The sequence below is a fragment of the Solanum dulcamara genome, chromosome 3 (assembly GCF_947179165.1).
Source record: "Solanum dulcamara chromosome 3, daSolDulc1.2, whole genome shotgun sequence".
Classification (NCBI taxonomy): Eukaryota; Viridiplantae; Streptophyta; class Magnoliopsida; order Solanales; family Solanaceae; genus Solanum; species Solanum dulcamara.
The window spans coordinates 71335287-71407375 of record NC_077239.1 but is presented as its reverse complement, the minus strand read 5'-3'; the positions used below and the strand labels follow the sequence as shown (position 1 = coordinate 71407375).

The 72089-nt window shown below is 35.3% G+C and overlaps 2 protein-coding genes across 5 annotated transcripts; one reads left to right on the top strand and one right to left on the bottom strand.

Moving 5' to 3' along the window:
- The first annotated feature begins 38691 nt into the window (after positions 1–38691).
- LOC129882808 (protein IFH1) lies at positions 38692–41029 on the top strand. The gene is made up of 3 exons (XM_055957266.1): positions 38692–38795; positions 38878–39026; positions 40469–41029. Exons 1-3 carry the CDS (start codon positions 38707–38709, stop codon positions 40849–40851), a joined length of 621 nt encoding a protein of 206 aa, XP_055813241.1. The 5' UTR covers positions 38692–38706; the 3' UTR covers positions 40852–41029.
- Positions 41030–42225: 1196 nt separating this feature from the next.
- On the bottom strand, positions 42226–62917 carry LOC129882807 (homocysteine S-methyltransferase 2). Of its 4 annotated transcripts, none has more exons than XM_055957261.1 (7): positions 62480–62917; positions 60560–60616; positions 60200–60429; positions 59601–59730; positions 59134–59337; positions 43959–44030; positions 42226–42680 (listed from the first exon to the last, which is right to left on the bottom strand). In XM_055957261.1, the coding sequence occupies exons 1-7, from the start codon at positions 62663–62665 to the stop codon at positions 42531–42533; spliced, it is 1029 nt and encodes a 342-aa protein (XP_055813236.1). In that variant the 5' UTR covers positions 62666–62917; the 3' UTR covers positions 42226–42530. The 4 variants fall into 4 exon arrangements, with proteins under 4 accessions (XP_055813236.1, XP_055813238.1, XP_055813239.1 ...); XM_055957263.1 differs by having other exon boundaries at positions 43962–44030; positions 62480–62856; XM_055957264.1 differs by lacking the exon at positions 43959–44030 and having other exon boundaries at positions 62480–62859.
- Positions 62918–72089: the final 9172 nt, after the last annotated feature.

Below are 72089 nucleotides of genomic sequence, written 5' to 3'. Positions count from 1 at the left end.
GGGTCCCCTTATCTATCATCTCAGACAGAGGGGATCAATTCACTTCCCAATTTTGGAAATCCTTTCAGAGGGGATTAGGTTCGAAGGTGAATTTGAGTACGGCCTTCCATCCCAGACAGATGGCCAAGCAGAGCGCACCATCCAGACATTGGAAGATATGTTGAGGGCATGTGTGCTCGACTTTAAGGGAAATTGGGATGATCACTTACCTCTCATAGAGTTTGTATACAACAATAGCTATCATGCAAGCACTCAAATGGCTCTTTATGAAGCTTTGTATGGGAGGAGGTGTAGATCTCCTATTAGTTGGTTTGAAGTTGGTGAAGCCGAGCTGATTGGGCCTGACCTTGTTCACCAAGCCATGGAGAAGGTGAGAGTTATCCAAGATAGGCTAAAGACAGCCCAAAGCCGCCAAAAATCTTACACCGATGTGAGGAGGAGAGACTTGGAGTTTGAGGTGGGTGATTGGGTGTACTTGAAAGTATCACCCATGAAGGGTGTCATGAGGTTTGGAAGGAAAGGGAAGCTCAGTCCTCGATATATTGGTCCTTACCATATTTTGAGGAGGATTAAGGGTGCTGCTTATGAGTTGGAGTTACCCTCGGAGTTAGCTTCTATCCATCCGGTATTCCACGTTTCGATGTTGAGAAAGTGCCTGGGCGATCCCTCATTGGCAGTCCCCATTAATAGCGTTGAGGTTAAGGATAGCTTATCCTACGAGGAGGTTCCGGTCCAAATTCTTGATCGCCAAATTCGCAAATTGAGGAACAAAGAGGTCGCCTCAGTCAAAGTCCTATGGAGGAATCAATTTGTTGAGGAAGCCACATGGGAAGCGGATGAAGCCATGAAATCTAAATATCCACATCTATTCGTGCCTACCGAGGAGGATGTGGAAGGTAATGTCCCTTTCCTGGAAATTGAATTCATTTGTGCATTTTGAGTCTTGATTGATAACTGATTGAGGATTTGATTGATTGAATGACTGAGTTTTGATTGTGATTTGCACCCCGAGTCTATTCTTGACTTCTATTCATTCGAGGACGAATGATCCCAAGGGGGAGATAATGTAACACCCCTCAAAAATTTTCCCTAAGATTAGGACCCTTCTTGTGTTCGGGTAGGGTCGGACTCGAGTATTGTGGAACCTTTACGTGATTAAAATGAGTTGTTGAGAAATGTTGTAGCATTAGAGGTGATGTGGGGTCACGAAGGAACCCTAGGACCAAATTTAACCCAAGGATTCGTCGTGACTAAGTTCGAGGAGGAGTTCGCTTGAGGGGTTGACTTCTAACGATCTTATCTATTGATAGATGATGATCTGGGTGGACCACGAACTATTAAATTAAAGGTCGTCGAGTCTTCTTTCCAACGCCACCAAGAATGCGAATTTTGGATTTCGGAGTCGAAAGATATGACGCTCCTAAGACGAACTAGCGCGGCAGGAATTTCATTTTTGCCCCTGGTTGCAACTGCTGGGGAAATGGCCTTGGCGCTATAAGGGCGCGACGCGCCACTATCACGCCAGAAACATGCCTCAGTAGTTTGGTCCTTGGCGCGACGCGCCACTAAAAGTTGTGTAGGGTTTTTCAACCAAATTTCCAGAACCCAGAAACTTTGGCCTTGGCGCTAAAAGGGCGCAACGCACCACTATCGCGCCAGAAACATGCCTTAGTAGTTTGGTCCTTGGCGCGGCGCGCCACTACGAGGTGCGCAGGTTTTAGGCGTAATCGGCCTAGCACTGCAATGGCGCGACGCGCCACTATCGCGCCAGGTGCATTTTTAGTCCATTTTCAAAACTTTTGAGGAGGGGTAATTTGGGAACTTACCCAAGTTATATATGTATTTCCATTGGTCATTTTGGGATCAAAATTTCCATCCCTCTCTCTCTCTAAAATCCCTAGAAGTTCCTCTCTCCCTCTCTCTTCTTCATCTCCTTCTTCTTCTCCATTCGCAACAAGGATTTGTCCCAAGAGCTTCAAGATTTGAGTCCTCCATTGAAGACCCAACATCAAGATTTTCTCCAAGTCTTCCCTAAGGTATGTAAGACCATCTAAAACATAAGGTGAGTCCACCCATGTGCCCTAGTCTTGTTTTGAGGTTAGATGTCCATAAAAATGGAGTTTCTTGGTATGGTTTATGCTTGTATGAACTTTGTCCCCTATGTATTTGATTCTATATGTGTTGATGTTATTGATTCAAGAAGTTCCTAAATTGAGCCTTTATGTGAGTCGGGTAAGAGGAACTCCCAATTAGGTCTTAATAGTACTCTGAGTCGGATTGAGTTGAATTGTATGTGATTTGTCCCATCTAAATCATATTCTTGTTTAGACTTAGGGCACTTGATTGAGTTGTTATTTCCCTTGAGTTGAGATTCCGGGTTGATTTGATTTTCCCTGATGTTCGTTGTATTCGGCCATTTTACATACTCGTACATTCCATGTACTGACGCCATTTGGCCTGCATCGTTTCATGATGCAGAGACAGGTACTAGAGATCATCGACCAGCGCTCCGTTGAAGATCCACATACACTCTCAGCTAGTTGGTGAGTCCTCCTAGTTTCCGGAGGATGTTGAACCTTATTGTATAGTTTTGTTGTAGCTTCCTTTATTTTGATTATTGGTAGCCATGGACTTGTCATTGGCACCTCTTAGACTTGATAGAGGCTTCATAGACTGGAGTGTGGGGAGGTTGAACGGTTATTTTTGAGGAGTCTTATTATATGTGTTTGTTGAGTTGATAAATGTTTGGCCTTCGACCCATATTGTGAATAGCATTTTATTAATTGAGTTCCCGCTAAGAGAATGTGATTGAATGAAGGTGTGACTGGACCAGGTGGTTCGCTCGGAGGTCAGAGATGGCCTTCGAGTGCCGGTTACGTCTAGGGTACCCTCTCGGTGTGTGACAAACATGGTATCAGAGCACAGAGTTCAAGAGTCCTAGAGAGTCTATGAAGCCGTGTCTATTAGAGTCTTGCTTATGGGTGTGTTGTGCACCACACTTATAAGCAGGAGGCTATAGGACATTAGGAATTATTTCACTTCTTTCATACTCTGACTTTGTGCGATAGAGTTAAACTCTATAAAACTCCTTTCTAATTCGTGCGTTTATACATTACAGATAATGCTTCCTAAACGTACGGCTAGCCAGAGTAACGTTGAGAACGCCGAGATGCCCCAATCAGAGGTACACCCAGCAAGGTCTAGAGGCCGACCTGCGAGGTATGCGGAGGCAACCCAAGTGCCTGCTACTCCGCCTGCACCCACGTCAGAGGTAGAATTTAGAGGAGCGATTGCAATGCTCACGCAATTAATGGCTGCCCGAAATGGTAACCAGAGTTCGCCGACTCTCAACTCTAGTTCCCAAGAGCCATCTGCTGCCACCAGAATTAGAGACTTTCTGAGGATGAATCCGCCTGCATTCACGGGTTCTAAGGTTGATGAAGACCCCCAAAACTTTATTGATGAGATGTGGAAAATTCTGAAAGCTATGCATGCTACGGAGATTGAGGGGGTCGAGTTGGTGTTCTATCAACTCAAAGATGTGGCGAACATTTGGTATAACCAATGGGAACAGGGTAGGGGTGAGGATGCTGAACCTGTTAGATGGGATGAATTTGAGGGAGCCTTCCTTGACCACTTCTTTCCCCGAGAATTGAGGGAAGCGAAAGTGGAGGAATTTGTAAATCTGAAACAAGAAGGCATGACTGTTAAGGAGTACAGCCTGAAGTTCATCCAGTTATCCAGGTATGCTCCAGAAATGATCCCAGATGTGAGGTCAAAGATGAGGAAGTTCGTCTCCGGGTTAGGGAGGCATGTGAAGAAAGAGTGCAAAGCAGCATTGTTGATCTCGGACATGGATATTTCCAAGTTGATGGTGTATGCTCAACAGGTAGAGGATGAGAAGAGGAAAGACAGAGAGGAGCATCTGAGCAAAAAGGCAAGATCAACTGGGCATAAGAGTGAACAGAGGCAAAACAAGGGCAACAAGTCCTTCTTCCAGAAGAGGCCTCCCAACTATGCCTCATCCACCGCCAGTGCACCTATGCCGCAGAAGAGGTATGATCGGCAAGGATAGAGTCGCCAGGATTTCAGGTCCCAGGGTTCGCAATCCCAATCTAGCGTGGGTCAAGGCTCGTAAGGGAAGCCATCATGCGTCAAGTGTGGTAAGTTCCACTTGGGAGAGTGCAGAGCGGGAAGGGCTGGTTGCTATAATTGTGGCCAAAGAGACCACTTTCAAAGAGAGTGTCCAGCATGGGGGAACAGGGCCAAGCATTCTACCACCACACCACCGACTAGAGCTAATCAGAGGGGCACTACTTCAGGCACCAGCAGAGGTACCAACCGTTTATATGCTATGGGTAGTCGCCAAGATCAAGAGAACTCTCCAGACGTTGTGATGGGTATGATTCGAGTCTCTTCTCTTGATTGTTATGTGTTGATGGATCTGGGTGCCACCCTATCTTTTGTGACTCCTTATGTGGCTAGTAAATTCAATAAAATTCCCGAATGTCTTCTTGAGCCTTTCAGTGTAGCTACTCCTGTCGGTGATTCTGTCTAAGCTGAGAGAGTCTATAGAGATTGCACTGTGTCAATTCATCACAGGGATACCTTGGCTGACTTGGTTGAGTTAGACATGGTTGATTTTGACATGATCCTTGGAATAGACTGGCTTTATGTTTGTTATGCCTCTATTGATTATAGAACTCAGATTGTCAAATTCAAATTCCCGAATGAAGCTATCATAGAGTGGAGGGGTAGTCCTGTTATGTCTAAGGGTAAGTTTATTTCATACCTTAGAGCTAGGAAGCTAATCTCAAAAGGGTGTGTTTATCACATTGTCTGAGTGAAAGATGACAGCATTGAGTCTCCATCCCTTGAGTCGGTTCCGATTGTCAACGAGTTTCCGGATGTCTTTCCTGAAGATCTGCCTGGAGTCCCTCCTGATAGGGAGATTGACTTTGGGATTGATATTCTTCCTGATACCCAGCCTATCTCAATTCCTCCATATAGAATGGCCCCAACTGAGTTGAAAGAATTGAAGGAGCAGTTGAAGGACTTATTGGATAAGGGATTCATTAGGCCGAGCGTCTCACCATGGGGTGCTCCCGTCCTATTTGTGCGAAAGAAAGATGGGTCCCTCAGAATGTGTGTTGACTGCAGGCAACTGAACAAGGTCACCGTAAAGAACAAATACCCTCTCCCCAGAATAGATGATTTATTTGATCAGTTTCAGGGTGCCGCGTGTTTCTCAAAGATAGACTTGAGATCCGGTTACCACCAGTTGAAGGTAAGAGAATGTGATGTTCCGAAGACTGCTTTCCAGACTCGTTATGGCCACTTTGAATTTTTGGTCATGTCCTTTGGATTGACAAATGCCCCTGCGGCTTTTATGGATCTCATGAACCGAGTGTTTAAACCATATCTTTATATCTTTATTATATTCATGACCTTGCCCGTGGGGACGGAGGGCTTTGTGGCTACTTTGATGCATCCAGAATTGGATTGGGCTGTGTGTTGATGCAAAAGGGGAAGGTGATAGCCTATGCTTCGAGACAGCTTAAGGTTCATGAGAAGAATTACCCAACTCATGACCTTGAGCCGGCAGCTGTGGTATTCGCACTTAAAATTTGGCACCACTACTTGTATGGAGTGCATATTGATGTATTCACCGATCACAAGAGCTTACAATATGTCTTTAGCCAGAAGGAACTCAACCTTAGGCAAAAGAGATGGCTTGAGCTACTCAAGGACTATGATATGAGCATCCTCTACCATCCAGATAAAGCTAATGTTGTTGTTGATGCTCTTAGCAGGCTGTCTATGGGTAGTACTGCCCACGTGGAGGAAAGAAAGAGAGAATTGGCGAAGGAGGTACACAGATTAGCCCGATTGGGAGTTCATCTGGAAGAGAACAATGAAGGCGGAGTTACTGTTCAGGATGGGTCTACATCCTCACTTATGGCAGAGGTAAAGGAGAAGCAAGACCAAGATCCTGTCCTCCTCCAATTGAAGGGAGTTGTTCACAAACAAGAGGTAATGGTTTTTACCAAAGGGGGAGATGGTGTGTTGAGATACCAAAATAGATTGTGTGTGCCAGATGTCGATGGTGTTCGAGGAAGAATTATGGCTGAAGCGCATAATTCCAGATACTCCATCCATCCCGGCTCTACAAAATGTATCATGACTTGAGGGAAATCTATTGGTGGAGTGGGATGAAGAGGGATATTGCGAAATTCATTTCCAAGTGCCCAAATTGTCAACAGGTAAAGTTTAAGCATCAAAGGCCATGTGGTTTAGCTCAAAATATAGAAATTCCAGAATGGAAGTGGGAAATGATCAACATGGACTTTATTACAGGTCTGTCGAGGTCTCGAAAACAACACAATTCGATTTGGGTAATTGTGGATAGGATGACGAAATCAGCTCAGTTCCTGGCGGTTAAGACTACTAACACCGCAGAGGATTATGCAAAGTTGTACATTCGGGAAATCGTCAGACTACATGGGGTCCCCTTGTCTATCATCTCAGACAGAGGGGATCAATTCACTTCCCAATTTTGGAAATCCTTTCAGAGGGGATTAGATTCGAAGGTGAATTTGAGTACGGCCTTCCATCCCAGACAGATGGCCAAGCAGAGCGCACCATCTAGACATTGGAAGATATGTTGAGGGCATGTGTGCTCGACTTCAAGGGAAATTGGGATGATCACTTACCTCTCATAGAGTTTGCATACAACAATAGCTATCATGCAAGCATTCAAATGGCTCCTTATGAAGCTTTGTATGGGAGGAGGTGTAGATCGCCTATTGGGTGGTTTGAAGTTGGTGAAGCCGAGCTGATTGGGCCTGACCTTGTTCACCAAGCCATGGAGAAGGTGAGAGTTATCCAAGATAGGCTAAAGACAGCCCAAAGCCGCCAAAAATCTTACACCGATGTGAGGAGGAGAGACTTGGAGTTTGAGGTGGGTGATTGGGTGTACTTGAAAGTATCACCCATGAAGGGTGTCATGAGGTTTGGAAGGAAAGGGAAGCACAGTCCTCGATATATTGGTCCTTACCATATTTTGAGGCGGATTAGGGGTGCTGCTTATGAGTTGGAGTTACCCTCGGAGTTAGCTTCTATCCATCCGGTGTTCCAAGTTTCGATGTTGAGAAAGTGCCTGGGCGATCCCTCGTTGGCAGTCCCCATTAATAGTGTTGAGGTTAAGGATAGCTTATCCTACGAGGAGGTTCCGGTCCAAATTCTTGATCGCCAAATTCGCAAATTGAGGAACAAAACGGTCGTCTTAGTCAAAGTCCTATGGAGGAATCAATTTGTTGAGGAAGCCACATGGGAAGCGGAGGAAGCCATTGTTATATCGAAAAAAGACGGTTTAAAATTAATTTCAACTTTTTAGAGAAAAAATCAATTTTAGAAAAAAGAAGTCGCCACTTAATTTTTTTAAAGAAATTAAGAAAACTTAATTTAAAAGACCCTAACAGATTTAAGTCTTAAAAATTCAGAGAAAAAGGTATGAGGTTCTTATTTCCACTTTGAGAAGGTGTTAAGCATTCAAAGTGGCTGCTAACGCGCAGTTATCCGACGATTTGAAAATTATTTGACTAACTTTTGAAAATATTAATTTAAAATGAAATGAAGACTTTAGAATTATTATTTTTTTAAAAAAAAAAAAGATTAAACTTAAACATTGAAAATAATATAGATGTATATATAAAAACATTAAAGTTTATCAAATAACTAAGTAAAGGTAGAAAATCATTTAAAGAGTAAAATTAACATGAATTGGTTTATCTTTAGGGGAATCTAATTAGGTTAAAATAAATTAAAATTAATATCTAACAAAGCATAACTAACATATGTGACTAAATTATTACAACCCGAATCAATATAAATACAATAAATAATACATGAACAACAATAATAATAACAACAACAATAATAATAAGAACAACAATAATAATAACAAGAGCAACAACAACAATAATAAGAATAATAATAAGAAGAAGAAGAACAACAATAATAACAATAATAATAATAACAATAATAATAATAAGAACAACAATAATAATAACAAGAACAACAACAACAATAATAAGAACAATAACAATAATAAGAACAATAATAGTAATAAGAAGAACAACAATAATAACGATAATAATAATAATAAGAATAATAATAATAATAATAATAATAAGAACAACAACAATAATAAGAACAACAACAACAATAATAAGAACAATAACAATAATAAGAACAATAATAATAAGAAGAAGAACAACAATAATAACGATAATAATAATAATAATAATAATAATAATAATAATAATAATAATAATAATAATAATAAGAACAACAACAATAAGAAGAACAACAACAATAAGAAGAACACAATAATAATAACAAGAACAACAACAACAATAATAAGAACAATAATAATAATAATAGTAATCAACAACAACAATAATAAAAACAACAACAACAACAACAACAATAATAATAATAATAGTAACCAACAACAACAATAATAATAACAACAACAATAATAACAACAACAATAATAATAACAACAACAATAATAATAAGAACAAACAATAATAATAATAATAGTAATAATAATAATATCAAACTACTTGAAAAAATAATGAACAAAACTAAGTGCTTTCATTAAATAATCCTAACATATTCTAGCTAATTAACTCTAACACATGCTAGCTAATTAATCCTAACACATGCTAACTATAACAAATTTATATCATTAATCTAATTATTCTTATATACATACTAACTAAAAAAAAATAAGACTATAAATCAACTAAATATAAAACATGAAATAAGTAAATAAAATAAAACTGAAAAAATATTTTACCTCTTTTCGGGCCAAGATTGAAAACGATGAGCGGAATACAACTTCAACACCACCCAATAGCTTGATGGAACTCCAATCTACAAAACAAAGAAAAAAGATTTTTTTTTCAAAAAAAGTTTAGACTCGAACCTTCGTGGGTTCTTAGCCTAAATTTCAACTTCAATCTCCTATTTTCCGTGAAGAAAATATAGATTGAAAGCTAAAAATTTTCACAACTTTTAGGCTGGGGACAAAAGTCCAAAATCCTAGCCAAGTTAAGAAAATTTCTAACTTTGGGGTGGTTAAAAAAAACCTCCTCCTTCTCCTTCTTCCTAATGAGAATATGAGCCTTTATATAAGCTCCAAAAACCCCAAAATTTCCATGTATTTTCGATGTGGGAGAAGTGCATTTTTAGTTTTTTTTTTTTTTTTTTTTTTTTTTAAGAAAAAACTAAAAATTTCAAAAATACAAACCATAATTAAACTAGCTTAACTAAAATTGTATTTAGTAAAAAATAAAATCTTTTGAGATAATTTTTGAATAATCATATAAATAGTAATCAAAGATATAGTTATATAGAAATATGTATATTATACTAAAATTTATATAAAGGTAAAAATAGTTAAGAATAATATGAATATATATATATATATATATAAGCTAATTATTTCAAAATATTCGAATTCAAAGAAACTCGATAGCTAATTTGCATTGTGGATGGTCAAAATTGGGTGTCAACAGCTGTCCCTTTCTTTGGATATGATCGATAAAAGAGATCCTGAACAAAGAAAATTGACAAATCCAATTTTGGCCGACTCCATCTTCATATTTCTGAAAAGGGGTTGGTACAAGTTTTGAATTATGACTGAATCCCGAAATAACCACACGCCTTTCAATAGGAATGTATTTTACTGTGGTGGAAATCATTTCCTTAGCTCGTGTCCTATGAGCTTGACATTATTCTTGGAACTGTGTCCCAGTTCTCTGTTAAAAGAATTCCACGTTGTGCTGCATCCTCTTTGATGTCGTTCGCACTTTCTTTCATCCTCTTTGCATGTTGAAAAATCCTCATTGATTCATTGGTAGGATAATGTTGCACTATCGATAGGATGATAATCCATTGATAGGATACTTGGCAAAATAACTGTTTGTCCATCGGTAGGACGAATGAAAATCCATTGATAGGATATATGCAATGGTCTTCTTGGCAATGAATATACAATGGTCATCTTGGCAAATGAAAATGCAATGGCCCTCTTGGCAATGATATGCAATGGCCCTCTTGGCAAATAATATTACCACCTCCGGTAATATAATATGAATAAAATAAAATATGAATGGCCCTCTTGGCAAATGAAAATGCAATGGCCCTCTTGGCAATGATGAATGCAATGGCCCTCTTGGCAAATGATATTACCACCTCCGGTAATATAATATGAATAAAATAAAATATGAATGGCCCTCTTGGCAAATGAAAATGCAATGGCCCTCTTGGCAATGATGAATGCAATGGCCCTCTTGGCAAATGATATTACCACCTCCGGTAATATAATATAAATAAAATAAAATATGAATGACCCCTTGGCAAATGAAAATGCAATGGCCCTCTTGGCAATGATGAATGCAATGGCCCTCTTGGCAAATGATATTACCACCTCCGGTAATATAATATGAATAAAATAAAATATGAATGACCCTCTTGGCAAATGAAAATGCAATGGCCCTCTTGGCAATGATGAATGCAATGACCCTCTTGGCAATGATGAATGCAATGGCCCTCTTGGCAAATGATATTACCACCTCCGGTAATATAATATGAATAAAATAAAATATGAATGGTCCTCTTGGCAAATGAAAATGCAATGGCCCTCTTGGCAATGATGAATGCAATGGCCCTCTTGGCAAATGATATTACCACCTCCGGTAATATAATATAAATAAAATAAAATATGAATGGCCCTCTTGGCAAATGAAAATGCAATGGCCCTCTTGGCAATGATGAATGCAATGGCCCTCTTGGCAAATGATATTACCACCTCTGGTAATATAATATAAATAAAATAAAATATGAATGGCCCTCTTGGCAAATGAAAATGCAATGGCCCTGTAACAACCCCTAAAATATTGTATGTCGGTATTTCGAATCTCGATGAAAATAATACAGCCTCTGTATTTTGGGCATAACTCTTCATAGGTTGGTCCAAATTAGGTGATTCAAATTTCTGGGTAATCACAACATCCTTACCTACAACCTTTATAAAGAACATAACTTCAAATTCGGAGTATAAGAAGGTCAAATAAATTAAGCTTTGCAAGATATAGTGCTGTGACGTAATTGAGTATTGATAGAAGAAAATTCATATCTCACTGTAGGTTGCTCCAAATTGGTTGATTCTTGAACGATATGAAACTAGACTTCCATATCTACAATTCTTATGAAGACACCAAATCCTAATAAAGAATTTATCTTATTCAAACGCAGCTTCGAAAACGAGTATTCGGTTAAAAAGAATTCATCTTACCTACCATGGAAACATCTAGATGCATTTGACATCATGCATGACATAAATTGTCCTCCATTTAACATCATCCATGACATCAATATATTCCATTAAATTTTCAGATTTTTCTTTATAATTATTTTATTTATTGTTAGGTCCCTCTTTCCCACCTATAAATACCCACCTTATTTCCTCATTTTATTCATCAAGCTTTCTTAAGCATTTCTTCTCTCTATATACTTCTTCTCAAATATAGTTTTAGTTTTAGTAGTATAAAAATACTACTCCGGTTATTCTTATACTCCGGGTAGTACACAAAACGCTCCGACGAGAAGAAAAGGCTAGGGATCCAAGAGTATTCCAATTCGGAGTAAACCTTCGGATTTAAGGTATGTAAGGCTTTCATAGCATTGGATTGAGTTTGTCCATGCGCCCAATATTTAAATTCATTATAATTGAGTTATAGTTGAGTTTTATCCAAATCTTGAATTCTAGATGAATTAATTCTTCTTCTATTGAGTTTGATATATTTATGCATTAATATTATTATTATTGTTATCTCTCATATTATTGGAATTATTGTTCATGGCTACTTTTCCATGAATCCTAATTGATTTGATGTTCATGAATATTTTTACATATGTTTTGAGTAAAGATGTTGGCTTTTTATTATTTTCAGTGATAAAAAGAAAGTTATATGAATTAATACTATATATGTATTTTATTGAGTTTTAAAAGAGCAAAAGAGTTGAGTTTGAATGAATTTGAGCAAATGATATTTTGAGCAAGATGTTTTGATGAGATGTAAATGATGTTTTTTGGAATTATAATGATTGATGAACATGAAATGAGATGAGTTTGATGATTTAAATTAAAGTCCAATGAGACTAGATGATGAGTTTAATATGAGCACATATTTTGGGAGTAGTATTGAGCACCGAGTTGGGTAAGAGTTTAATTGACTCAAACCCCAGAACTACGTAACCAGCGTAGGATGGAGGCTATGCCTCTTAAGTCCCAAAAAGAGGACTTTGATGAGTGGATCCAAGATGGTGATGTCCTTTACCCTGGCAAGGTATTGGATGGATGTGGCAACGACATCGCTTCGTTGTATCATTGCTAGCTCATAAGTGATGGTTGTCGGTTAGAGAAACTCCCAACTGAGTAAGCATTGCTTATTACTATTATTTTTATTATTATATTTTAAACTTGCATTACATATTCATGTTGAGATGATGTTGAGTTCTGAGCTGAGTTTTTCTTGAGAGGAGTTTCTTGATATCTGTCCTTACCTTCCTTCCATTTTACATACTCGTATATTCCACGTACTGACGTCATTCGACCTGCATCGTTTTATGATGCAGATACAGGTGTTAGAGATCCTCAACAGGCGCATCGTTGAAGATCATTTCTTTTCAGCTATTTGGTGAGTCCTTCTTGTATTCGAAGGAACTCCTTATCCTTTTATTATTGTTGAGTGTGATGTTTCTTTTGAGGTAGCCATGGATATGTCATTGGCACCATCTAAGAGTATTAGAGGCTTCATATACAGAGTCTGATGATGTAATCGGAGTAGTTCTCCTTAGAAACTACTTCTTCTAATAATTATCTATTTTTCCTTTGATTATGACAAGCCCACATTAGTATTCTTAAGTCTTCCGCTGATGAATAAATGAGTAATGAGACCAAGTGGTTCTCTCAGAAGTCAGAAATGGTTTCTGAGTGCCGGCCACGCCTAGGGTACCCTCTCGGGGCGTGACAGGCCCTCTTGGCAATGATGAATGCAATGGCCCTCTTGGCAAATGATATTACCACCTCCGGTAATATAATATGAATAAAATAAAATATGAATGGCCCTCTTGGCAAATGAAAATGCAATGGCTCTCTTGGCAATGATGAATGCAATGGCCCTCTTGGCAATGATGAATGCAATGGCCCTCTTGGCAAATGATATTACCACCTCCGGTAATATAATATGAATAAAATAAAATATGAATGGCCCTCTTGGCAAATGAAAATGCAATGGCCCTCTTGGCAATGATGAATGCAATGGCCCTCTTGGCAAATGATATTACCACCTCCGGTAATATAATATAAATAAAATAAAATATGAATGGCCCTCTTGGCAAATGAAAATGCAATGGCCCTCTTGACAATGATGAATGCAATGGCCCTCTTGGCAAATGATATTACCACCTCCGGTAATATAATATGAATAAAATAAAATATGAATGGCCCTCTTGGCAAATGAAAATGCAATGGCCCTCTTGGCAATGATGAATGCAATGACCCTCTTGGCAAATGATATTACCACCTCCGGTAATATAATGTGAATAAAATAAAATATGAATGGCCCTCTTGGCAAATGAAAATGTAATGGCTCTCTTGGCAATGATGAATGCAATGGCCCTCTTGGCAAATGATATTACCACCTCCGGTAATATAATATGAATAAAATAAAATATGAATGACCCTCTTGGCAAATGAAAATGCAATGGCCCTCTTGTCAATGATGAATGCAATGGCCCTCTTGGCAAATGATATTACCACCTCTGGTAATATAATATAAATAAAATAAAATATGAATGGCCCTCTTGGCAAATGAAAATGCAATGCAATGTTATCATTTTTTTTAAACAATTTGTTTTCGTTGGGACTCATGTCTTGATAGAAGTTCATACGAGACCTCGGTGGCTCGCATCTTGAATTTGTGTTCGCTACATTCTAGCAATATTGGAGATCATTTGGAGTTGACTTCGAACTTCTGACAATTCTTGACGGATTTTTTTTTTTTTTTTGAGATCTTCTTCAAAAATTATTTCCCAGTTATATCTCTTGACAAATGTCGGGCTGCTGAAAAAGGATTTGACATTTTTGTGGAATTTTTGAGATCCTCTCAAAAATTCTGTCCCAGTTGCACATATTAACATGATCTTCAATCTTGATTTGCTGGAGATAGTATCTTCTTGTGAAATTTTTGAGATCTTCTCAAAAATTCTGTCCCAGTTTTCATTGTAAGGAAGAAATGAAAATCTTACCGGGAATATGACCGAGCCATTGTGGCGCCTACATATCCTAAAATGTAGTTCAATTCTCTGGACGATGAATGCTGCAAAATCTGAGACAAGATAATTAGTAGACACATGTGTAATATGAGCATAATGACATGGAAAACTGTATTAGTTGCAACATTTCCAGCTTAAAACACGAGATATTCCACCCGTCTGATATGGACGATCTAATGAAGTAAAATAGGCATCTCACAATGTAAAGAGATAGTCAAATTTTGGCTACAATTGATATCAACAGTTAGGAATACATGGAAATATTTCTCATTTCTTATCTTATAACTGAAATTGACTTCAAGGTAATTCCTATAGCTTTAAGTAGTACCTCAAACATACTTAAGTGTCGACAAGATTTTTTTCATCCTGCTTCCAACAAAGGTTTAGAATTATACCAATCATCATGTTTCAAGTGCCCTCACAATAAAGAAAGTTCTATTTCGCACATATATAAAGTGTTTGATTTGAGAACATTTTATAAAGTGCACTCACACTCTCAAGAAAGTTCAACGCATGCAACTGTGATACTATATGCTTGGCCTGCATGTAAGTCTCCACTAATGTGAGAATATTTGGAATGAGATCATATAGGGCTTGTTTATTGGCTTGTAATGTAGGCTTAGGGAACGGGTGGGATATTAATTTGGGATAAAAGTAACTTTATTCCTCCTTGAATGTCGCACTGAATATGTGCCTTTGACGATTGATACGCCTTTGATGTCTGATTCTCTTTCTTTTGTATCGACTTCTTCGAGTACTTATTTGATAGAGTTTTTTCTCTTTTCACCTTTTTCTTTTGTCTTGACTTCTTTGAGTCCTTAGTTGTTAAAGCTTTTCTCTTTTCGCTCCTTTTTGAGGTTTCTCCTCTTTTGTTGGAGTAGTTTCTTTTCTGTCTTACATCGACCTTGTAGGAGGTTTTTTTTTTTTTTTTATATATATTTTTTATGAGAAAGTCGTCTTTGCTTTCTTGACTTTGGAGACTTTACGTCTTTTGCCTTTGGCAATTTCAAAGTTGGATCTTCTTCTATAATTTGCACGTCTTTGGTGCGCTCAAAGAGGTTTGGCCAAGAGAGGGATAGTGCATGTAAGCACTCAGAAGGGAAAGGGCTAAGATGTGGTTGTCCAAAGAAAAGGTTGTAGGCTCAAAGTGGGAAAACTAGGGATTAATGTTATTTGGTAGGCTTTGAAAGGCACAAACGGGTCAAAAAGTCCTACAATCCTTTCTCAAACCAAACATAACTCAGGATTTCGCCTCAACAAACATATCAGGCCAAGTTCTAGATCAACAGCGCGATGCAATTGAATTTTAATCTAAAGCTCACCACACAATGCACATGAAACCATGAGGTTGGTTATATTCTTACCTTGAATGCCCGCAAGAGAATTTTCAAGCATCACAAAAGTACAAATGAAAGATACCAACAGAAGCTATGGTTTACCACAAAGCCAATCATTTTTATCATACCAAATATTTCGCATGCTCCTAACTGTATGCGTCCCAATCAAGAAGATATGACTCTTAAAATATGTACACAATTTATTATTTTATGTATTTTCTATTTTTTTTTAACTGTTTTTTTTAAAAGGAAATACCGAACCCAAGAAGGGCTGCCTACGTATCTCATCAAGATGAGAATCAGGTGTGCGTAGTTCTTGTAGTATAATATATAAAATAATTTAGAGCTTTAGACAAACTTGGTGTGGTCTTCCAATGTTAATATTTTCTGTGGAGATGCTGCAGCATGCTTTATAACCTCTCTTGGTCAGAATTTTATGGCTTCCAACTTCATTACTCCTGATTCGACTTTGGAAAGGTCAATGATGTCATTTATTAGTTGAAGAACCAAATCTCCTGAAGACAATATTACATTCACAAGCTGACGATGTTCCTTATCCAATTTTATGGTAGAAAAAATCTCGATCATATTGACCACTCCTAAAAAAATGATCTAATCTAATGAGACATGGTTGCAAGCATTTGTTTCTCTCGCATAGTTTTCTCTGTTATGTGAATAGTTTTGTTAAGTTCAGTCTCCTTGGCTTTCTGTACAACTATCTCTTCTTGCAATTTTGCCATTTTTTTTTCTTTTCCTTATCTGATCAGTTATCTCCATTCCTATGTAATTTACACCAATTGTCTCTCCTGCCTTACTGAACACAGGTTCAACATATATTAGAGAATTCTTTGACCCAAATAATCCCTTCTTTGCCGATATTCCCCTTTCCAAAACCTCTCGTTTGAAGTCTCGAGATTCCTTTACATCAGTACTAGTAAAATCTTTACATTTATTTATTGATGATGTCCTCTTCATGCAGACTTGACAAACAATTGTAGATAACATAACTTATTGTCCAGGTGACGGATAATAACGGGTGCATTTTGGAGGATAAATTGTACGAAATTATCTGCTCTTTTCAGAATCTGGGATAATTCTTCTACTGGAGAGGATTGTCTTTCAATGTTTTCTATGCTTTCCTGTAATTTCTCAATTAGTATTTGCATCCTGTTGAACACTTGTTTCCAATAATTTGTCCAAATATTTAGCTCTCTGCTTTCAGTATTGTATGCTGTCATACTCAGTATCTATTTCTTGTTTATCTTGAATTTTTACATCATCTTTTAGGAGACTCTTGGAATATGTATCTCTTTAATTCTTCATCCAATATAGAGGTTGGATGTTTATCACCCTATATCTTTCTTCCTCAAATTGATACTTCTCCAATAAATCCAATTTCTTGAGCTCTGGTTATTGTTGTTGTGTTTTTCTTGAGGATTGTCTATTATGATTTGAATTCTTCCAACTATTCAAAGAATCATACATTGTTATAACCATCCCCGACTATTGTCGGGGACAGTTTTCCTGCAAAGATATGAGAAAAGTGTGAAAGCGGGCCATTATAAAAAAAATAAGTAACAAGATATAGGAGTAAGATTTCATAGTCAAAGACTCTCCCGATTTATCTTTCAGTCTATGTATTGGTGTCTTGTGAAATTTAATGTCATCGTTATTTCCCATGAACTCTTTGTCCCGTGATCCCCTCTCTTGAAATAATGTCGTCTCTTCTGTGTACAAAGAAAACTTCTTAGTTAGGGAGAGAGAATTGACCTCAAAATTGAGATCCTTTAATTTATCGCATGATGTCCTTTGATAACAGCCCCTACAAAGAAAGAAACAACTTTGTTGAACCCTCGATCTTTGAGAAGTAAGCAAGTTTGTTTTCCGACATAAATTAGTCTTTCCCTGAAAAAGAAAAATAACTCAAAAGCCAAAGTATTAGTTTGTGTTTGTAATAATTAATGCAAAATATCACATAAACACTAAACACATAAATATTGCTTTGTTTTAAGACAAACTAATCTATGGGTGAAGAAAGAGTAAACGGACAAAAATTAATTTTATGATAAATGTGTGAGAAAAGTTGACTTGTGAATCACAGATTTTTTTGCGTTTCAAGTACCCTTGTTTTTCTTAGATGCAGAAAAAGTTCTCAATTTCTTTGAAATAATGAGGAAAACTGAAAACTTCAAAAACAGGGACCGAGTCTTGAAAGACTGCCTACGTATCTCACAAAGGAGAATTCAGGTCCTACGTAGTTCGACCACTTGATTTTTTTTGTGTGTGGAGATGAGAAAGCAAAGTTTATGATTTGAGTGTAAAGTTCGAATTTTGTTAGGAAATTAAAGACTCATTGAATATTTGGACGCACTATCGATAGTGACTCGATATTTATGCCTATGAGGCTCTAAAAAAAATCTAAAAGAGTGGACTAGCATGTCTCCAAATAAAGCAACATATTCACAAAACAGTTATAGCATATAGCACACAAACAATTATTGCGCATCCTAAACAGATATGTGACCTTTTTGTGCCAAAGGTAGGCTTAACGATTTGAAGGATGTATTACGCCATTTGAAACATTCCATTGCCCCAAAACTTATATTTATACAAATATTATGAATAATTTGAATGGGGATACATAAATGGAAAAAAGGGATATAAATAATCAGTCCCAGGGGTACAATCCTAACTAAGCCTTCGTGGAAAATCCTTCTTTCTTGATTTCTTGACATCTCTGAACGCCAACGCCTTTTGGATGAAGTGTCATTTACTGAAGGTCCTTCTTTGACTAGACTAAGCTACAAAAAAAAAAAACTCCCAGCCCCGAGGGACAATGGTTTGCCAAACCGCGTATAAAATCTTCAAATTTAAACATATATGTATGATTGTCCATTTAGGCCGAGGGCCGTTTTGAACTCAAGGTGGTCTTCCTAATGGGCCCAATACGCCTTGGGTATTGGGTCGTCTTAGGCCAATGCACTAAATTAGGGATTTGGTTTTGCTCTACGCTAGGTTGACTAAGAGTGGCTTTTGCAAGACTGGTAACCCAAGCGGACAACTCAGGCTGGAACTTACGACAACCATTGGACGCATGACGTATCAATAAATTGTCGATCGTTCCGAAAAGGGTTAAGTATAAAAAGCCCGACTGCGGTACCGCAAAATCGTTCTTTAATATACTATACATTAAATAGGAAAAATGCTATGAAATGCGAATAACAATTTAATATATAAATTAAACACATAATTGCACAATTAAGGAAAACAAGAATTACTAATTATTACAAACCCAAATAGTTAGTCAAATAAGCAATCAAATCTAATGGTTAGAACCTAATTATTCCCCAGCGGAGTCGCCATTTCTGTTATATCGAAAAAAGACGGTTTAAAATTAATTTCAACTTTTTAGAGAAAAAATCAATTTTAGAAAAAAGGAGTCGCCACTTAATTTTTTAAAAGAAATTAAGAAAACTTAATTTAAAAGACCCTAACAGATTTAAGTCTTAAAAATTCAGAGAAAAAGGTACGAGATTCTTATTTCCACTTTGAGAAGGTGTTAAGCATTCAAAGTGGCTGCTAACGCGCAGTTATCCGACGATTTGAAAATTATTTGACTAACTTTTGAAAATATTAATTTAAAATGAAATGAAGACTTTAGAATTATTATTTTTTTAAAAAAAAAAAAGATTAAACTTAAACATTGAAAATAATATAGATGTATATATAAAAACATTAAAGTTTATCAAATAACTAAGTAAAGGTAGAAAATCATTTAAAGAGTAAAATTAACATGAATTGGTTTATCTTTAGGGGAATCTAATTAGGTTAAAATAAATTAAAATTAATATCTAACAAAGCATAACTAACATATGTGACTAAATTATTACAACCCGAATCAATATAAATACAATAAATAATACATGAACAACAATAATAATAACAACAACAATAATAATAAGAACAACAATAATAATAACAAGAGCAACAACAACAATAATAAGAATAATAATAAGAAGAAGAAGAACAACAATAATAACAATAATAATAATAACAATAATAATAATAAGAACAACAATAATAAGAACAACAATAATAATTAATAATAACAAGAACAACAACAACAATAATAAGAACAATAACAATAATAAGAACAATAATAGTAATAAGAAGAACAACAATAATAACGATAATAATAATAATAACAATAATAATAATAATAATAATAATAATAATAATAATAAGAACAACAACAATAATAAGAACAACAACAACAATAATAAGAACAATAACAATAATAAGAACAACAACAACAATAATAAGAACAATAACAATAATAAGAACGATAATAATAATAATAACAATAATAATAATAATAATAATAATAATAATAATAATAATAATAATAATAATAATAAGAACAACAACAATAAGAAGAACAACAACAATAAGAAGAACACAATAATAATAACAAGAACAACAACAACAATAATAAGAACAATAATAATAATAATAATAATAATAGTAATCAACAACAACAATAATAAAACAACAACAACAACAACAATAATAATAAAAATAATAATCAACAACAACAATAATAATAACAACAACAATAAGAAGAACAACAATAATAATAACAACAACAATAATAATAAGAACAAACAATAATAATAATAATAGTAATAATAATAATATCAAACTACTTGGAAAAATAATGAACAAAACTAAGTGCTTTCATTAAATAATCCTAACATATTCTAGCTAATTAACTCTAACACATGCTAGCTAATTAATCCTAACACATGCTAACTATAACAAATTTATATCATTAATCTAATTATTCTTATATACATACTAACTAAAAAAAAATAAGACTATAAATCAACTAAATATAAAACATGAAATAAGTAAATAAAATAAAACTGAAAAAATATTTTACCTCTTTTCGGGCCAAGATTGAAAACGATGAGCGGAAGACAACTTCACCACCACCCAATAGCTTGATGGAACTCCAATCTACAAAACAAAGAAAAAAGATTTTTTTTTCAAAAAAAGTTTAGACTCGAACCTTCGTGGGTTCTTAGCCTAAATTTCAACTTCAATCTCCTATTTTCCGTGAAGAAAATATAGATTGAAAGCTAGAAATTTTCACAACTTTTAGGCTGGGGACAAAAGTCCAAAATCCTAGCCAAGTTAAAAAAATTTCTAACTTTGGGGTGGTTAAAAAAAACCTCATCCTTCTCCTTCTTCCTAATGAGAATATGAGCCTTTATATAGGCTCCAAAAACCCCAAAATTTCCATGTATTTTCGATGTGGGAGAAGTGCATTTTTAGTTTTTTTTTTTTTTTTTTTTTAAAGAAAAAACTAAAAATTTCAAAAATACAAACCATAATTAAACTAGCTTAACTAAAATTGTATTTAGTAAAAAATAAAATCTTTTGAGATAATTTTTGAATAATCACATAAATAGTAATCAAAGATATAGTTATATAGAAATATGTATATTATACTAAAATTTATATAAAGGTAAAAATAGTTAAGAATAATATGAAAATATATATATATATATATATATATATATAAGCTAATTATTTCAAAATATTCGAATTCAAAGAAACTCGATAGCTAATTTGCATTGTGGATGGTCAAAATTGGGTGTCAACAGCCATGAAATCTAAATATCCACATCTATTCGTGCCTACCGAGGAGGATGTCGAAGGTAATGTCCCTTTCCTTAACATTGAATTCATTTGTGCATTTTGAGTCTTGATTGATAATTGATTGAGGATTTGATTGATTGAATAACTGAGTTTTGATTGTGATTTGCACCCCGAGTCTATTCTTGACTTCTCTTCATTCGAGGATGAATGATCCCAAGGGGGAGATAATGTAACACCCCTCAAAAGTTTTCCCTAAGATTCGGACCCTTCTTGTGTTCGGGTAGGGTCGGACTTGAGTATTGTGGAACCTTCGCGTGAGTAAGACGAGTTGTTGAGAAATGTTGCAGCATTAGAGGTGATGTGGGGTCATGAAGGACCCCTAGGCCCAAATTTAACCCAAGGATTCGTCGTGACTAAGTTCGAGGAGGAGTTCGCTTGAGGGGTTGACTTCTAACGACCCTATCTATTGATAGATGATGATCTGGGTGGCCCACGAACAATTAAATTAAAGGTCATCGAGTCTTCTTTCCAACGCCACCAAGAATGCGAATTTTGGAGTTCGGAGTCGAAAGATATGACGCTCCTAAAACGAACTAGCGCGGCAGGAATTTCATTTTTGGCCTGGGTTGCAACTGCTGGGGAAATGGCCTTGGCGCTATAAGGGCGCGACGCGCCACTATCGCGCCAGAAACATGCCTCAGTCATTGGCGCGACGCGCCACTAAAAGTTGTGCAGGGTTTTTCAGGCCAAATTTCCAGAACCTAAAAACTTTGGCCTTGGCTCTATAAGGGCGCGACGCACCACTATCGCGCCAGAAACATGCCTCAGTAGTTTGGTCCTTGGCGTGGCGCGCCACTACGAGGTGTGCAGGTTTTAGACGTAATCGGCCTGGCGTTGCAATGGCGCGACGCGCCACTATCGCGCCAGGTGCGTTTTTAGCCTATTTTCAGAACTTTTGAGGAGGGGTAATTTGGGAACTTACCCAAGTTATATATGTATTGCCATTGGTCATTTTGGGATCAAAATTTCCAGCCCTCTCTCTCTCTAAAAGCCCTAGAAGTTCCTCTCTCCTTCTCTCTTATTCATCTCCTTCTTCTTCTCCATTCTCAACAAGGATTTGTCCCAAGAGCTTCAAGATTTGAGTCCTCCATTGAAGACCCAACATCAAGATTTTCTCCAAGTCTTCCCTAAGGTATGTAAGGCCATCTAAAACATGGGGTGAGTCCACCCATGTGCCCTATTCTTGCTTTGAGGTTAGATGACCATAAAAATGGAGTTTCTTGGTATGGTTTATGCTTGTATGAACTTTGTCCCCTATGTATTTGATTCTATATGTGTTGATGTTGTTGAGCCAAGAAGTTCCTAAATTGAGCCTTTATGTGAGTATGAGTCGATGAAGATGAATTGTTAAATATGTTTTATTGATCTTCTTAATTATGTGGATTATGATGAAGGATGCTATTTTCTTTAAAATGTTGCTTATCTTAAATTGTTGACTTAAAGCCTTGGAGTTGTGATGAGTTTCAAAGATTGAGTAAATGGATAGAGGAAATAATTGGTTGTGCTTACATGTTGTTATAAATGTGCACTCAAATTTCTTTTGAAAGATATGACTGAGATTGACCGGATAGTATGATTGGAAAAGATTTGATCATGATAGAGTTGATGAGTTGACAAGGTTGTAATGAGACTTGTCGATATGATTTGATTGAGTTGATTGGATGGAGTTTTATGAGCATTGAGTCTTGGGAGGAGTATCGAGCACCGAATTGGGCAAGAGTAAAGTCCATACTCGAACCCAATAACTACGTCGCCAAACGTATGAGGGGATTGAACCGTTAAAGTCGGATATTTCCCCAAAATGTTTGTCCTGACATTATAGGACTTGGTTGGATTGGATCCATGATTGGTTGATTCGTTCATACCCTGATAAGGTAGGAACGGACGCGGCAACAACATTGGTTTGTTGTACTTTCACTAGCACATAAGTGATGGTTGTCGGGTAAGAGGAACTCCCAATTAGGTCTTAATAGTACTCTGAGTCGGATTGAGTTAAATTGTATGTGATTTGTCCCGTCTAAATCATATTCTTGTTTAGACTTAGGGCACTTGATTGAGTTGTTATTTCCCTTGAGTTGAGATTCCGAGTTGATTTGATTTTCCCTGATGTTCGTTGTATTCGGCCATTTTACATACTCGTACATTCCATGTACTGACGCCATTTGGCCTGCATCGTTTCATGATGCAGAGACAGGTACTAGAGATCATCGACCAGCGCTCCGTTGAAGATCCACATACACTCTCAGCTAGTTGGTGAGTCCTCCTAGTTTCCGGAGGATGTTGAACTTTATTGTATAGTTTTGTTGTAGCTTCCTTTATTTTTATTATTGGTAGCCATGGACTTGTCATTGGCACCTCTTAGACTTAGATAGGGGCTTCATAGACTGGAGTGTGGGGAGGTTGAACGGTTATTTTTGAGGAGTCTTATTATATGTGTTTGTTGAGTTGATAAATGTTTGGCCTTCGGCCCCATATTGTGAATAGCATTTTATTAATTGAGTTTCCGCTAAGAGAATGTGATTGAATGAAGTTGTGACTGGACCAGGTGGTTCGCTCGGAGGTCAGAGATGGCCTTCGAGTGTCGGTTACGTCTAGGGTACCCTCCCGGGGCGTGACATATAGTGAATAAAAAGTAGTATGGTGGGTTCATAACCCAAAGGCCTTAAGTTGTAACTAGAATGGTAGTGGAACTTTGAAGTTTAGAGTGGTGAACACCTTAAGGTGGGAGTAAGGAGTGTACTTATTTGGTTGGGATGGATAAATTGATAAAGTTTAATTATTATGATATCTCTTATTTTTCTGTTCATATATTATGCGATGGGTATCAGATTGAACAATGGTGTCTACCAGTACGTGTTGTTTGTACTGATACTACTCTTGCTATGTCACTTGGGATAGTCTTGTTGCAGGGTCAGTTATGTCTCTTAGTTGAAGACGAAGGAAATCCTCCAGCAGCTTTTAATTTTTCTTCCTTATGGTGGAAGCTGAGTCATTGGTCTTTTATTTTATTACTACTCTTAGAAGCTCTTGTACCTGTTTAGACTAGTATTCGTGGAGGTTTTTTGTATAATTGAGATGTTCTAAGTTGATATAGTTTTCTTTAGAACCTTTGTTTAATTATTCAAATTTGATTTAATTTCCGCAATGTTTCTTAGAATGGTTAAGGGTTCTCCTACTTAGGGTGTATAATGGATGCCTGCACAGCTTGGTGGGTTGGGTCGTGACATTCGATCAATAAATATTGTATTTTTTAGAATAGCTTTGTGACAGTGTATTATACTTTTGTTTATTTGGTAAGATTGAATTAAGAAATTAGGATAATTTTGATAGTTTTCGCAACTTATGAGGATTTAATATTATGAGCAAAAAACTACAACTTAAAATCCAAATTGCATGTCCAAACAAAATTTCAACTTCACCTCATATGATTTGACATATTGATTTCATCTCACATGACCAAACTAGGTCTATATATATATATATCTTTTAGTAGTCCATGACTAGTAACATAAATTTTAGGGGGGGTGTAGAGTTTGGTTCCGCACTGTATTTAACTTGATTAATATTTCATGTATGATATTATTGTACTTCAATTTCGCTTTGATTACTTAATTTTGTGATTACTTTAGATTGAATAACCTACCGAATAGAGTTAAGTGTCATCACGGTCTTGATAAAATTTTAAATCGAAACAGATATCCAATAATTATCGAATATTCTGTTTCTTTTTATTTCTTAGTTTTTAAGTGTAAATTATGTCGATATATTCTTTCATATTTGTACTAATGAATTGAGTCTAGTTTTTCTCAAGCTCTCTATGTTTCTAATAACACTACCAAGGAAAGGGAGGGAACCAAAAAAAAAAAAAAAAGCAAAAATAGTCAGAATCAGAAAATTTCAAGCTTCAGTTTATGCAAAGCACGTTCTACAACAATGGCACATCTACCATTTTAATATGAGAAAATTATACTGTATAAGTCGCCTATTAAAATAATAGTCAGTACATATATATAATTTTTTATATATTATTATATGCTATATATAAAATACACATTTTTAATACAAAATAATTGATATATTTAGCTAATAAAAGTGTAAAACTAATTATTTTGATCAATCGGTCAAGTATATAACTTACCCTTCCGATATCCCTATAAGATCTGCACATCAGACAGATAGTAAACAATAAAGAAAGAAATCGCAATATAACATGGTACGAATAGAATATAGTTATCACAAAAGGATAAGGTGACCACGAATATGCTAACAAGTCAGCAAAATGGAATAAAATTCTTTGCAAATTGCTATATTAGTACCTTGAAGCTTGAAAAAATTACATTTGGCCTTAGTATTCAATATGCTTCAGTGAATTATGTTATAGAATAATAAAAATCAGTAATTTGTTAAACAATTTACTCACTTGATATTTACACTAAATTATATAAATTTATCATAATTAAGAAATATTAGTATGAGAAAATACTTGAATTGACTTTGGTTAAGTGATGAAAATACATGTTAAAACGCAGGTATCATGTATTCATTGATTTGATGTGATTATCGATTTTTAATTGAAAAGAAAAAGAAAACCTTTTTTGCCTTTTCTTTTCAAGCTTGCCATATGTATAGATAAGCAAATTGTTTAACTATAACTAGATTCAATTCATAGTCAAAGGCACTATTGGAGATGGAAGTGTAATGATCATACGTCTATGGTCTACCATATTTTATATATCTTATAATATTTTTTTTCCCTCTACTCGTTTCCGAAAATAGATAATTACTCATAGTTATTATCTTGATACCAAAAAAAATAGACAGGCTTTCAAATTTTTAAAAAATGAGATGATAAGGTGAAAATTGTCACAAAATTGAAGAATAGTGTTTATTAAATCTTGTTAATAAAAGGAACCAAAAACGAAGAGATAATATGCAACAACCATTATATATCTTTTATTTGTTTTCCATTCAAGTTATTTTCATAGAGCAAGACAAATGAGCATATCATTGTCTTCCTTTGTTTTCCAATTTATTTCTTATATAGCCTTTATTTCTTAATCAATCACGAGGTATGTCCATTTCGTTACATTTATGATTTACTCACTTTCAAGTAATAACTACTCACAACCTTCCAACTTCAGATGCTGATCATTCATCTAACTTCTCAATCTCCTCTCGCCCCCACCAAGTGACGGAGTTGGGAGCGCAAGGAGTTCATCTGACCTCTTAATTCGTAGGAAAATTTATACTATATTTATTTTCAAAATTATTTTTTAGTATATATTATCAATGTTGAATTTCCTTCGCTACTTTATGTGTTTACTTCTTTATATTTTAAATCCACTAAGTAAATATCATGTCTCCCCAACTCCCTCCCTCAGGCTTTTTTCATTTGACAGACAGTTTTACAAGGAAGGACCATATATTGAACATAAATTGACATAATATTCGCATACGTCCATATATGTATCTATAAATTTGCAAGCAAGTCGTGATGATGATAGACATTCTTGTCTTATAAAAGAAATCGACAATTAGTCATTTATCTAATTGATGTAACTATGCAACAATATTTGATCCCTCATTTATGTTATGCTCAAATTGATTTTTATGTCTTAACATTACATTGGCAACCAATAGTGTTCTGTTTCATACTCAGGTAATTAAATTATAGCATGTTGGCTAAGTTTCTGAAAAGTCAAAGATTCGTCTTTTTAGTGCTTATTTTACAGAGTTGAGGCGTTTGATTCAAGTTCTTAGGGGGGAAAATTGAAATATTTTTGAAGCTTGGTCAAACACAAATTGTTGCTCTAATATTTCACAAGTGTTTTTCAAATGCATTATATAAACACAAACTTCTACTCTCCAAAAATTCTTTATCGAAAAGACTTCAAATAAGCAAATTTTTGAAGTTTGACCAAGCAAACTATTAGTTCCTCCAACCAAGGAAACATATCAATTGGCGTTCATTCGACGAACCAAATAGATAGAGACTAAAAGATCTTTCTAGATTCTATGAATGGTACTGCATAGCCTTTCTATGTTGGTGAAGGGATTTCTCTACATAACAATTCTTTAACGAATGAGACCTTAATCTACTAACTAGCTATGCAAAGATATCTCTTTGCGCTAGTAACTTAATTGGAATCAAATGAATCAATAAGTAAATCAATCTCAGTTGTGGCATACCACACGGATCCAATGTGTACACTACATTTTCATTCTTACACAATAAGATGAGAAATATTGGTACGCAAACATAAAGAGCGTTTTGTGAGTTTAACTCAACAATTACTTTCGACACGAACAATGTACCTACATGACGAAAAAAAAACTCAAAATATATTCTACATATAATGAGATCACACTTATATTGAACCTACAAACACAATAAATTTGTCTATGTAAATGATCTTAGCAAACAAGATAAAGTGCACAAACTTGCCAGTGCTGCTGTCAATCAGAAATCAAAAAAGACTAGCATTCCCACCTAAAGCAACACGTTACTCTAAAAAAACTGCAGATTATATTGAAGTTTTCATCTGACTGATGTTTGCTGTAAAAAGCAAAAAGGCAGAAGAGTACTTACTCAGTGTTTGGCTAATTTTATGTAAGCTCTTGCATCAGAATTCTTCCCAACCTGTGCAATAACACAGATTTAAATTCACCACCAGTGTCACTAGCAACTTTAACTCTCCAAAAAAATTAAAAAAATAATCAGAATCTTGTACTACTCTATATTTGGGTAAATATGTTGACCTGGTATCGAGAATCCAGAATTGGCGTCATGCTCGCAAATGGTGCCAAAAATATACATCAAGTTTGTAAATTCACAATTGACTCAGGAAGTACTATTCGTTTTTACTTGATCAGGTGGTGCTAGTGCCTAGTACCATTTAGGGGTGGGCGTTCGGTTCTTCGGTTCGGTTTTGCTAAAATTCAATTCAGTTTTTTGGTGTTCAGTTTTGAAAAAGTGTGCATCATATTTCAAACCAAACTAGATCAGTTCGGTTCAGTTTTTTCAACTTTGATTCAATTTATTTCGGTATTTTAAAACAGTTTTTCGATACAAAAATTCTTGCATGAAAAGTAGAATAGAATTTCAGTAATTGTCAGTAGCTTTTACAAATTATTGTTCATATCACTAATTGCCAGCAGCTTATACAAATTATTGCTCATAGGTTATGTGTACATGAAAATAGAATTTCTGAAGATATGTGTAAACATTTGAATAACTTGAGATCATATACATTAGATTTTGCCAAGTCTGCTCTCACCTCAAGCCATGATAACATAGTATTGAAAACAAGTCATGATACCATAGAATGAATAGTGAATACGATGCCTGAGTTTAATTTAGGGCTTTAAAATTTGGGCTCCAAAATTTGGGCCAAAATTTAAAATGGGTCATTAGGTTGGATAAAAATTAAAATGCTTTGAGTCAAAAATATATAAGTAATAAATTTAAAATATTATTTTAAATTTAATAAAACTTCGATTCTTCGGTGCACCATGGTTTCGTGACACATACACCAAACACCGAACCGAAGTTCCGAAAAAAAGAACTGACATCAAACCAAAAAATCGAAACCGAAAAATCGAATTAGTTCGATTCGGTTCGATTTTTCGATATTTATGCCCATCCCTAGTACCATTAGGTAAAACCCCTATGTAGTTCTTTAAAGAACTCACAAAATTTGATAGATCAAAGTCATTATATGGTTTTTACTAAAGTTTTAATGAGTAAATAATCAAATAGATACAGCTTGAACTCCTATCTTTGGTGAGGAAAACATTTTACTTTCTCATTTTGCATTTAAATTAACCCAACCATAACCAGCATGAAAGCAGAACCTATGTTTTGGAAGTATAATCAAATACTATAGGACACTTCTTTTGAGCTGAGGGTCTACCAGAAACAATTTCAATATTTCACAAAGGTAAAGGTAAGGTCGGCGTACATCTTATCCTCCGCAGACTCCACTTGTGGGATTACATTGGGTATGTTATTGTTGTTGAATCAAATACTATAGTACTGCATTTATTTTCGCTTTAAGGACGACAGTTGTAATTCAATTTTACTGCTTCACATGTAGTCACATGGCATGTAAAATGTTATGTTTATACTATACAGCCTTCTGGGTTCATAAAATGTACTCAATATGTAACCAACCAAAAGAAATTTTGCACACTGATCATCACATAAGAAGAGAAAATGAAAGTAATTCTGGGCAACTCTAAACGAGTTAGAAACACAATAAAACCTCAATTTGTCAGTGCGCCAAGCATTCTATTTCTCCTGCCCCTAACGATGTTATTTAAACAGGATAATTGTGTGAAGAGCAGTTCAAACAGGGAAAGGTGACAAGCAGGCTTAGTCTAATATCAGAAAAAACTCTCATCAGAAGCATATTCCAGAAAAGAGCACTATAAGAGAAGTAGAAAACCATTAATACCACTAGAAATACTGCTTAGATGGAAGAACTGCATGTTTCTTGCATAATATGACTTGAATGACATTAATAGTTTAATACTTGGGATAACGGAAAAAATTATTTGAAATGCGTTTCCAAAAGTTTTAACACTCTCTTTCCCTGTAGAGATTACGTATCAGTAAAAAAGTACTAGATCAGAGCAGAAGAAAACGCTTGAGGAGATGCTCATTCTAGAACATGTCCATAACACATAAAATCGGTGTATGACTGAGCTCATTTGATTTCCACAAGAAGAGTGAATAGAGAGCTCACTTCCAGTACATATAAATCCACTGCACTATCATCTGGAAGTGTTAAAGTAATGCTTAGACCAAAGTCAATCAGTATCCGTAGAAAAAGAAAATTTGGATAGTAACTAATTTTACTAAAGGTGAATGCAGAACATCAGCCTATTCAAACAAAAGAAAAACGCAAAACAGGAAACGAAGTTGAACAAAAAGACAATCATGAGAATTGAGATACTTTGCTCATCGGCTTATTGGCAGCAATCTTTCATCAACATGCTTGATGTGGCCAAATCCCATGGACAATGCCACCATTATGTAGTTTTCCAATAGCATCACCAATCAGTTCATCTTTCATCTTTTCTTCAATCATCTCAAGTAAACCATGTTGGGAAAACGCGGATTAACATAAAAATATATAGTCAAAATAATAAAATAAAATAAAAAAATAATGACACCAAAATTTTTACGTGGAAACCCTTTTAAATCAGGGAAAAACCACATGCCAAGAGGGACAATTGATATCACTATAGTAAGGAATTTTACACCATGTAGTCACGAGTACAATACTCAAAAATGACCACAACACACTCAAAAGAAATAACATTTTTTTGGTTTCCACCTTACAAATATATCGCTTACACTCTATTTTTCTTCACAGACTATTTTCTTATAGTCTATGGAACACCTCACTTTGCTCTCTAATATTTTTTCTCTCTATCTTGGTGTGTCTTAAATGAGGAGCTGAAAAGCTTCTTTTATAGGTGAAATTTGCATTTCACCGTCAAAGAAATTGTGCCACTTTCTTTGACCTTTGTAATTTGCAATTGCAAATTGTAAAAAGATTGTCAGTCATTTTTGATTAAGAAGGAAATTGGCAACAACCTTTTATGACTTTTGAAAAGTAGGGACTGGACCCCACAAATCTCCCCCTCCAGTCACATTCACTATGAGGAGGTATCTTCGTCTTCTCAGAGAGAACTCATGACAACAAGTTCTTTGCACAATTCGAACTCGTCCCTTGTTACCACTTTAGTTAGCATATCTGCAGAATTCTCATTTGTAGAGATCTTTTCAACCTGCATAGATTTGTCTTCTATCTTTTCTCAAATCCAGTGATATCTCACGTCTATGTATTTCGTCCTTGCATGGTACATAGAGTTCTTGCTCAAGTCTATTGCACTTTGACTGCCACAATAGACGACATATTCCTTCTGATGCAAGCCAAGCTCTTGAAGAAATTGCTTGAGTCATATCATCTCCTTGCCAGCTTCAGTAGCCGCAATATACTCAGCTTCAATTGCAGACAATGCAACACACTTTTACAACTTCGATTGCCATGATATAGCTTCCCCTGAATAAATAAATAAATATCCAGTAGTGGATTTTTTGTTATCATGGTCACCTGTCATATCAGCATCTGTATAGCCCTTTAAGATAGAATTTGATCCTCCAAAACATAAACATTTATCTGAGCTTCCTCTCAGATACTTGAGTATCCACTTTACAGCTTCCCAATGTTGTTTTCCTAGATTGTCGAGAAACCTGCTGACAACACCAACTGTGTGAGCAATATCAGGTCTATTGCATACTATTGCATACATGAGACTTCTGATGAAGGAGGAATATGGAACTTTAGTCATTCTCTTTTTTTCCTCCCTAGCTATAGGACACATCTTCTTGCTCAACTTCATATGACCAATAAGAGGTATGATAACAGGCTTAGCATTCTTCATGTTGAAGAGCTCCAGTACACGTTCAATGTATTTTTCTTGTGATAGATAAATCTTCCTTTCACTCTTGAGACGAGTAATTCTCATACCCAAAATTTGTTTGGTATGACCCAAGTCTTTTATAGCAAAAGACTTACACAACTTTTTCTTCAACTCATTAATCTTAGAAGTATTCCTACCGGCAATCAATATATCATCCACATATAGCAAGAGGATGATAAAATCATCAGCAGAAATTTTTTGTACAAACACACAGTGATTTGAGAAAGTCTTCTTGTAGCCTTGCTCCCCCATAACAGTTTCAAACTTCTTGTACCACTGTCTAGGAGCTTGCTTTATCCTGTAAAGACTCTTTTTGAGTTTGCACACAAAATTTTCTTTACCATTTACTTTGAAGTCCTCAAGTTGTTCCATATAAATCTTTTTTTCTAGGTCATCGTGAAGAAAACTCATCTTCACATCAATCTTCTCAATATCTAAATTAAAACTAGCAGCCAAACCAAGAATGGTACGAATCAAGGATATTTTCATGACAAGAGAAAATATTTCGTCAAAGTCAATACCCTTTCTTTGACCAAATCACTTAACAACCAATTTAGTTTTGTACCTGGACTTCAAGTTGTGTTCTTCAACTTTTACTTTAAACACCCACTTGTTCTTTAAAACCCTCATGCCCTTAGGCAATTTCACCAACTCATAAGTGTAATTCTCATTCAAAGATTTTATCTCATCTTGCATGACTTCAATCCATTGATCCTTATGCTCATCTTCCATGACCTTTTCCTAACACTCAGGTTCACCTTCGTCAGTGAGTAGCACATACTCATTAGGTGAATAATGAGAAGAAGGAATATGTTGTCTTGTGGACCTCCTAAAAGAAATATTTGATAAGTCCACAGCTTCATGAGCAGGAGTATCATCAATAAACACATCATTGTTATCATCAACATCAACATGTTGATTTGGGACTTGATTCTGAACATCACCATGATCATCAGGACCATCAACATCATGCACACTTTGTATGAGGAACATGATCAAGATGGACTACGCCATCAGAACTTGAAGGTTCTAGCTTTTCTACTTTGTCAATATCTTCAATAGTTTGATTCTCCATGAAGACGATATCGCGACTTTTTACAAGCTTTTTTTCGGTTGGATTAAATAGCCTATAACCAAATTCATCAAGGTCGTATCCAACAAAGATAATGTCTTGTCTTGGCATCTAACTTTGATCTCTCATCTTACAGCACATGTACAAAGGTTTTGCAATCAAATACTTTCAAATGGTCATAAGAAACATCTTTGACATACCAAACTCTATTTGGAATATCACTTTGCAAAGCAACAACAAGATATAAGTTAATAACATGTGCAGCGGTCAATAAGGCCTCACCCCAAAAGGAGTTCGGCTACTTTGCTTCAAAAAGCAAACATCTAACTCTTTCCATCAAAGGTTTTGTTCATCCTTTCAGCCAATCCATTAAGTTGAGGAGTTTTAGGAAGAGTCTTCTAGTGTCTAATACCTTGATGCTTGAATTATTTGTCAAATGGTCCACAATATTTACCATCATTATCAGTATGAATACATTTCAGTTTCTTTCCAGTTTCTCTTTCAACTGAGACCTGAAACTGCTTAAAGACACCTAACACTTGATCTTTAGTCTTCAAGACATAGATATAAAGCTTTCTTGAGCAGACAATCAATAAAAGTGACAAAGTAGACTGCACCACCCAGAATCTTTGTCTTTATTGGACCGCATAAATCAGAGGGCACCAACTCAACCAACTCTATCTTTCTTGAAGGAGGGTTAGACTTAAAGGAAACTCTATTTTATTTTCCTACCAAGCAGTGTTCACACTTTTTCTAATTTAGCACTTTGGAAATCTGACAATAATTTCTTCTTGGCTAGAACATTAAGCCTTTTCTCACCGATGTGGCTAAGCCTCTTATGCCATAACATTAAAGAGTTATTGCTCTCAACGACATTCACCATATTGGCACAAGTAGAAGTTGTAGTCTAGTATAGAACAAGACGTTTGTTACCACGAGCCACAACCAAGGAATCCTTAATAAGTTTCCATTTTCCTCTACCATTGGCACTAACATATCCTTCATCATCTAGAACACCAACAGAAATAAGGTGTAGATGAACATCAGGTGCATGTTTTACATTGTTCAAAACTAATTTAGTTTCAATACAAGTTTTCAAATAAATTGTACCAACATCAACTACCTTAGATACAAGTCTCATTACCCATACTCAAGGTTCCAAAGTAACTGGAGTATATGAAGAGAAAAAATCCTTATTTGATGTCACATGAGATGCAATATTAGTGTCCAACACCCAGCTTGACTCATCACAAGTAATATTTATCATATCTGCATCAAGAATTATAACAAGATCTTCGGTGGAGATGGTGGCTAGGAAATTTTCATTGCCATCTTCTTTATTTTCTTCTTTGTCTTTGTTCTCCTTATTCAATTTTCAACAGAACTTCTTTGTGTGCCCTTTCATGCCACAATGATAGCACTCAATATTCTTAAGTCAGCCTTTGGATTTGCTCCTGCTATGTTCTCTATTCTGAGAACCACGACTTTTATTTCTCCCTCTGGAGCCAGTTACCAAGATATCCGACGAAGAAGAACTTTGATATTTTCTTCTTATCTCTCCGTTCAAGACACTAATCTTAGCGGAATCCATAAAGATCACACCATTCGGAGCAGAATTTGACAATGAAGTTCTAAATATTTCCCAAGAGTCTGGTAGGGAACCAAGTAAAAGCAAGCCTTAAATTTCTTCGTCAAATTTAATGTCCATAGCAGATAACTGGTTCATAATTCCCTGAAAATTATTTAGGTGATCTATCATCGGAGAACCATCATGATATTTTAAACTTAATATCTACTTTATTAAGAATATTTTATTATTTCCAGTCTTTCGAGCATACAAGCTTACAAGATGCTCCCAGAGGGTACGAGCATTTTTCTCTCCAGAAATATGGTTCAACACATTATCATCAACTCATTGCCTAATAAATCCACACACCTATCTGTGCAACAAATTTCACTCTTTATCTATTTTATTATCAGGCTTTACAGTGATAAAGATTGGTTGATAAAATTTTTTGACATAAATCAAATCTTTTATCTCCCCTTCCAGGTGGCATAATTAACACAATTCAAAGTAACTATTCTACTAGTGTTGGCTTCCATCGTTTTCTCCCAAAAAATTATAACTATTGCAAATCAAAGTAAATTTTTTCTGATGTGGAAGTTCAGACTATACTGTAACCACAGAGCATACTCAGATAAAATTTTGCTCTGATACCAATTTGTTTGAAAAATGCGGACTACCACAAAAATATATAGTCAAAATAATAAAATAAAATGAAAAAATAATGACAGCAAAATTTTTACATAAAACCCTTTTAAATCAGGGAAAAACCACAAGCCAGGAGGAGCAACTGATATCACTATAGTAAGAAATTTTACACCTTGTAGTCACTAGTACAATACTCAAAAATGACCACAACACACTCAAAAGAAATAACACTCTTTTGGTTTCCACCTTACAAAATATCGGTCACACTCTATTTTTCTTCACAAACTATTTTCTTATAGTCTATGGAACACCTCACTTTTCTCTCTAATATTTTTTTCTCTCTATTTTGGTGTGTCTTAAACGAGGAGCTGAAGAGCTCCTTTTATAGGTGAAATTTGCATTTCACCGTCAAAGAAATTGTGCCACTTTCTTTGACCTTTGTAATTTGCAATTGCAAATTGCAGAAGGATTGACAGTCATTTTTGACTAAGAAGAAAATTGGCAACAACCCTTCGTGACTTTTGAAAAGTATAGACTGGACCCCACAAACCAAACCACGGAATATATTTTCACGAAGGACCTTCAACATACTCAAAGGTGAGATGCGTAGCAGCATCAATAGCATAAAGCACTAGAGTATTGCTTTGGTCATGCACATGGGAAACATCCCATGTCTGTGTCATCTTTTCCTTCTTTTAAAGGTCCAACTGTATATGATCACTTCCTCTTCCCCTAGCATCGACCACAGTAATTCAAACCAATCTAATACCAACCAACAAACGCACTTCCACATAACAGTACAGAAGGAGGTAACTTGTATATTCTATCGAACATTTGCACATAAAGCACCAACTTACATAAGTGAATAAGTGATCCTCATCTCCCTCAAGTTCTCAACTCTCACTATTGCTCTCGTACTGCCAACCAAGCAAAGAAGTACACATTCCTAGGCACACCTGGGGATCCAAACCTATAAGTTCAAAAAAATTGATTTTTCCCTTACTCTTAGTTTCTAGTAGTATATTTAACTGAGAACAAACTATCTCTCCACGTACTCCATCTTCACGAGTTTGGTAATATGCGATAAATTCTGGTAAAGTAGTTCCATCAAGTTTGGAAATCATCCATCTCTAGTACATAAAGACTCCTTTTCAGCGATAATATATTTGATTTGTTAACCATCTTGCACCGTCACTACCAACCAGTGGGACACGTTACTTGACCACTACTTTGCTAAAAAGACTTTCGACACAAGGCATCTCTGCAGATCTCCAATAGCTAGGTCACACCATCTAATCTGCCAAATCATCTTGCACCGCCGTTATCACCCAACGAGATACGCCACCTGGACCACCATTTGACAGGAAGACTTTCGACACAAGGCACCCCTGCAGATCTCTGGTCCGATTGTCACACCGGGAATTTCTCACAAACCGCAGTCCACCGCTCCAACATACCCAAACCTAAGCTCTAATACCATATGTTGGGACTGCGCATACCGCCACCCTAACTCCACATTAGTATCATATTGTCCATTTTGGGCCAAGCCCTCACGGATTTATTTTTGGGCACTTCTGAAAAGGTCTTATACTAATAGAGTTGGGCGAGCACTTATATATTGGTATATTTATTCTTCTCCATCCGATGTGGGATGGATTTGTTACCCAACATTCTTCTCCACTTCCTAGATTTTAAATTCGATTTGTACTTAGAAACGCTCAATTTTGCTACCTCCTCTATCTCTATCTTCCTCTCATCCCATAATAGTAGGATGTCTTGCATTCCAAATTGTAGGAATCGAATCATACTTAATCCACTTCTCTCTCACACACGCTTCTTACAATTGTATTAGTTATTAAATTTATTTTGGTTTTCTAAAAATACAATATCCGCCTCGTATTCTTTATCTCCCGCTTGATGATGACCTTTTATTTGGTTAATTCATTATCTCACATTCTAAGACAAGATCTTAACATCTATGAACGATATCTCAATCACTTATCTCTCACCTGCTTGAACTCTTCTCTCCCTCACGCCAAGCCTTCTATCATACAACACAATATATCCTCTTCCTTCTTGCGCTTCATCCAATCTCTTTTCTCACCCCACCCATCTCGCTCTTTCATCACCATTAATCGTGCTTAACTTGTTCTATGTCAGCTAACAATCCGATGACTCTATCTTCCTTTTTGTATCTCCTAAACTTAAGTAATTTTCTTTACCTACATTTTCAATCTCCTCTACCCTTCGGTATTTCCACACACACGACAATTTTTTATGCCAAGGTCAAAATAATCTTTTACCTAGTTTTTTTTTTAGTTTGGTGCACCACCTTGGTCCCTTTCGTGAATATTTCATCTAGTTTCTAAGACTTTTGGGACGATACCAGAAGTACCGGATGGTTGTAAATCCTTCATTGATAATGGAAAGATGACCAGTGTGATCGACTTTTTCTAAGTAATCTCTAGCTTTATCTGAGAATTTTGATCACCCACCGTATCTCCTTTAGATGAGAGCTAGGTTGCCAAAGTTATTTTTCCTTCCATTGCTTCACTGGATATACGATGGCAGAAAGCAAGAGTCCTTTACCCTCTCACTCTAATTATGGGATTAGACTCAAGTTCAAGCCTGTTGGTTTTTGAATCATCGCCTTCTGACCTATTTTCGGTTTTGAAAATGGAGTTTCCGACATTTTAATTACCTAGACAATAACATTGGTTTGATCCGACAGTTATTTCCTAGAACATATAATTTAATAAACTAATTCTAATTTGTTCTCCTACAAGCTCACTAAAGAGCATCTACCACCTTATTTATTTCCTTTTTTCCATCTTGTTGAATCGCCTGTTGAGCAACCTTTCCTCCTTAGTTGTTTCAGACTACATCACTATGTTTCTGGCCATTCTTTTTTGTCAAGTGTCACACATATGTTGAAGGACAAGTGGTGTACTTATGAGGTCTTAGATAATTCTTGCCTCATGATCAAGCTTTTGAGATTGAGTTAGGCAAAAATATTGGACTCCTTGTGTTATATTGTCAACACTCCCGATGTTCTTCATATCAATGTCCATATCATAGGTGTGTTAAGTATCTCACATCGCTAAGAGAGTAGGACAGTTACCTCTTTATATGGTATTCAACAATCTTCACCTTCTAAGCTATTTTTGGAGCTGCATTAGGCACTAAACCATTTTCTTACGTTTCCCCCTTCATAATAGGCTTTTTCCCTGTCCCCCCCCCCCCCCCCCTTTCGCCTTTTCTCTTCCCATGATAGAGAACAATTAGAAGAATTAAGAATATAAAACAACATAAAAAAAGAAATCATATTTTGGGGCCATTTCAGTGAATCCGAAGGAATTAAAGATTTGTTGTCCACTTACACGAAATAAATGAGAAAAATATCTTATATATAAAAATAAAAATATGTTTAAAAATAATCCGAACCTGATGTGTTGATGTCTAAATTTACCCTTTTGTCCTTTGAAGGAACAAAATCCCTAATCAATTCAATTCGATTCCCCTCTCGAGTTCGTCTTGCTACAAGGTAATTATTTTCTTTAATAATCATAAGCAATTAAAATTAAGGTTGTTTTGTTAATCAAGATTGCCTTTTGGGGGTTTTGCAGTTTTGTTGAGAAGAGGATGAAGAGGGCAATGCCATGGAGTGATGATGATGAAGAAGACGATACATCCTCCGATGATGATGAATCTGACAATTTGGGGTCAACCAACATCAAACCTAAACTTAGTAATGATTCTTCCTCCAAACATAAAGGTAACTCTTTTCCTTCATTCCAACAGTATTGTGAGTAAATTATGGATTTTTTTTTGTGTTTTGATAGTTGTGGTGTCCGGGCCAACTTGTGAGACCCTCCACTAATTCCATGAGTTCCTCATAGTTCTCAGCCCGACCACCAGACAAAATGTTTTTGCTATCAGAGAAAAAGTTTACTTTTCAGTAAATATAGGTTATTTGAAAGCAAACTACAGGTAGAGTAAATAATCTTTGATTCCTGATTACCCTACATGGATAGTTGGTTAGTTGTATAACTTGAATTTGAAAAGAATTATGATCATTTGTGTTCATTAGTTTGGATAGAAATACAATACTGATACTCCAGAATGATACTGCAACTTGCTTCTTAGTATTCTTGGTTCCAGTTAGAATTGTTCCCTGTTCCTTGATTGGGAATTCTAAGGAATTATGTGTTTTTAAAAATAAAAAAATAAAAAAAAATCTAGCATAGTTTATTCTGGTGATGGAGATCAACAATAGATGCATGGAATAAATCACCACAATCCATGAATTTACAGAGTCCCGAGGATCTTAATTCTATCCATTTTGTGTTCTAGCTTCAATATAGTTCTGGTTCTATAGCTTATAGGCAATTTAAGTCTGTGTATTTGGGATACTACTGTACTTACTAGTTATTTGGGACAATGGGTTCTAAGTTAGTATAAAGTATGATCATTTGGGTCCTCTACTTTTGATAGAATACTGAAGCTTTAATGTGATACTACAACCTGTTCATGTTCTTAAGTTCTTGGGTACAGTTAGAGTTGCTCCCATATCCATATCTAGGAATTGTAAGCAATTATCTTTTTGTAGTTCTAATTTATTCTAGCGTCTATCAGAAACAGTCTTTCTCCTGAAGTAGGCCTAAGGTCTACGTACACACTCTATACTCCCCAAACCCCACTTTATGGGACTACACTACATATGTTTGTTGTTGTTGTTGTAATTTATTCTAGTGATGGAGAACCACAGATGCATAGATAAATCAGAAGAGACTCCATGATATCCGTGAATCTGCATAGGCTCAAGCACCTAGGATTCAAACAACTAGTTTTAAATCTAGCCTCAATATAGTTCTGGTTCTATAGCCTACTAGGCAATATAAGTTGGTGTGTATGAGATACCGCTGTACCTACTAATCATGTGTGACAAATGACAAAGAGTGCAGAGTCAGTATGAACATGCTATATTTTCAAAAGTAATGTCATTGTGTATATAAAGTTCAAGCGGAAGGCAGTTGATATGCAGTCTAAACTCCCACATACTGCTGAAGGCTACATCTACCACTGTATAAATGACTTAGGAGAGTACCTTTGTTGTCGGTCCTGCTTCGTGCAGTTTTCAAAGTAGTTTGTCATCCTGTATACCAGCAAAAACTATCAGTTACTTGATGCATAAGGGTCAATTTTGTCTATGTTCAGCTGAGTCTGCAAAGCGGAAGAGCAAAGGTGTAGACTTTGAAGCTCTAAGCCGCCACGGGTATAGAGGTGGATTATCTGTCTTGAAAGTTCCACCACCCAAGGAGCCAGATCAGGAACAGAATTGGTCTTGGTCAAGTGGTAAGGATACCCGAGAAAAAGAGAAGGAAGAAACTTATGAGGAGCGTCAGAAGACGAGGGCTGCACTTGCGGAAGCAGAGGAACTGGTTCATGCACGAACTCAAAAAGAGAGGAAGAACTTTTCTTTCTCACAGAAGGAGAAGAGGAAGAGAGATCTTGGTCAGGCTAGCAGAGGGAAGAGTTACGTTGAAGAGGAAAAGAGGCTACTTAGGGATAATGGTGTTTACTCTGGATTTGATTCTTGATTCACGAGCTGTTCTTTTTAGCTCTTTATCATGTAAAGGGTTGTAAAAGTTAGTTATGACTATTGTGCACACGCTATATCCATAAAGATTGTTGTCAACATCAAAATGAATGTATGATACCTCCATTGTCATTGCATGAGTACTAGCAGATAAAATCTAATCAAAGTTGATGGTCAGATATCCATGTGATGCTCAAGATTGTTTAACTTTTCCAGTGGCTTTGCCTTTGCTTGTTAAGTTCTCAAGTCCCTAAGGTCTGAAAAAGGTGTTCATGCCAACTTCCTCAAGTCCTAATGTATCCAGCTGCTCCTCGTGAAGAGAAACTTGTTTACTGAAGTAATACTACTCTTTTGGATTCATTTCAAAACAGCTGTTTCCCCTAAGGAAGTCTTTTCTGACACTAGCATTTTTGGGACATCTTATATTATTATTTGACAATCAACATCATTCTAATTTTCACAAATGAAGTCCACTTTGAAGCGTCGTTTGGTATAGTGTATTAGAAAAAATAATGCATGCATTAACTTTGGGTATTATTACTATGTTGTTTGGTACACTTTTTCAACCTAATGGTTATACATTCTATTTGGTATTAAGGTATGCATAACTAATACATGGAAATCCATGATATTAGTAATGCATAAGGTTTTAATGCATGCATTATCATGATTCAAGATACAACTGCCACTCAAAATATTTTCCACATAATTTCAACCATATTTGTGCAGGGAATTTTCATAGATTAATATCTTTTTTTAGAATTTATATAATGCATGTTATTTTTAATACACCAAATCAAACACCGTATAAAAAATAATTCCAAAATAACTAATATAATCATTACTAATACTACATATTCAACATTATTCTAATACACCCTATCAAGCAACCCCAAAATCTGATACAGTATCTTTTTGCCAAACTAGCTTTCTAACAGTTATTTTAATATTTTTCACCACTTTTGCTTCAATATAATCTAAGTCAAAGTTTTTAAATTTCATATCAAATCGAATCACACCACATGCCGTTGTTGGATCCCCTTCACTGAAATAATATATTGTTCAAATAGAGTAAAACTATTTTTCCTTGGTTATAAAGAAGGTATTGACTCCCCTTAACAAGAGTAAAAATTCTAATACAGTGGCTAACGACGTCCAAAAATTGCTTTCACGGGTTCAACTCTTGGGGGTGATACTTTTGACTCCCCTCCTATAAAATACCGGTTGCCAAGTGGCCATCAATCATTAGGCAACTTTGGTTTTCATAGTTGGTAAGATTAAGGTTCAAATCTCAGAACTTCCAATTTGGAAAATTGAAGTTCTAAACACAACAGAAAATACTAAAATAGCTATGGTTCCGCGGTTGGTGGTAAAATAGAGTGAATAGTACATCTCCATTGAGCAACCCAAAACTACAACTTGGTGTAATACTAAAAAGTTCTCAAAAACCAAATATTTCATAGATTTTTCGAACATCTGCACGTACCAAAAAATATGATACACTACCGACAAACAGCCTAGGTTGATCAATGGACCTTCTCTTGTCCGGAACTCCAGTCAAGCAGAAACCTCTTCTGAATGTAGGCCAACCAGATTACAAGAGACGGAAACAATCCTTTCGACCCAGACACAAGATCTTGTCTCATTTTTAAGTTAGATGCCCCTATTTCGTTCTCCGTATTAGACAGTACGTTTTGCAGAGAGTGCATTGTGTATTGCTCTAATGGTATTTGGAGTAGTTCTGCAGCAACCTCCTACCAGGGATGCTCCTGCCTCACACCATTTATTAACATAAGGAACAAAATCTTCATCCGTCACCCCGGTATTACTCTGCAACAAAGAGAAAAAGAGTATTAGGAGGATAAACTTGAAGTAATTAGTTCCTTAATCTTCATCTGTTATCCCAGTATTACTCTGCAACATAGAGAAAACGAATATTAGGAGGCTAAATTTAAAGTAATTACAACATGGATATTAGTAAGAACGTCTTAAAACCACAGGACTACACAACTGATGATTAATATTTCTAGTTTTAATTAACTATATACAGGGCACAAAGTACTTTAAAATTCCTGGTTGTATTAAGCCCAAGGGCCTAAACTGTTTTGTTTTTTCTTTCCTCTTTTTAAAGGGAAAAACACTGAAACTGAAGTGTGTCTTCTCCAGTTATTTCATGAGCAGAACATTAACTTTTGATTTCAGTTTACTTCATAAAGCTTCAGTCTTTAGATTTCTTTTGCTGTCTTGAAATTTCTTCTGTGCTTCAGGCAACATCTTTAGCTACCTAATAAAGTAGAAATGGAAAATTTTCACATTAATGCTTGAATAGTTTTCTGAAAAGCACATTAATGCGTGAATGTTGAGAATTACAAAGGTTGTAGACCATAATATCATCACTTAGCAAATGTGGAGCGTAAAGGAGAAGATGAAAGTGACCTTTTTCAAGATATTAACCTCTAATAACTCAACATTCACATTAAAGAGAAAGAAACTGTCCCAGGGGTTAGCACAGTTGGCAAATCTTGTAGGATTTGTGTATTAGGTCACAAATTTGATCCCTGTGTCAAGGGAACTAAGTGAGTGTTCAGATTGGCTTATTTTTAGTGGCTTTTGGCTTTAAAAATCTTATAGTTTTGGAAGTGTTTGGGTAATTCAAAAAGTGTTTTTAAGCATTTTTTTAGGCTGAAAAGTACCCAAAAAGCCAAAACCTAAAAGTTGGGTGTTAACTTATGACCTTTAGCTTTTAACTTATAAGTCACTTTAAAAAAGCCAATCCAAACACCCCCTAAGTCCAGTATTTAAGTGGGGAAGGGTAGAGTGGAGGGCCCCATCATCCCCGAGTGCCGAAGGTTGCAGCTGGCCCAAAGGGCTGGCTCCACAATCCACATGAATTTCTTGTTCATTAAATAGAAAAAAGCTCATCAAGGTTTCTATTCATCATCCCATGTTGTCTGCAAGAAAGGAAATGACATAGTTTCTTTCCTACAAACCACTGACTAGGGATAAGCACATAATTGTGTTGTAAATCAAAGAGAATCAACAAGCCTTTTCAGCGACACTCATTAGGTACAGTTAAAAAGCAGACAGTCAATGAGGAGAAATACTCACCACCCACTCTTTCCGAATGCCATCGTAACTCTCACCACTGTTGGGATATATAAGGATTGGTTTTGTTGTTACCTGAGAAATGCAAGTGAAAAAGTAACAAGACTATATTATAACAATAGATTTATACAGAGAGCTATTGTTAAGAAAATAAGAATAATAACCTAGGATAACAAGCAACCTAAGCTTCACTTGAGAATTTTCCATTTGCTTGTCTAGACCCACTAACATTTCTCCCTTATGGGAGGAGAAAGTTAAGAGAAATATTTGAACACTTATCACAATTTCATTTGTTATTTTCCACCTATAATCCAAACAAGAGAACTAAGAATCACTTTCTCATCTCCTGCTGATTTCTTTAGTGCACAGAGGGGACTGAGGCAGGGAGACTGATATGATTACTCCTTTATGAGCTTACTCTAGAAGAAAATCTAGACAAGCATGTGGAGAAAATCTTAGTTTCTTGGTTTTAGATAGGATGAAATATATAAGCAACAGTTATCTATAGTAGTTGTGAGAAATATTGGAGAAGAATATTATTGAATTGTGTCACTACATTCCCTATTTATAGACACTACAATATAATCCTTTACCAAGTAGGATACTATTTATTATTACTATTACTATTATTATTCTAAGTAGAATTGTATATACCTATTCGGGCTATTTCTATTCTAACACTCCTCCCCCCCCCCCATCTCAAGCTATTGCATACAACTTATATGTACCTAGCTTATTACAAATGTAATTAATATGAGTACCAATGAGGGGCTTGGTGAGATATCTACAAATTAATCACTTGACTTCACAAAATTGACAGTCAATCTCAATGTGCTTAGTCTTCTCATGAAATACTGGATTTGATGCATAATACCAGCCAATCTCAAAGTGCTAAATCTTCTCAGGAAATACTGATTTTGATGCATAATGTCAATAAAACACAGAGATAAAATTACTGTATTGAACTTCCTAAATGAAGCTTCAGAAGACTGTTTCAGGCCATAAAGTGACTTACACAATCGACATACAAGGCTACCAGGCTCTCCCTAAGCAATAAAACCAGGTGGTTGCTCCATATAGACTTTTTTTTCAAGATCATCATGCAGAAAAACATTCTTAATGTCCAACTAATTAAAAGGTCAATGAAGAACGACAATCATAGATAGAAAAAGGCAGACATATGTTATTTTAGCCACAAGAGAGAAAATATCATTGTAATCCAGTCCAAATATCAGAGTATACCTTTTTTTTTGTTTTTTTGTTTATTTTGGCAAAAGTTAATCTGAAACAGAAAGTGCTCAAAATCTGATATAATTATATGGATCGTCACTCTCTAACATCTCTCTAGAAAATAAGCTCTCAACAAGACTATTTTTTAGCTTATGGCTACCAGGGAGCCGGATCCACCTCCGGACCTCCAAAAATTTCCTTCAAAAAATAGAGTTGTAGATTTCGACGATGCGAGTTCAACGCAACGAGAATCATCGCAATCCGACACCCAAAACTTCTGGAATGATGAAAAAATAGACGCGATCACTGTTCATCATCCCAAAGAACACACTTTTGCAGATCGGAATATCAATTTTTGTTCAAATTCTGTGATAACTACTGATGAACAAACAATTGTAGATGATAGCACAACATCTCAACTACAACATATAGAAAAATCACACGATTTCACCGTCACAGTTGCGCAAAACAGACCGGCGAACTTTCAGGACAATTCCGACATGCTTCACGGTGGCGCACCACCTGGGATTTATAGCCCTCCCCAGGACGCCCCTACTTCGACACCCCAGGTCGATTTGATGGTGGTGGCGCCGGCGGAGCACTGTCCAACAACGACGCCCGAGCTCCGATGACATTCGAGATCGGAGACCAATGCCAATCTGTAGAGGACCTCAATACGAACTCAACCATACAAAAATCGACACACCACAGCTAGTCGAATATGCATTTGAATTTTCCAGGTGTTTGTGCGATTTCCGGCGAAGGCGTCGCCGTCGCGAGTGGTGGCCAAATATCCAATTCTATTGAAGGTTGTGTGCGGAACACCACCAATACTACAGAAAATAGAAAAGCCCCATCAAATTCGGACCCAAATGCTTCGAATTCCAACATTAGGGTTCCATCGTTGCCGTCCGGCGGCAGTGCAGTGTCAGAGCTCGAAACTCAAAATTTGCAATGCAATATTGGTCATCATGACGAGGGGAGTCCACCAAAACAAAAAGCCCCATCAGGTAGGTCCCCTTTCAATTCGAATTTCAAATTTAGGGTTTCCAATTTGACAAGTAGCGCCGGCAGTGGTGGTGCCGGAGCTCCGTTGGCCGGGAAAATTGATATTCAATCAAATTCAAACCCCCAACATCACACTAACCCTCCGGAACAAAATTCTCCAAAAAACGACCCTCCCAACACTTCAAACGCCAATACTAGTGTGGAACTTAACCGAAAAACCACCGGAACCACTTTTCCGTTGAACGCCCAAAATAGTTCTCAAAGTAAAAGTAACCCCCATACCCTTAGGGACAATTTAAACCAAAAAACTCAATTTTTAGACACCCCAAACTCAAATTCCAAATTTCCAACTTGTGCCAATAGGGTCGAAAACAGTCTTCTTGTGGTCGAATCTGTTTTGGTTGATCGTATCACCAACCCGGGAAATCCTAGCACCTCCACTAACCCCAAACGTACCAACGACCCTCCCGTTTCAGAATTCCCTCCCATCTCATCCAATTTCCAAAAATTCGACCCGAAAAACTCTAACAATCCGGTAGTGTCTTTAACCCCCAGCGCGCTACCTCCTAAGACTAAGTCCCCTACCAACCAACCCACCACCACAAACCACCCTCCACCCCCTATAGCAAAGCAATCTATGGCTACAAGACTAAGAGCCAAACAAGCCGAGCCTACAACCAGAATTGACCTAACACCCCTAAAAAGGGTGACAAAACAAGGTTGTCCGGCTATCATGTTTAAGAGAGAAGACTACATGATTAAGATGGCTGAATCATGTAAGTATACTCTCATAGGCAAGTTCTACAGTCCAATGCCAAAGATGGAGGTAATCCGAAAGAAGTTCACTACTCAAACTGAACTCCGAGGCAAGGTCAAGATTACCCATTTTAATTCTATACACATATATATTGACCTCGACAATGAACATGATAGAGCTACTGTACTAGATAGCAAACGAATGTACATTGATGGTGTCTTTATGAGGTTTCAAGTTTGGACCCCTACTTTTGATCCAAACTATGAAACCTCCATTCTCCCTGTTTGGGTCATACTCCCGGAGCTCCCTTGGCATTGTTTCCATAAAGAATTTGTTACGCTTCTGCTTGCGGACGTGGGACAAGTGTTGTACTTGGACATGGCCTTCATGCAAAAGACAAGGGGGAGCGTAGCGAAAGCAAAAGTCCAAATGGACATCACCAAGCCTAGAATCCAAAGTGTATGGATTGGATTCGACGAAAACGATGATCCAAATGGAGAAGGTAGATGGCAGGACATCGAATATGAAGATATCCCCCTTTATTGTACTTACTGCAAACACCAAGGTCATACTCCTCTTGCTTGCCCCGTCAGCAGAAGAGATGCAGAACGCAACAAGGCCAAAGACAAGGAGGAAGAGCCAAAGAAAGATGCATCGCCAAAAAACACAGGTATGATCTCTACTCCTATTGTTTTATCTAATGCTGCAAGTTACAGGCAACAGGTACCACTAGAAGAAACTACCACCACAACTCAGAAAGGAAGTGGCAAAGCAAAGGAGCACTCAACCAACCCAAACAGGAATCAAGCCTCAAACGACCAATGGGAAACCCAAAGGCGAAGAAACTTCAAAGGTAAGACTCAAACCGCGCAAAACACCCAAATGATACAAGGCAACACTCAACAGGTATATAAACCCATCCAAACCAAGACGCCAGGTATTGATTGTAATGCTGTTGCTATGACTGGTGCAATTCAAACTGGACAGCGCGAGCATCAACCAGGTATTGACTCAATGCTCCCAATCCCCCATGGCTCCCCGAACAATAATTTTACTGTATTGTCTGATTCCGAAGCTGATGGAGGTGAGGATGGTATTCAGGAGAAGCCAACTAACCTGCAGGATGAGGTGTCCAGAGGGGGGGCTTTATCTCATGTTTTGCATGAGAACCTTATGGCTGACCCTAGGAACGACTTTAGAGCTCCTGCTACCTCTTCAAATATTCATCATTCTTCTGCCCAGCAAGTTGACAAAATGGACTTTGTTAATGCTCAAAAATTGGCCTTCAAACTGACCCCTAATCCTAGTGATTTGCCTCGGAATCTTAAAGGTTCAGATGGTGCTGAAATGAGGCTTGTGGGTGCCCCTAGTTCCACTCAGGAACAAGGTAACACTGCAGCTCCAATTCATGTGCACCAGCTGCAGTTTTTGGGAGAGGGCTCTTCACCTTGTCCAGCTGTTGGTTCCAAGGAAAATATGCTTGGTTCGGGTGATGTTGCAGCTGCTAGATTGAAAGAAATGTGTGTGCAAAATAGGGCCACTAAGGTGCAGGGATTGAGACCTGCAGTTTACTCTAATTTCAATCAAGAAATTAGCAACATTGCAACTCATTCTCAATCCCAGAACCTGCAGTCTCTGAGAGGTAATTTAGCTGTTGTTTTGAAGGAAATCCTACAGGGTATGGGGACTAGTTCAGCAGCTATCTTAAAAGAAAATGTGGTGCAAAATATGGCCACTCAGGTGCAGGGATCCTGCAGATGCTCCTATTTCCACTCAGGAAATAGGCAGGTCTCAAAACCTGCAGGCCTTTAGAGATGCTTTGGCTGCTGGTTTGCAGGAAAACTTACAAGATTTGGGTGTTAGTTCAGCTCCTAGACTGAGTGGAACTAGGGGCACCCACAAGCCTCATTTCAGCACCATCTGAACCTTTAAGATTCCGAGGCAAATCACTAGGATTAGGGGTCAGTTTGAAGGCCAATTTTTGAGCATTAACAAAGTCCATTTTGTCAACTTGCTGGGCAGAAGAATGATGAATATTTGAAGAGGTAGCAGGAGCTCTAAAGTCGTTCCTAGGGTCAGCCATAAGGTTCTCATGCAAAACATGAGATAAAGCCCCCCCTCTGGACACCTCATCCTGCAGGTTAGTTGGCTTCTCCTGAATACCATCCTCACCTCCATCAGCTTCGGAATCAGACAATACAGTAAAATTATTGTTCGGGGAGCCATGGGGGATTGGGAGCATTGAGTCAATACCTGGTTGATGCTCGCGCTGTCCAGTTTGAATTGCACCAGTCATAGCAACAGCATTACAATCAATACCTGGCGTCTTGGTTTGGATGGGTTTATATACCTGTTGAGTGTTGCCTTGTATCATTTGGGTGTTTTGCGCGGTTTGAGTCTTACCTTTGAAGTTTCTTCGCCTTTGGGTTTCCCATTGGTCGTTTGAGGCTTGATTCCTGTTTGGGTTGGTTGAGTGCTCCTTTGCTTTGCCACTTCCTTTCTGAGTTGTGGTGGTAGTTTCTTCTAGTGGTACCTGTTGCCTGTAACTTGCAGCATTAGATAAAACAATAGGAGTAGAGATCATACCTGTGTTTTTTGGCGATGCATCTTTCTTTGGCTCTTCCTCCTTGTCTTTGGCCTTGTTGCGTTCTGCATCTCTTCTGCTGACGGGGCAAGCAAGAGGAGTATGACCTTGGTGTTTGCAGTAAGTACAATAAAGGGGGATATCTTCATATTCGATGTCCTGCCATCTACCTTCCCCATTTGGATCATCGTTTTCGTCGAATCCAATCCATACACTTTGGATTCTAGGCTTGGTGATGTCCATTTGGACTTTTGCTTTCGCTACGCTCCCCCTTGTCTTTTGCATGAAGGCCATGTCCAAGTACAACACTTGTCCCACGTCCGCAAGCAGAAGCGTAACAAATTCTTTATGGAAACAATGCCAAGGGAGCTCCGGGAGTATGACCCAAACAGGGAGAATGGAGGTTTCATAGTTTGGATCAAAAGTAGGGGTCCAAACTTGAAACCTCATAAAGACACCATCAATGTACATTCGTTTGCTATCTAGTACAGTAGCTCTATCATGTTCATTGTCGAGGTCAATATATATGTGTCTAGAATTAAAATGGGTAATCTTGACCTTGCCTCGGAGTTCAGTTTGAGTAGTGAACTTCTTTCGGATTACCTCCATCTTTGGCATTGGACTGTAGAACTTGCCTATGAGAGTATACTTACATGATTCAGCCATCTTAATCATGTAGTCTTCTCTCTTAAACATGATAGCCGGACAACCTTGTTTTGTCACCCTTTTTAGGGGTGTTAGGTCAATTCTGGTTGTAGGCTCGGCTTGTTTGGCTCTTAGTCTTGTAGCCATAGATTGCTTTGCTATAGGGGGTGGAGGGTGGTTTGTGGTGGTGGGTTGGTTGGTAGGGGACTTAGTCTTAGGAGGTAGCGCGCTGGGGGTTAAAGACACTACCGGATTGTTAGAGTTTTTCGGGTCGAATTTTTGGAAATTGGATGAGATGGGAGGGAATTCTGAAACGGGAGGGTCGTTGGTACGTTTGGGGTTAGTGGAGGTGCTAGGATTTCCCGGGTTGGTGATACGATCAACCAAAACAGATTCGACCACAAGAAGACTGTTTTCGACCCTATTGGCACAAGTTGGAAATTTGGAATTTGAGTTTGGGGTGTCTAAAAATTGAGTTTTTTGGTTTAAATTGTCCCTAAGGGTATGGGGGTTACTTTTACTTTGAGAACTATTTTGGGCGTTCAACGGAAAAGTGGTTCCGGTGGTTTTTCGGTTAAGTTCCACACTAGTATTGGCGTTTGAAGTGTTGGGAGGGTCGTTTTTTGGAGAATTTTGTTCCGGAGGGTTAGTGTGATGTTGGGGGTTTGAATTTGATTGAATATCAATTTTCCCGGCCAACGGAGCTCCGGCACCACCACTGCCGGCGCTACTTGTCAAATTGGAAACCCTAAATTTGAAATTCGAATTGAAAGGGGACCTACCTGATGGGGCTTTTTGTTTTGGTGGACTCCCCTCGTCATGATGACCAATATTGCATTGCAAATTTTGAGTTTCGAGCTCTGACACTGCACTGCCGCCGGACGGCAACGATGGAACCCTAATGTTGGAATTCGAAGCATTTGGGTCCGAATTTGATGGGGCTTTTCTATTTTCTGTAGTATTGGTGGTGTTCCGCACACAACCTTCAATAGAATTGGATATTTGGCCACCACTCGCGACGGCGACGCCTTCGCCGGAAATCGCACAAACACCTGGAAAATTCAAATGCATATTCGACTAGCTGTGGTGTGTCGATTTTTGTATGGTTGAGTTCGTATTGAGGTCCTCTACAGATTGGCATTGGTCTCCGATCTCGAATGTCACCGGAGCTCGGGCGTCGTTGTTGGACAGTGCTCCGCCGGCGCCACCACCATCAAATCGACCTGGGGTGTCGAAGTAGGGGCGTCCTGGGGAGGGCTATAAATCCCAGGTGGTGCGCCACCGTGAAGCATGTCGGAATTGTCCTGAAAGTTCGCCGGTCTGTTTTGCGCAACTGTGACGGTGAAATCGTGTGATTTTTCTATATGTTGTAGTTGAGATGTTGTGCTATCATCTACAATTGTTTGTTCATCAGTAGTTATCACAGAATTTGAACAAAAATTGATATTCCGATCTGCAAAAGTGTGTTCTTTGGGATGATGAACAGTGATCGCGTCTATTTTTTCATCATTCCAGAAGTTTTGGGTGTCGGATTGCGATGATTCTCGTTGCGTTGAACTCGCATCGTCGAAATCTACAACTCTATTTTTTGAAGGAAATTTTTGGAGGTCCGGAGGTGGATCCGGCTCCCTGGTAGCCATAAGCTAAAAAATAGTCTTGTTGAGAGCTTATTTTCTAGAGAGATGTTAGAGAGTGACGATCCATATAATTATATCAGATTTTGAGCACTTTCTGTTTCAGATTAACTTTTGCCAAAATAAACAAAAAAACAAAAAAAAAGGTATACTCTGATATTTGGACTGGATTACAATGATATTTTCTCTCTTGTGGCTAAAATAACATATGTCTGCCTTTTTCTATCTATGATTGTCGTTCTTCATTGACCTTTTAATTAGTTGGACATTAAGAATGTTTTTCTGCATGATGATCTTGAAAAAAAAGTCTATATGGAGCAACCCTACTGAAAAAAGAGAATTATATGGGTAGGGTCGGATTCACAGCATAATCCTACTGAAAAAGAGAAATTATATGGGTAGGGTTAAAATGATGGCACGACCCTACGTAAATCTAATTTGAGGAGTCACTGGAAAGGCACATGGAACTACGTAAATCAAATCTGAAGTCACCGAAAAGACAGTGATATGCAACTCAAATATGAGAAAGTAGTTCTGAAAAATCCACGGTACTGCGCAAATTAAATATGAGAAGTATTCCGAAGAGATGCATGATCCTACGCAAATCAGATATAAGAAAATAGTCACCGGAAAGATGCACTGTGCTACGCAAATCGGATATGAGAAAGTAATCACCAGAATGATGGCACGGTGCTAAACAAATTAAATATGAAAATGTAGTCACCGAAAAAATGACACTGTGCTATACAAATTAAATATAAAAAAATAGTCACCGAAAATATAGCACGATGCTACACAAATTAGATATAAGAAAGTAGTCACCGAAAAGATTGGCACGGTGCTACACACACTGACGGATATGGGGTTGACACAAAACAGCCCTAGAAAGTCACTGAAAATTGACGCACAGTGACCTGTCTAACTGAGTTTTCTTCCCTTGAATATGAGATTCATACATATATCATTTGCCCTACTTTTTGTTAACATAACCATTGGTCAGACGGACAGCATATATGGGTAATAGCCGCCCGTCGACAGCGAAAGCTCTTTGATTCTCTACCAAGATAGTACAGGCTCTAATACCATGTGACAAATATTGGAGAAGAATATTATTGAATTATGTCACTACACTATTACACAGAGACCCTATTTATAGACACTACAATACAATCATTTACCAAGTAGGATACTATTTATTATTCTTATTATTATTACTATTCCTATTCTAAGTAGGATTGTATATACATATTCCTATTCTAACATTAGTTATAAGTAGTGGTTATCTATTGTAGTTACCACCAGTTATCTATAGCAATAATTGTTTCTATGTGTTGGGAGTTACCACCAGTTAGTATACTATATGTATCTAGGAGAATTATGTAGAAGAAAGTATTATCATTATCTTTATATTTGGAGATTTGTCCACTCCATAGAACATAGTTATTGGTTAACGCAGCATTTAAGATCCTTGCACTTTATTTAACCAGTAAAGTTTCATTCTCCTCTCTTTCTCATCATAGTTTCTACCATTTGGTATCAGAGCAGCAAGATCCAGGATGGTGGTATCTACACGCTCTTCTAACGAACCGCCACCACAACCAGCCACAAATCATCCTAGTGAGCCCTCTAATGATCAAATTGTCCAGCAATTAACGTTTATAACATCATGTTGGGAAGCATTAGATGCAGCCGTGCTCAATCCAGTGGTACTCAACCTGATGCTAATCTTGGTACAACCGCTAAAGGAAAAGGTCCAGAATGTAATAGAGGTCCTCGTGACACCAAAAGGTCATCTTGGGTTGAAGATGTCAACGTTGACATGGATATCCCTTTGGCGGCTGAAGAATCCATCTCATAGGCCACACACAATGATGGAATTTCCTCAATTTGAAGGAGGAGATCCCCATGGCTAGATTTTGAAGGCTGAAAATATTTTCGGTACAATTAAAATCCTAATCTAAAGGTAGATGTTGCAGCCATGTATCTGGAGGGTGATGCGCTTGATCTCTTTGCGTCCACAGTGAGCATACACTGTTGTATTGGGAGGACCTTTAAAGCTTGACAAGAGAATTATGGCCCTGCTGAATTTCAGAATCCAGGTGAACATTTATGTAGCATTCGACAATTGGGCACAATACAAGAATATCGCCAGGAATTTGCCAAACAATCTACTCGAGTCTAGAATTGGCCAGAATATTGTCTTTTGGGGGGTGTTCCTTACTGGGCTTAAAGAACTCAAATCAGATGTGAGAATTCATAAGCCTAGAAGGCTAGAAGTGCATATAAAGTCATAAATCTTGCAATGGAATTTGATTAAAAAGTGGGTTCCAATCGTGGGCATAAAAGGTCTTAATGGCCAAATCGGTCATGATCCAACACAACCAAATTGGTTCTACACGTGAAGTTTCTTACCAATCAGTAGGCAACCAACTCGTATCACGAACCAATCCAAATTCTATACAAATGTCTCCTCATCCTTCTCTGAATCGTGCTTGGGATATAAAGAAGCAGAATCGCATAGCCAAAGGATTTTGTATTAGGTATCATGAAAAATTTGCACCAGGCACCGTTGCAAGACAACATCTCTCACTCTTATGGAGACAAACAACAACATTGAAGGTGGTGAATCTGTGGAACAAACGCCAAGTGACATTGTTGATGTGGATGCAAGTACAACTGACCTGCTGAAATTTCATTCCACGCCTTTCTAGGTAACACAACATGCACAACGATGAAACTCCAAGGGACCTTAAATGGAAGCAGGGTGCTGCTTCTGGTTGATAGTGGGTCATCCCACGATTTTATCTCCGAAAAAATGTTGAAGAATTACAGTTTCTTGTTCAAGTTATGCCCTACTTTTAGAGTCCAGATCGAAAATGGAGATATCATACGTTGCAACCGTTTGTGCCAAAATCTTGTTGTGACATTCCCTAGATTAACTATTGATCAAGATTTATATTCTTTCTCTGTTGAAGGAGCATATTTGGTGCTTGGAATTACGTGGCTCGCTTGTTTAAATACATTCCAAGCTAACTGAATGAGATGTTTTTGATTTTTAATTTAAATGGAAAACGATATAAGCTTCAGGGGGTTCCACAAGAATCAAATACACCAGTTGCTTTCCAGTATTTCTCGAAGGAGGCTGATACTTCAAGTAATTCTCTACCCATTGATATTCAAAGCTTGCTTCATAAGTTTGAATCAATTTTTAAAGAACCCAATGCCCTACTACCTTTTCGTCAACACATCCACTCCATCCGTTTGATTCTTAACTCAAAACCACCCAACATCCATCCTTATTGCTAACCTTACTTCCAAAAATGAGAAATTGAAAAACAAGTGTCTGAATTACTCCAAAAAGGTTTTATAAAGCCAAGTACCAGTCCATTTAATAGCCCTGCCTGTCCTTCTCGTCAAGAAAAAGGACAATACATGGCTTATGTGCATTGATTATAGAGGTCTCAACCAAAGCACTATTCCAGATAAGTACCCAATCCCTAATATTGATGAGCTTCTTGATGAATTGCATGGAACAACAATTTTTTCAAAGTTTGATTAGCGTTCTGGTTACTACCAGATACGTGTCAATCCTGCAGACATTCATAAAACTGCTTCCCATACGCACTCTGCCATTATGAATTCACTGTTATGCCCTTTGGTCTCACAAATGCCCCTTCTACATTCCAATGTGCTATGAACGATTTGTTCAGACCACACCTATGCAAATTTGTTCTTGTATTCTTTGAGGACATCTTGGTATACAGTCAAACCTTTGAGCAACATATCGGTCACTTGCAACTTGCTCTCCAACTTCTCAGAGATAATCGTTTCTATGCCAAATCTTCTAAATGCTTATTTGGGAAAATCCACATTTCTTTGTGGGGTCATGTGATTTCAGAACATGGAGTTGGTGTTGATTAGGATAAAGTTCAACCAATCTTAAATGACCAGTGCCAATTAATGTGAAGGAGTTATGTGGATTTCTTGGGTTAACAAGCTATTATCGCAAATTTGTGAAGGGTTATGGAATGATGCCTCGACCACTCACCTCACTGAACTTACCAAGAAAAATGTTTTCAATGGTCAATCTCAGCTGAAAATGCTTTCTAACTTCTCAAGCAAGCCTTAACAACAATTCCGGTACTACAAGTTCCAAATTTCACTCAACCATTTGTGGTTGAATGCAATGCTTTTTCATAAGGAATAGGGGCTATTCTTCTTCATGATGACCGTCCTATTTCTTATTTTTGTAAGGGGCCTTCTTTTTCCTATCGTTTGAAGTCTACTTATGACCTGGAATTGCTTCCTCTTTATTCAGCTTTGCAGAAATGGAAACACTACCTCTTGGACCATCATTTTTATGTCCGAACATAACATTGCAGCCTCAAGTATCTCCTTTTCCAGCGTATTACCACTAATGAGCAGCAAAGATTATTAATGAAATTGCTTCCCTTTGACTTCACAATTGTTTACAAAGATAGGAAAGACAAGTTGGGAGTTGATTCTCTTTCAAGGAGGCCATTAAATGCTAAATTTTTGGCTCTTGCTATTCCTATGCCAATTTACCATTGGGAAATTTAATGGACTGGAAGGGGGTCAAAACATTTTGCGGTGGTAAGGCAATAAAAGGGGCAGTTTTAAGGTGGGTTGTGCATACAACTGGCTGAGCCACTCCAATCAGCCTCAAAGCCACTGGACGTGAAGAGGAATCTGGAAGTCAAAAATCCCACTCAAAGTGGCTTGTTTTGACTGATTGTTAGCCAAATAAGTTGTACTGACTCGAGACAGGGGACACCTTTATGTTCTAGATGTTTCTTTTGTATGGAACTGCTGAGACAGTTAATCATCTCTTTCTACGTTGCAAGATCATTGGCCAACTAGGGAGGTTATTCCTGAATCTTAAGGGTATATCATGGACCATGCCTGCTAAGATCACAGAAGCAATCCAGAGTTGGGAGGAAGCAGGAAAGTAGTCCAAGAAGATGAAAAATTGTCCAAGCTAGAATATGGTGGGCAATATGGATGGAAAAGAACTCTAGAGCTTTTGATAGTATATGTTATCATCACAAGTGCAATATGACAGAAACTTGTGTTTCCACATGTAAGACCATCTCCAATCCAACACCAAATTTTACACCAAATCTTATTTTGGTGTAAAGTTTAGTGTTTTGGGGCTCCAACCCAACACCATTTTTTACACTACTTTAGTGTGTGAATTAGGTGTGACACCATTCATCTACACTAAATCAAATTTTCAATATTTTAATATTATTTTCATATACAAAACTTCTAATTTAACATTTTATAAATTATATGTTTTCAATTAAGTCTCTAGTATACTTAATTATTTTTTATGTCATATTTTATAATATTAATTTTAGATCTTAAAGTTGGCGTATAAAGATTAATTTTCGTATATATGATTTTTTTATACAATTTAAGTTAATTTTACTATAAATTATAATTGGATAAAAATATCAATCTCGTATTGCAATTATCGCAGGGCCGTCAAGTTTTTGGAGAAAAGAAGTGCTATAATTTTTAGCTCGACATAAAAAAAGTTTAAGGACAGAGATGTTCATTTTGAACTTCGTAATGCATAAATACAACATTAATGGGAGCAACGTATTGATCTTGAAAGTTGAATATTTATGTAAAAATTACAATAAACTTTACATTTATGTAATGTTTATTTAATTGTATTTCATCAATGATTTCACTTTTATTTGTATTATCCATTATTATGTATAATGTATAATATTTGTTAGCAATTTTATTTAAAAATTTATGGTATAAAATAGTTTTATATTAAATGACTATATAATAAAAGAATATGAATTATATAGGGTGATTATGTGAAAATCGAAGAAAGAATTTATTTTATGAAATAAGAAAATATAAATAAAATAAAAATAATAATATAATATTGCATAGAGAGAAGAATACAAAGATAATATTCTTTTTTGAGCAACAATTGACCTCCGATGTGGTGGGCTACAATGGATACAGTGAAATCAATCCTTATTCCGCACTCCCTCTCACCGGCCCGAAACATATATAAATCATGAATTCTTCATAGCGGACCGGCAGGTCAGGCTTACGGGGACCGTCGAAGAAGGGCCTCAATGCACCGCAGCCACTACTTTGACTCCTTTTATGCAATTATGAACTCCATGAAACTTTATCAATTCCAGCGCAACTTATCCTTTTGGAGCTGACGTAACAAACTACGCAAGCCTCCCAGCGAAGCTAACATAAATCTGATCCGAATAAAAAAGATAAAAGGAAGTTGTATTATTGTGGTATACTAGCCACCTATTCTGGTAGTGTAAAATTTAGTGTAGTGGGTTGGAGTTGATTTACACTAAAATAGTGCTAACACTATTTAGTGTAAAATTTGATGTTATGGGTTAGAGATGCCCTAAGTAAAACTAGTTCTAGTTCTCCTTCCCAGTTCCTTCTTTCTTTCCGCTTATGGCTCTTGGTGCTCTGTGAATTAAGGGGTCGTTTGGTAGAGTGCATTAGAAAAAATAATGCATCCATTAGCATTGTGTATTAGTAGTACCTTGTTTGGTACACTTTTTCAACCTGTGTATAACTAATGCATGCATTAGTTATACATTCTATTTGGTATTAAGATATAACTAATACATGAAAATCCATGGTATTAGTAATGTAAAGGGTTTTAATGCATGCATTAGCTTGGTGAAGGACACAATTATCCCTCAAAATCTTTTTCACATCCCTTCCATCATTTTTGTGGAAAGTATATTTGTAAGCAAATATTTTTTCAGAAATTATGCAATGCATGTTATTTTTAATACACCAAACCAAACACTACATAAGAAATAATATCAACATAACTAATGCAAGCATTACTAATACACCACATTCAACATTCTTCTTAGACACCCTCTCAAACGACCCCTAAGTGTAAGAGTCAAATAATGAACCTGATGAGCTAGTTTCTTGATTTGGAGATATTATAAGGAAGAAACTAAAGACATAATTTTTTTGAATTCTGAAAAATATAAGGTTTCCTAAGACTGGGTTTAACTTGTTTTGATCATTTTACTTGTCTGGAAGGTTCTTCTTGTAACAAAGATTGGAAGACGTTCTTGATTGACCAGATGTTCCAGTCTGAGTTTTAAAAAAGTGATTGGAACAAGAAATAATCAACTCATTTATTCGTACAATATCCATCTTCTCTAGTACGCATAAGCAGCAATTAAAAGCGTCATGTAAAACCCCAAATTGATTAACAACTCCAGTGAAAAGATAAACAGAATGAAGATCACGAAAATGTAATGGAAAAAGTACCTGCTTAATGGATAGAATAAGATCCAGAATAAATCTAGGAGGGGTACAGTTGATTCCAACAGCTAAAACTTTTTCACATGATTCGCCAATTGCAGCACATTCTGACAAGGAATCACCACTGACCACATTTACACCGTCTTTGGAGTTGAAGGATAACCAGGCAGGAGTCTTTATGTCTTCTTCCTTAAGAAGCTCGACAAAAGCCTGAACAGGTACTAATAGCTGTCAATCTCAAGATCTTAACAAAAGAATACAAGCTACTACTCCAGAATAGGCTGATTCACAGCATTATACTGTGCTATTAATAACTTTTTCTATTGTCACAAACAACTGTGTTTCAGATAATTATTGTCCATAGCATTTCATAAAGAATGATAACAGAAGCATACCACTATTTCTACTAGTAGTAAAGGCAAAAAGTAGTATCAAAAGATCTCCTCAAAACTTATAGCCAATAACGATCATACCTGAGCTTCCACTTTATTTGGCACGGTCTCAAAAGCTATTAGATCAGCACCAGAGTCTGAAAGAAGCTGAACTCTTCTTCGATGAAAATCCTTTAGAAAGTTGAGATCAATTGCATCCCCATATTCTCCACTGCAAATTGATAATCAAGTCAGTTTCACATGCATGGAAGGCTAATAGTGGTTTGTGCTTAAGAGGCAAAGAAAATGCCTATGAGACCAGGGGAGAATTGTCTGAAGCATTTCATGGGTGTTAGTGAGACAACTTTTATGCTCTAACAACTAAGAGTAGTATTGCAAATATATGGGGCAATATTCCCAGAATGCACTTTGATGCACAAAAATATCAAAATTAACAGGGATGACAGGGAGCTAAACAAGACACAAGGTAAACGAAAATGCCTCTAAGGAACAAGCAGATAAGCATCCTTACATCCCATAAAAAAATCCAATATTCCTTTTTTTAATCAAGTAATAAAACTTTCATTAATTGGACTTGCAGCATACAAATAGTGTACCAAAAACCCTTGCATTCCTAGCATGAAAATCACATCAGACCAGAGAAAGGAAGAGGAATAAAGCCCTAATTTTCTTAAAATCACCTGTATTCGGAACCATCAGCTAAATAGGCCCCATAACTCCCAACAGATGCTGCAACTAAGATAGGACGTTGTTTGAGAACCTTTCCATCAGTGCTATGATCAGATGAAGATTCACGGCATCTATTATAGTAGACATCCCGTGCTTCACATGCAATCTCGACACTTCTTTTGAGCAAGGATTCACTTTCTTCTATAGAATATCCTTTGGCCTTAAACCCCTGGATGGTTGCCTGTCCAAAAAAGAGAAACCATGAAACTAGTTGCAAGGATTTAGATAGAAGTTGAGATGCATCCACGTGCAATCGATCATGCATATGAGATACAGAGAGGAAGAATAGTTGCAAATGAGAAAAGTGGTACCTGATAAGATGAACTGAGTATTATATCTGCACCAGCTTCAAGGTAATCCAAGTGTACCTGCTCTATTTAATACACCAATGAGCCATGTACTAGTACGAAGAGATAAACTTCATGCACCTCAAATATTTAAGAGTGGTGATATCAAACTAGTTATCAAGATTTTCTAGTGAAGTTTATGATATGTGATGAAAGCATAGTCTAAACCCTACAACAAAAGCCACAAAGGATACCGAAAAGGGAAAGAATGAAGGAGAAGATTGTCAGTTGCCAAATGTTGAGATCAACAGATTCATTTTAGTTATCTCAAGAGCCAAGAACTTTTAACTATTCAAGATGCGGATCATCGCATTCAAAATTCTATCGTATATTGTAGACGTGGTAACACTTATTGGTCAACAATTCACTGAACCACAGCATTTCTGTTGAAATTTTGTGCCTGTACCACATAAATATTATCATCAAACAAATTCAAGGGCATACCAACAATGCCAATCATATTATAGACATTTGTAATACTATATAGGATGTTTGCGATGTTGCATTCCACTATTCCAGAAACTGTTTTTATTTTCCCTTATCTATAATACATATAAATAACAGTTCTAGCATTTTTAATAATACTTCCTTCATTATAAATTTTGTGAAAAATGCACATATTCAAAACTATCGAATTAATTTTTCTACTCCAGTGCCTCAATACCTATTTCACCATAAGGAATACAAATTAGCAAAAAGTGAAATCCATAAATGAAAATAGGAACTTCTGTAGCAGCATGCATTTGTTGAAAGGTTTCAACCTCTATAAAGAAGAGATTAGTCACTATTCTAGCAAGAGAAGCAAAAGAGTATAAAAAGGAGAAAACAAGAAGAGAAGGAAGCGTTATGCTTTTGCTTTAGGTCTACTGAATGGTTGAAGGGGATTGCCACACGGGATTGCCAGACTTAAAAAGATGGATAAAAGGAATAAGGAAGCTGAATAAACGGAAAAACTAGGGGGAAGTTTGTTTAAGTATCATTTCTTTTCTTTTTTGATAAGGAAGTATCATATAGAATTAATGATTTAGCAGATTATTTACAGCCTTATTTATTCATTTTTTATCATCTATCTTTTTTAGTCATCAGCCATTCATTCTTATTGGATTTGCCTTAGTGATACAGCAGATGGATGACAATTACTAGTATTTCCTGCTCTTGCTCCTTGGTTTCCCCGAGATTTTATTTGCAAGTAATTTCTTGGGTTTGAGGCATAATTGTTGTTAAGAAAGAACTACTATAGCTAGTTGTTTCATTAGCAAAATATCGTTTGACTCAAATGTCTCATTTTAAGATATTACATCTCTACTTAATTTTTTGAAAATTGGGTATTCCTGGATCTTTCTTCTTTCCAAAAGACAGAGATATTAGCTGAATCTTTGCTATTTGAAGAAGTATGACATAGGTCAATCTCTCCTATCGAGTCACATGAAGATGCAGAATAAAAACGAAGAGAGAGTCTCATAAAGTAAGCTACTTCTCATGCATTTGTTTAACAATGTGTTCTAACAACTTGTATGAGATAGTTCCTAGAAAAGACAAAATCCATCAGAAAGTCTACCAGCATGCAAGACAAAGATGCTGCCAACAACCCCCACACCCTCACGCTTCTACAGTAAAGGGAATCCTAATAAAAAATCCATATGGTGGTCCAACTTATCTACATAACCGTGCTGTAAAGCTAACATCCTAAAGAACTGATCTGAAAAGATAATCCTTTTCGCTAAATCCACTATATTGAATAAGCTTGTCAGTAACACGAAACAAGACAAGAGAAAGTCTATTAGAATACGAAAAGGTTACTGAACTAATTATTTTTTAAAAAAAAACAAAATCTATTCAGTTTAGTATAATATCAGTATTAAAGAAATGGTTGAAGAAGCATACAGCGCGGACGAGGTGAGGGTCCGTGAGGAGACATTTAGCACTCCAAAGAGGGTCATTGAGGTCCGCTCCATGACGTTCAAGCTCGGTCGCAAAGCCGCCGTCGATCACGGCAACGCCGCCGCATTTGTGGAGGAAATCTTTGACGAGGGAGGAGGACAACTTGCCATTAACGTAGGAAGTACCCATGGATTCTCGTAAAGGCGGTGACGGATACTAGAACGGAGACGAAGAGTAGTCAATGCAATTTGGCGTGGTAGTTCGCCGGCGAGTAATCTCGGTTGGTTGGGGATGTAATGGTTTTTGGTTGGTATAATGGGAAAAAGACTACTGAGATGGAGTAATAAATAGGGAAGATCCGAAATGTCTCAACACTTAGAATTAGAATTTAGAAATGTTTTAAAAATGCATTTCAATGTACTAAAATTCCTGCTATATCTGAAGTCCGAATCATAAGATTTTATTATTTTAGCCAAATATAATTTTTATAAATACATATTAATTTTTAAAAAACAATTTAATATTTAAAATTTAGAAAGTATTTAAAATATAGGCTTCAGAAATATTTCTAAGTAAAATAAAAAAATTCATTTTCAAATGCCTTTTTTCTAGGGTATTCTTAGAGTTAAATGATTTGATTTATTAAATGTTGAACTAAATAGGTCTAATTGAAGGCAAAATAGATGATAGAATTTATATTTGGTTGATTTTGATTAGCTTGAAAATGAAGGTGGTGCTTGATGTTAAATTGGGTTCAGTTTACTTTTCACACGCAAGTACAATGATACATAATATAATGGGTGAGAAAAATTAGACAAATCTTTCAAATAGTAAAATTATTAATCTAAGGAACATGAAACTATCTCTAAAATCACGATGAAAATAACTTGTTGGCCCTTTTTTCGAAACATAATTTTCTTTTATTTCAATTTATAGACTTTATAGACATAATTTGAAATAATATGATGTTTCAGAAAAATTAAAATTTTTAAAAATCTTATTTTAAAATATTACATAGCATTAATGTGACTATATCATTTTGAAACTTGTGACCTTAAATATATCATAATATTTGTATGAATATAAAAAATTTAAGAATGATAAAATAAAGGTTTTTATTTAATATTAAAATGAGAAGTGAAAGTAAACGATCTAGTATTTTGGTAATATATCATTTTTTTGAAAACAAATAAAAAAATTAGGTCAAATAAGGAAGGAACGGCTTTTTTTCTTTTAAAAAAAAACTTAGTAGCAAACCAATTATTTTTAATAAGATAAAATAAAATAATTCAACATATTGCATTTTAAAAAGTACAATAATAATCGTATAACGGTGTAAGAACGAAAATAAATATATACTAGAGTAACAAGAAAACACAAGCGACAAAAGGTGAAACGAAAAATTGTCATCTTATTTTTTCTTTTATCTTATGGTATCTTTAGTTCTAACTAATATTAGTACTCACTACTCACGCGATGCAGGATTAATATTAAAATAACTAATGGTATCATATCAATATCATTGTATTTACAATATCACATTTAATTGAATGCTTCAATACTAAAACTGACATTTTTGTTGAGGTCATTTTACTTCTCTTTGTAAATTTATTATAAGTTCTACTCATAAAATACAAATTGAGGATTGCTAAAAGAATTTATTTACCACTTCATCATATTTCTCGTTGGAAATTGAAAAAAATCAAATTCAAAAAATCTTTTTTAACTTTAGCATTAAACATTTATTTTCAAATTCAATCAAATATTATTTAAAATTATAATAGCAAAATTTGTCTTAGCCTAAAAGTATTTACGATAAAAAAGTAATGATCAACCGTTCACGATTAAGATCCATATTGACTTAGATAACACTTGCTATCATTGGTATGTGCCCTTTTAGTCTAGTATTTTTAGGAGTATGCTTCACTTTTCTAAAATGAACTTTATCATGAAATATGGAGAAATCGGATAAAGACTGAAAAATTAGGTCATGTAAGTCGAATTTTGTATTTTGAAGTCCAAGGAAGTGAAAAAAGAAAAACAAATTGAATGGAAGTAGGTAGGGTAATGGGTAGAGGAGATGAGAAAAAGGACGGAAAGAGTAAAAATAAATTAAAATAATAATAATAATAATAATAGTACTTTTAATGAATAAAATATAATTTTAAAAAAAGTATTTTAAAGCTTATCTCATGCTCTTTTGGTGAGTAAAGTACAGTCTTCCTGCCATGTAGGTCCATGAGGGGGTAATAAATCCGTCATGAACAAGCACAAAGGGGTTGTTGAACTCTTGCAAAGCTGAAGGTATTATTTATTTTTATCACGATTAAAATATTAAAATTTAAATGGGCATACGAATTATTAAGATGTTATATCAAAATATGAACATTAAATGATTAAGATTGTTTATTTTTTAATATTTAAATGTGTATATAATTTATTTAATTTTAAATATAATGAATGTAATAATTTAAACAATTTTGTTTAGATACAATATAAATTTAATAAAATAAAATTATAATTTGATTAAAAAATTAAAATTTTTATATTTGTTAGTGATGGAAGCGGTAATAGTGATAGTTGGTGACAGTGACTGGTAATTGTGGTGGTGATAATTTTGATGGTAAATGTGTTATGTCGAAAAATGGACTAAGTGTAAAATTAATTTCATCTTTATAAGAAAAAATCAATTTTAGTAAAAGAGGAGTCGTCACTTAATTTTTTAAAGAAATTAAGAAAACTTAATTTAAAAGACTCTAACAGATTTAAGTCTTAAAAATTTAGAGAAAAAGGGTACGCGGTTCATATTACTATTTTAAGAAGGTTTTAGCACTTAAAATAGCCGCTAACATGCGGTTATCCAACGATTTGAAATTTATTTGACTAACTTTGGGAAATATTAATTTAAAAAGAAACGAAGACTTTGGAATTATTTTTTAGAAAAAATGATTAAACTTAAATATTGAAAATAATATAGATGTATATAAAAAAAAGTAAAAGTTTATCAAATAACTAAGTAAAGGTAGAAAATCATTTAAAGAGTAAAATTAACATGAATTGGTTTATCTTTAGGAGAATCTAATTAGGTTAAAACAAATTAAAATTAATATCTAAGAAAGCATAACTGACATAAATAACTAAATTATTACAATCCGAATCAATATAAATACAATAAATAATACATGAACAACAATAATAAGGACAACAATAAATAATAAGAACAACAATAATAATAATAAGAACAATAATAATAATAATAATAATAATAACAACAACAATAATAATAACAAGAACAACAACAACAATAATAAGAACAACAATAATGAGAACAACGATAATAACAACAACAACAACAACAATAATAATAATATTAATAATAGTAATCAACAACAACAATAATAAGAACAACAACAACAACAACAACAATAATAATAATAATAGTGTCAAACTACTTGGAAAAATAATGAACAAAACTAAGTGCTTTCATGAAATAATCCTAACATATTCTAGCTAATTAATCCTAACACATGCTAACTATAACAAATTTATATCATTAATCTAATTATTCTTATATACATACTAACTAAAAAAATAAGACTACGAATCAACTAAATATAAAACATGAAATAATTAAATAGAATAAAGCTGAGAAATATTTTACCTCTTTCCGGGCAATAAGACTGAAGACGATGAGCGGAAGACAAATTCACCACCACCCAAAAGCTTGATGAAACTCCAATCTACAAAAACAATAAAATAAAAGATTAAAAATTTAGACTCAAACCTTCGTGGGTTCGACGTTATAAGAACACTGTTCTTAGCCTAAATTTTGACTTCAATCTCCTATTTTCCTTGAAGAAAAATATAGATTGAAAGTTAGAAATTTTCATAACTTTTAAGCTGGGGACAAGAGTCCAAAATCCTAGCCAAGTTAAGAAAATTTCTAACTTTGGGGTGGCTAAAAAAAACTTCCCCCTTCTCTCTTCTTAATAAGAATATAAGCCTTTATATAGGCTTCAAAAACTACAAATTTCCTTCTAATTTTCGATGTGGGAGTTTGAGTGTTTTTTTTTTTATAGAAAAAAAACGAATTTTTTTTAAAATACAAACTATAATTAAACTAACCTAAATATCATTCTATTTAGTTAAAAATAAAATCTATTTAAAGATGCTTCAAAAATTTAAAGAAACTTGATAGCTAATTTGCGTTGTGAAAGGTCAAAATTGGGTGTCAACAAAATGTGGTTGGTGTTTTAGTGACTTATACGATGGTGATAATTGATAGTGATATTGATGATCGTTGATGTGAGTAGTTGGCAGTGTTGGTGGTGCTGGATGAAAAATATGTAGTTGTTGACGATGGTGTTAATTATGATGGTGGAGCTAGCTGGTTGGTAATATAAATTGATTGCAATGGTGATAGTGGTGGACGATGTGGCGACGACAATGATGATTGTCGTGGATATAGTTTTAATGACGAAAAATGATAATTGTGAAAGCAACTGATGAAAATGATTGATAACTGTGGTAGTTGTCAATAATTACTGTGATGACGATGGCGGTTGGTGGTGGTGGTTGCTAGTTGAAAGTGATGGTGATTGCGATGACATAGATGATTAGTGATAGTGGTTGATAATCGTAGACAAAGTGGTGGTAAAAATTATTCACATTAAAATACATTTTAATAATATTAAAACTTTAATTTGTTCATGATCATAATGATTAAAACACATTCAAAATCTAATAAGTACTGAAATCTTAATATAAGCAAATATATTTAATCACCTAGGACACCATTTAGATTCAGATATCTAAAAATAAGAGGACTAAGTTAAGGAGAAACTCAAAATATTTTCTCATTAATTTGTTGGGATAATTTTAAATATGTATCAAAAAGTTATTAGTTTACAAAAAGTTATAGCCAAAAAAATAATAAGATGAAATATAGCCAAATTCGCTATTTAGCCACAATTTATATCCATTTAGCCACAGTTAAATTGTGGTTAAATAATATTTTTTTTACTTTTTATTAGCCACATTTTACTTTTATTTTTTATTAGCTAGCTAAATAACTAACTTTTTTTAATAGCTAACAGTTAAATAGTGTATATGTAATGTATCAATGTTGTATAGATAGTTTATAAACATGTATGAATATTGTATAAATGGTGTATGAACATATATATATGATATATAAATAACTATGTAGTGTATATATAATGTATCGATTAAAAATAGTTATTTAATGTATGTGTAATGTATCAATATTATATAAATTGTGTATATACATGTATCAATATCGTATAAATGGTATATAAACATGTATATATAATGTACAAATAATTACGTAGTGTATATGTAATATATTGATAGTGGATAAATGTGTATAATTGTGTATCAAATTATATAAAGAATTACGAAATGTATCGATATTTATTTGACTATCATCTATTTTCATCTTAATAAATTTAAAAATTAAAAATAACTAATAAAACAATATAAATATTCATTTTCCCACAAAAAAGTGTATAAAAGGAAAAATGTTTTTTTTTTTTTTAAAAAAAAGAGCAACAAAAAAAATATAAACAACATTTTTATAGCGTTATTTAGCCATGGTTTAATGTATTAATTAATTACATCAAATATGACCCTTATCCAAATTAGGCTATTTTGGATAATTTTATAAAGTTGGACAAAAAAATGATAAACAAATGTTATGAATTGTCACTTGGCGTAATTTTTCCTAATTTATTTTGCAAACATCTTTTCTAAAAATAAAGTTCAATTTTCATGGCCCATTGGAAAAGTAAACATGGACTTAATAATATTCCCTCCGTCCATTTTTACTTATCCAGTATATTATTTTGGGACGTTCAACAATACTTTTTCAGTTTATACAACCAATGAATAACTTACCATGATGTATTTATTTTACCCTTGCTATTAAATACTATTTATTTTTTAATATTTAGATGACTTGTATTTAATAAAGGTGATTTGATAAAATTACCTCTATCATTTTCTACTTCTTAATTTCTGTGTCAAGTCAATAATGAACAATTATTATTCAACAGAGGGATTAATCTTACATTGATTCTATCATCTCTTCATAATTTCTTATATCCTACATAAAATTCTTTGACTAAGTATTTAAGGGAGAACATTACAATTTAGATTTGAAATAACTCATTAAAATTAGTTAATTTGACAAAAGATGAAAACTGACCAAACATAAGTAAGAAATAATACTGAAATATTGCGGGATAATGATGGTACTGATTTTATTTTAACTGTTAAAAGAATGTGTCACACACCATTAGCTTATCATACCATTAGGGATTGTGTTGATAGGATGTATTAAAAAAATAATATATCCATTAATTTTGTGTATTACTTATAATTTGTTCAGTATATTTTTTTCAACTGATCAATAATATTAGCTATATTTTTTATTTGGTATTATGTTGTGTATTATACTTTCTTTTAGCATGATTAAAAGAAAGACAAGTGTCCCTCATAAAAAAATTCACATCCTTTTCATATATTTGTAAACACATATTTTTATAAAGGGATGATACATCAACCCTAAAACTTGGCAGTATAACTTACTTTAGTATTTTAACTATACGGGGGTTTAAATATCCTCCTTAACAATTCCAAGTAAATTAAATACCACCCTAAAGGGTGACATGGCAAAGAGAGTGACTGCACTCTCCTTAAAGTGAGTGAAGACATTTTTTTATAATTTTTTTTTATAAAATCATACTCATGACATTTTTTTATAGGTCAATATATAATTAATATTTTAAATATTATTTTCTTGATATATTAATTTTTATTAAAATATGTAAATTTTCTTATTGACCACAATTTTTAAAATTATTTTTCTTTCTTTATTCTTCCCCAATATAGCTTCTTTTCCATAAAAGCATCATTTTTTCCTCCATCTTCATCTTCAACTCTACTATACTCATCATCGAGATATCAATTACATGTTTGCTTTGAAATTTCAATTTCTCAAATAAGCCATTAATAAACATCTTGGTGAGAAATTAAAATACATCAGTGGTGATTTATTTTTAGGGAAAGAAAATCTCCATTCTTATTTGCTTATCTCATTTTGATGTAAAAGAAAGAAAGGAAGAGGATAGGGAAAGAAAAAGGAAGGGGGGGGGGGGGGGGAGGGGGGAGGGAGAAAAGAGAAAGAAGAAAAAAGAAGAACAGTAGAGGGAAAAAATGGTGAAGAATGAAGAAGAAAGAAGTGAGGGGTGGGTGGGGGCGGGGGCAGGGGAAATAAAAGTGGGTCAATTTTATATTTTGATTTTAAAAATAAATAAATAAATAAATAAATATATATATATTAATTAATTAAGATAAATTAATTTAAGATGTGTTAAAGAATAAATAAAAAGTAAAATTAATGACGTGGTGCTGACATGACAATGATGTGGTATTTACATGGCGATGATGTGACAGGTGAGAGTGATTTTATGATCTTAGGATGATATTTAATTCATTTGAAAATTGTTAAGGGGACATTTAAGCACTCGTGTAGTTAAAGTACTAAAGTAAATTATGATGTCAAGTTTATGGGGGTTTTGATGTATTATCCATTTTATAAATTATATAATACATGTTATTTTTAATACTACAAACTAAAGACTGCATAAAAAATAATTGCAATATGATTAATACACGCATAACTAAAATCAACATCACTAATACACTATATTCAGTATTAGTTTTATATATTATACCAAACGAACCCTTCAATTACTTAATTGTTACACCTTCATTATGTCCGTTTAGTATTTTAAGTTTTGCTAACTTAAAGTTGTAAAGAAAAAATAAAGGCAGTAAGCTAATTAGCTAAACAAATAAAAGAACTTAATTTGCCTCGCAGTTTGGTAACTAAGGAGAGATTGATTGGTCTCGATTCAATCGAGATCTTTTTCCATGATTCAATCAAGATTTTTCAAATGTTTGGGAAATTACAAGGACACAAATTAAATTGGCCTTGATTCAATCGAGATCTTTTTTCATGATTCAATCAAGATTTTCCAAACGTTTGAAAAAACACAAGGACAAAAATTAAATTTTATGATATTCAAAAAAAAATAATAAGAATGAAGTGAAAAAAAAAGAAAAGAAACAAAAAAAGCAATAAAATAAATCAATATTCCGTATTGACTTTGTATATAGTATGATTTTTTCGAAAAAAAAATCGGATGAATTATTTTCACCCCAATCCTTACACTTTCTCCATGAAAGAAGCAAAGGGTTTGCTATTATTTCAAAACAAATGAATTTCATTTTACCTGATGCCAATTTTCTACTGTATAATTGGCATTGATTTTCTAGTTTTAGAAATATTTGTTGGTGTTTATGTATTTTATTATTAAATTTAAATAATAAGTGTAAATATTAGTGGATATAAATTAGTAAGAATGTGATTATTATTTTTTGGGTAACTCATGTAATCACTCTTGTCATGATCTATCATTAATCTTCAAATGACTATTCACATTCTTTGTGTTGTGTGTAAGGAAAAATGGATGTATAGTATAATATTATCTTTATATTTTGAGGTTAGTGTAGTAAAATAGAGAGATTTAAACTTATTTACTACTCAAAAGAGAATAATTTTATATTGAAGTAAGTTGTTCCTATGATGGAACTTTAAACTCTTCAACTAATTCGAAGTTGTTTAAGTTGTACGACATTGTTGCGTTGTTATATCCCGGAGGAGTCAATCAAGAGTTATACTATTGGATTGACCGATTTGCCCTTTTATTTCAATGTCCTCTAGTTTTATTTAGTACATTTTTTGTTTCAATTTTTAATCTTATTTTTCTTTTAAGTATGTTGTGTAGTTAAAAATTATGAAAAATGGTAATATTAATCACAATAATTAACAACTTAAAATATATTAATGTTTGGACGAAATTTCATATGTGCGCCATAAATTGGATAGAGGAAGTAACATAAATTATTTGAAAACTATGTAAAAAAATATTATAAATCACAATAATTAACAACTTAAAATATTTAAAAATCATATAAAATGTAATTGACTCTCCTACTATAACATATCATATAAATTAAGATAAATAAAATAACATATATTGGATCCATGCTTAGAGGTAAGGAAAAAATATTATTAGACATATTAGATAGATTTTTCGTTGAAAACTAATGTAAATAAAAATGAATTAGATAATATTTAATAATTAAAATAAAATACATATAAACTGTTGTAAAACATAAGTAATACAGAACAAGACTTATAGACAAAGATATGGAGAGTACATTGTAGGATCATTTTATTCATATGTCTTCAAGTGTCCCTTAAAAATGTGGATGACAAACCTACTTATAAGTTGAGAAGTCACTTCAAAAGTCACTATGTTAAATGTCTTAATTAGTAGATACATTCTTATCTAAAATGGTTCATAGAACCTGGAGAATATGATACATGAATGTAAGTAGTTCATATATTAAGAATATGGACAATCCACTAATTCAATGAATTTATAACACTTCCCTTTAGATGTCCATAGATGATGTGTCTCGTTAAAACCTTACTAGAAAAAATTTAGTGAGAAAAAATCTA

Bases quoted from the DNA above. Each gene is read 5' to 3' on its own strand.
- LOC129882808 (XM_055957266.1), top strand. From the start codon at position 38,707: ATGTCTAAATTTACCCTTTTGTCCTTTGAAGGAACAAAATCCCTAATC. The intron at 38,796-38,877 runs GTAATTATTTTC...GGGGTTTTGCAG, and splicing joins CGAGTTCGTCTTGCTACAAG to TTTTGTTGAGAAGAGGATGA. The intron at 39,027-40,468 runs GTAACTCTTTTC...GTCTATGTTCAG, and splicing joins TTCTTCCTCCAAACATAAAG to CTGAGTCTGCAAAGCGGAAG.
- LOC129882807 (XM_055957261.1), bottom strand. From the start codon at position 62,665: ATGGGTACTTCCTACGTTAATGGCAAGTTGTCCTCCTCCCTCGTCAAA. The intron at 59,731-60,199 runs GTGATTTTAAGA...ATCAATTTGCAG, and splicing joins GCTGATGGTTCCGAATACAG to TGGAGAATATGGGGATGCAA. The intron at 44,031-59,133 runs GTACTTTTTCCA...TGCATTTCTCAG, and splicing joins TTATTCTATCCATTAAGCAG to GTAACAACAAAACCAATCCT.